The sequence below is a fragment of the Rhinolophus sinicus genome, linkage group LG10 (assembly GCF_036562045.2).
Source record: "Rhinolophus sinicus isolate RSC01 linkage group LG10, ASM3656204v1, whole genome shotgun sequence".
NCBI lineage: Eukaryota > Metazoa > Chordata > Mammalia > Chiroptera > Rhinolophidae > Rhinolophus > Rhinolophus sinicus.
This window is the reverse complement of record NC_133759.1, coordinates 17650725-17714762: the sequence shown is the minus strand read 5'-3', so window position 1 is coordinate 17714762 and position 64038 is coordinate 17650725. Positions and strand designations below refer to the sequence as shown.

Here is a 64038-nt window from a genome sequence, read left to right as displayed (position 1 = left end):
TAGGTGACTAGAAACCTCTGTCCTGTGAGGAAAGGAATGGAGTGAAAACTGTATAGAGCGTGGCGATAAAGTGGGTACAACATTTCCAGAAACCTATTTGGCAGTATATATGAAGAGCCTTAAAAATATGCATTACCTTGGACTTGGGGCTGCCTCTCTGAAGAGTCTAAGATTCATGTACAAAGATGTTAATCCTGGGCTTATGTATAATAGGAAAAAGAAGACTGGATCAGCCGAAAACCCTCACAGTAGGAGAAAGCTTAAATTAATTAAATCCATTGAACGAGCAGTCAGAAATTAATGCATTACAACCCACCCCCTCCCAAGTTTATTCAGAATCAGAATGGGTTGGCACCATCATTAATGATTTAACTTTCTATTTTGAACCCCCTTCTCAAGCTGGGCCGAACCATGGTTGCAAGATTGGTGATTAAATTGATGATCGGTTGTTCAAATGCTATCTTCCTAAAGATATATAATGGAGAAAAATAAGTTGTGTACACACACACACACACACACACATCAATGCTGCCACTAAAAACGGAGGAATTTGTAATAGGAAATATTTGTCGTATAACTTGGAGTTTACAAAAGGCAGAGCAACCATAACTATAGAGGGATGGGAATCATGGGGTGATTTTTGTTTTCTTTGTTTTTCTGAACTTCCCCTACTTTCCTACAATGAACAGGAAATAGATTCGTAATCAGGAAATTAGAAATATTTTAAAATAAAAGACCAAAGAAGGCAGTAGTTTCAGCAGGTGAAGAAACCCAAGATCCTCCCTCTTAATGGAAAAATTTAACAAACAACCCAATTGAAAAATGGGCAGAGGACTTGAAGAGACATTTCTCCAAAGAGGACATACAAATGGCAAATAGACATATGAAAAAATGCTCAACATCACTAATCATCAGAGAAATGCAAATCAAAACCACAATGAGATATCACCTCACCCCAGTCAGAATGGCTATCATCAACAAGACAAATAATAACAAATGTTGGAGAGGCTGTGGAGAAAAAGGAACCCTCATACACTGTTGGTGGGAATGCAGACTGGTACAGCCGTTATGGAAGGCAGTGTGGAGGTTTCTCAAAGAATTACGAATAGAATTCCCATATGACCCAGCAATCCGTCTTCTGGGTATCTACCCAAAAAATCTGAAAACATTTAGAGATAAAGACACGTGTGCTCCAATGTTCATTGCAGCTTTGTTTACGGTGGCCAAGACATGGAAACAACCAAAATGTCCTTCGATAGATGAATGGATAAAGAAGTTGTGGTATATTTACACAATGGAATACTATTCGGCAGTAAGAAAAGATGATATAGGAACATTTGTGACAACATGGATGGATCTTGAGAGAGTAATGCTGAGCGAAACAAGTCAGACAGAAAAAGCAGAGAACCATGTGATTTCACTGATATGTGGTATATAAACCAAAAACAACAAAAGAACAAGACAAACAAATGAGAAACAGAAACTCATAGACACAAACAATAGTTTAGTGGTTGCCAGAGGGTAACGGGGGCGGGGGGTGGGGGGTGGGAGGTGAGGGTAAGGGGGATCGAATATATGGTGATGGAAGGAGAACTGACTCTGGGTGGTGAACACACAGTGGGATTTATGGATGATGTAATACAGGATTGTACACCTGAAATCTATGTAATTTTACTAACAATTGTCACCCCAATAAATTTAATTAAAAAAAAAAAAAAAAAAAAAAGAAAAATTCGTATCCTCAAGTCCCCTTATAAAGGTGGACAAGTGGCCAGAGCAATTGCATGAAAACCATTCAGCGAACTATACCCATTGCTTTGTCTCCTTTTGAAGGGAAGTGTAGTCATCTTTGGCCATCATTTACTGCATTTATGAAAGATTTCATGGATAAAGTAAGAAAGAGAGCCTCCTGTCCTGCTCCCTCTTGCCCTCTCCTCTGCTCCCCTCCTTTTCCCTCCCCCCCATAACGTCATAGAAGGAAAACTGAATCTGGTAGAAAACATTAACACAAAAATAACATTCCTTACATTTGTATGTTGCTTTATTACATTTCTTAACATTTTCAAACATATTTCTGTGTGAACTTCAAAGATTAGTGGTATCAGTCCATTTCCCAGATAGGAACACTGAGGTCCAGACAACCTCACTTGTGGGCAGTCTGGAAGCCAGAGTCCCATCTCTTTATTCAAAAGGTCAAGCAAACAAAACCAGGACCTTTATGCAGACCCCACTCCCACTGCTTAAGAAATTAGGGTGCCCTCTCTTTGCCCCACCCCTTCTAGATGTACAGCCCGAAAGGTGAGCAACTCATCAGCAAGCTACAACCACTGAGAGCATTCACAAAGCACACTGTCTACAGGGAGCCTCGTCTGTTTGAGGAGACCTGGCAAACAGGAAATAATCAGAAAATGAGAGAAAACTGTCTAAGGCCAGGTCTCACTGCCTGATCCATCAAATGTCACCATGCTCTCATTGCCAACACGGGACCTTCTCTCTTTGCCAATCATATTGGAGCAAACATCAGACATTATCAGTCTGCTAAATGACAATCCAGCAGAGGGTGAAGCTCTTTCAGTTACTCAGATTGCCTGAAATTCTGTTACACATCCCAAGTCTTTTATTTCACCCTTAGAGATGGTCTCTGATGTTATGGTTATGGAAACAGCTACCCACTAGGGGGTCCCTCAGCGTCCAGATGGTGAAGACTTCTTTTTCGAATACCTAAGGCATAAGGAACAATGACTTTGTAAACGGTAACATGACCATGTGCCAAACACTCTGAGGCACAAACATCCCATTCTTGTCTCGTAGTTGCCCTAAGGGTCAGTTCTATTGTCGCTCCTCTTTACAGCTGAGGAAATGGAAGCTCAGAGAGGGCTGGTAACTTGCCCAAGGACACATGTCAAGCAGGTAATAGAACCGGAGCCAAACCCAGGCAGTTTGGTTCCAGAGCCCTGCCCCACAGCCACACAGCAAAGCAGCAGAGACCAAGGTTTCAGGGTCTCATGCGGCACCAAGAACCAGGTTCCTTGTTGGCCCCCAGCAGTGAGCACACCCTGCTCTCCATGTGGGGCGTCTCAGTCACACTTCTGCTCACCCTTCAGTTCCTCTCCTGGCCCATCCAGCCTCATGGCTTCTGCCTTCTCTCCAGGTGTCCTTTGGCTTCTGTGGCCTCTACGTGCCAACTGCTAACCCTTCCCAGTGCCTCCCTGTCAAACTCCTCAAGGGAGAGGATGTGATGGGCCCCTGTTGGGCAAAGCTCTCAGGTCACTCCAAACGCCATGAGCCAACCCTCTGCTGGGCTGCTCCTGGCTCACAGGCCATCCTGGTCCAATTGGATGTGGCCATGAGATGGGGACACCTGGCTGGTGTTCCTCAGAAGAGTCTGGGAGTATGGCTGGTTCTCGGAGCTTAATAGACTTTAAAAAAATTCACTGGAAAAGGATTTAAAAGACAGGTACTGGAAGAGTGTCACGGAGACCTGATGCTTTTGCCTTCCTGTCTTAGGTTGGGCTGTCATAGCAAACAAAACATCACCCTGGGTATCGTCAATGACAGAAATTTATGTTTTCATACTCCTGAAGGTTGGGAAGCCTTCATCTGAATCACGATCAAGGTGCCAGCCAAATAAGTTTCTAGTGAGAAGCCTCTTTCTGGCTGGCAGATAACTGCCTTCTTGCTGTATCCTCACGTGGCAGAAAGAGGGAGACAGGCAGACAGATATTTGGTGTCTCCTATAAGGACACTAATGCCATTATGAGGGCCCCACCCTCATGACGTCATCTAACCCGAATTACCTCCCAATGGCCCGATCTCCAAATCCATCACATTGGAGGTTAGGACCTCAACATATGAATTTGCGGGGGACACATACTATTGCCTGCACCCTGGTTTTCCTTTGCAGACTCACCCCTCCCTAACTCAGTTCCTGTGGTTCTAGAGAACTACCCACCCAGCTCTATATGCAGGTGGAATCTGGCCTGTCCAATAAAAGTGTGCCACCCTCTGAATACAGTGATTGGTTGAAAGATGACCCCTACCTGGACAAATGAGAGGGTCTGTTATAGATTGAATTATAAACCTCCCCCAAATTCATATTGAAACTCTAACCCCTGATGGGATGATATTTGGAGATAGGGCTTTTAGGGAGACAAGGTTAAATGAGATCATAAGGGTGGGGCCCTAATCCAACAGGACTTGTGTCCTTGTAAGGGACACCAGATACCTCTCTCCACTCCCAGAGGATGGACCATGTAAGAACACAGTGAGAAGGTGGCTGTCTACAAACCAGGAAGAGAGGCTTCACCAGAAACCAACCCTGATGGCACCTCATCTTGGACTTCTAGCCTCCAGAACTATGAAAACATAAATTCTGTTGTTTAAACCACCCAGTCTGTGGTATTTTGTGACAGCATCTTAAGCAGATTAATATTGTGCTCAAACCATTAGGAAAACAGTGCCTTGATAAAGAGGTGAGGTTACTAACTGGGATACTATACAAGCCTATGATGCCCTAAGTCATGAGAGGGCCTGCCTGACAGTAAAGCAAACACAGAGGAATGTGAAGACAAGAGACAGAGGTCCTGACTGCATGATATGAGCACCTGGATCCAACCATGTCTGAAATAGGTTTCACATCTGCATACCACGGTTATATAAGCCAGTGAATTATTTTTGCTTGAGTTTAGATTCTGTCACTCGCAACCAAGTGACAACCACAGTTGTCACTAAACGGAGTCAACTCTTATTTTATTATTTTTTTATTCTATCTGACCATAGTATCATCATCCCATTAGTGTAAATGAGTTGTGGTCAGACAGTGACATTCTAATTGAAGCCTTGGAACCTGTACCCTTTCAGGGTAGATGAACAGAGAAGAACTTGGAAATTCTTGAATTCTCACCAGCTACTCAGAGACCACCCATCTGGTTTGCTCTATCTTAGAGTATGAAATCTTTAAAGGGGGCTATGGAGTCCTTTGCCCAAGCTCTTGTTCCCCTAAGGGGCAGCCCTTCACACCAAGAAAGCATCACACCAGTGTAGACATCTCAGTGTAGCTGGCATCAGGTATAATTGGTAGAGCCTTTTCTTGAACACCAGGCCAGCACATGGCCCTTGTATTCCCAACCATCTTGCTTAAGCTCTTACATGATCATGATAAAATCATTAGCACAGAGTGGCCACCACTAGCGATGATTTCCTATCTGCACTGATGGCACAATGACCCACAGCAGTCAGAGAAACCCAGCAAAGCCTCAATTCTAGGGGGCTCAGGAAATGACAGTGGTTCTGAAACTCCAGCATGCATCTGAATCATGTGGGAGGTGGGGGGACAGCTTTTCAAAATGCAGATTGCTGAGCCTCACCCCCAGAGTTTCTGATTCAGCAGGTCTGGGTGGGGCCCAAGAATTTGCATTTCCTATGAATTCTGGGTGCTTCTGGTCTGGGGAGCATATGTTGAAAATCACTGATTTAGAAGATTACTGGAGAACTAGATGAAGTCTCCCCTCGGAGGAGGAGAAATTATCCAGCGCTTGGTTTTTCTGCTTCCCTGAAGCCTTCACTTCAACAGACTCCCTGTCATGTGCACTGCGGGTTTTGAAGCCTGGGACAAGTACAGTGAAAATATATATCTACATGAAAAATAATCTGCGATGCCAATTCATGCCTGGGGGCACAGAGTTGGAAAGGGTACAGAACTCCTGCCGTCTGATCGCTTTGTCACAGCAGCCCGTAGGTGCAATGATTGTTGTTTTACAGAGAAAGAAATGGAGGCACCAAGCCCTGTGACTGCTGTCTAAGGAGAAGTCAGATATTAGAGGCAATTTGCGGAGGGAGGGGGTCATGAAAATTAATAAATATACACAAAAATAGAGAAAATAGTGTAATGTCTCAACTTCAGCAATAATTGGTTCTCAAATTTGAGTGTTCACAAGAATTGCCTGGGAGGCTTGTCCAGACAGAGATTGCATGAGTATCTCCACATTCTAGAATGATCACGACTGCTGCAGTAATGACCGTCTTCTGATGACAGGATAGCACTGGCATCCAATAATCTCACAGAGATTTTTTATTTTTTTTAATGTTATCTTCAAATGAAGTTACAAGTTTGGCCACAGGGACACTCTGCTTAAAAGGAACACTGATAATGTCTCTCATTGTGGTAGCCCTGCTTGGGCCTGTCTTCATTTAAAAGATAACCCAGAAGGAGTGGAGCATAGTGTGTCACTTGAATAACTTTGACAGCTTCTAATAGAAGTAAACATATGCTCACCCTGCGACCCAGCAAGTCCATTCATAGGTATTTACCCCAAAGAAATGGAAGTTTATGTCCACCAAAAGATCTTACCAGAATGCTCATCACAGTTTCACTGGGTACAAGATGAAGTTGCAAATGCAATGTGTTGGGTGAAAGAAGCCAGACACAAATGAGATTATTCTGTACTATTTCAAGTATGTCCAGTCCAAGGGCAAGCAAAACTAATCTATAGCGAAAAAAGCAGAATATCACGGTTACCGGAGGCTTGGGGGGCAAAAGTGTGCGGTGAGGGAAGGTAGGCTGAGAAGAAACACAAGGGAACTTTTGGGGGTATTGGCGTGTTCTATTTGTTGATCTGGGTGATGGTTACACAGGTGTAGATACAGAAAAGTTAACGGAGCTGAACATGGAAGGTTTGGACATTTTAGTGTATGTAAGTCATAGTTCAATAACGACGCTCTTTGCACACATCCGCACCCACACATCATCCCAGGAGGCTCAGACCCAGCAGCCCACGGCGTCCGTTTTCCGCCTCCCTCCGGTCCAACTTCCGCGCATCTCCGAGGGCGCTACCTTTCGAGAAAGCGTGGGGCCAGCCCCTCCCAGGGTCTGTCCAGCCACAGCTGGATGGGCGCCTCCCGCGCGGGCAGAGGACGCGTGCGCCCCGCCCTCCCCGCCGCGGGCCGCCCCCCCGCCCCGCCCCGCCCCGCCCCGCCCCCGCCCCGCCTTATCTGGCCCCTCGGCCGCGGCCGCGGGAGGCGGCCGGCGGGCAGGGGCCGCGCGATGTCGCACGGAGCCGGGCTCGTCCGCACCACGTGCAGCAGCGGCAGCGCGTTCGGACCCGGGGCTGGCGCGGGGCAGCGGGGCGCGAGCCCCTCCGAGGGGCTGCTGGACCCCGTCTACCCCCGCACCCACGGGGCCCTGCTGAAAGTGGCGCAGATGGTAAGAGAGGCCCGGGGAGCGGGGCCGGGTCAGACGGAGTGGCCCAGGGTAAAGGGGTCCCGGGAGGGGACGCGCCAGGCGGCTGGAGCCGGACGGAACCCGCCGGAGCATCGAGCCCCTGGCGGGCGGGGAACGGCGCCGCTGAAGTCAAGTTGGAGGAAGGCTTCCCCCGGGAAAGTTGAGTGTGCAGCCCCCGCCCTGGAGCTCAGTCCCACCCCCCGGCCGTTGCCCCCGTGGACCCCTCTCCAGGGTCCCAGGTTCTACCAGCCACCCCTCTGCGGGGCCTCAGCCACCTCCTGATAGAAACCGCGGGCAGAACTTCATTTTTCGTCTTCCTTCCTCTTCTCTGGGCCGCGCCGCTTCGAACCCAAGCCGGGGGCGGAAGAGTCGCCCTGGCGGCGGCGCTGAGGCAGCGAAACCCGACCTCCTCACCCGCCGCGGCCTCCTCTTTTCTCCGAATCCAGCGCGCAGGGCTTCCCTGCTTTGGGCGCCCTTTCGCCCCAGGGAGGGGGTCCGAAGGTCTCACGTTCCAGGGTGGGGACAGAATTGGGACCCTAGGGCAGCCGTCCTGGTCCTCTGCCCTTTCAAGTTCCAGGGGAGGGCCCGGGGCTTAGGGGACCGCTGGAAGGCGGGTGATCAATGGGGAAGGCCAGTTTTGAGGAGCCCGTACTTACTAGGGGGAGGTGGGGTCGCCTGAATGGGAGTCACCTGTGGAGCCAGACAGGATGAAGGTCTGCGCTCTGAGTGTGACCTGTGCAGGGCAGGGGTCTCCCACTGGGGCAGTTCTCCCAAACAGTTCTCGTGTTCCCCACTCTTCTCCCTTACATTTCATTTTCTTTTTTAAAAAATTTTGATCTTAAACACCTTTCCCATTAGTTCAATGTGTTTTGAAAGTAAGTTGGACTCAATGTGTGTAATGTTTGCAGCAAGAATGTTGGGTGTGGGGGGGTATCGTTTTGAAGAGTGATGTGGAGAAAGGAATGAGGGGATAGGAGCAAAGTCAGAGCCCCAGAAACGGGCCTGCTAAGGTGGACCAGCCGCAAGGGGCTGGACACTGGGTGAGAAGTGCCCATACATTCATAGCCCTGTTATTCTGGTGCATGTAGAGGGGGTCTCATTTCCTGCTTGGGTCAGATCTGAAGGGCAGGGGACTGAGTTCCCTTTTCTCTAAGAAGGGTGTCCAGATGGACCAAAAATTAGGAAGTAGAGGTATGTTAGCCACTACTAACAACAACAACAAAAAATTGTACTGAGCAGTGTTGGTTTTGGGCAAGGCATTTTTTTTTGGTTCAGGCTGAGATCTCATCAAACAGAAGGGACCAGCTTACCTCCCATCCTTAAAAGATGGGTCGGGTGAGACAGGTCCTACCTGAGCATTGGAAGACATACTTGTACCTGAGTCAAATGATGAGTTTGGTGAATAGAGATCAGGATCAGAGGCTTCCAAATTGGTCCATGAGTTTGATGGACAAAGATATTGGGGATGAGAAGGCTCCGTGTTGGTCTGTGAGTTTGGTGGACAAAGACTGGAGAAGAGAAACCACCATTTCATTTTAAGCTCCTCAGTTAACGTCTCACCTGTGGTCCTTGTAACAGGTTGCAGATGACATTGATGGGGCCTATTGTTCCAAAGAAGAGAACAAAGACTTAAGAGAGTTGCTTCTCTGTGCGCCCCTGCAAAACTATGCCCAGGGTATTCTTACACCTTCTTCCTTCCCTGGGGAACCCTCTGTGGCAGCAGGCTGGTTTGAGCAGATCCCTTGGGAGTGAAGTTGCCCTTGCAGGGTGGTCATGTTGCAACAGAGAGACTATTTAGGACTCTACTTGGGCCTCTTGTCTAACTCCTCCCCATTCTCCTCCTCCTCTTTTCTGGGGCACCTGCTTAGGCGTTTGATGTTTACTTGTCTTCTCTCCTAGAAAATGCATAGCTGTGTTTAAACATTGGGGGAGGGCAGAAGCAGCTAAAAGGATGCCACCTTTGGGCGCCTATGGGTCTCATTTTGACCACTGATACTCTCATCCTGAACAGGCTGACCCTTCTGCCCTAGACTTCCTGTAAAGTGTTTTCATCATGGTCTGATCAATGAACCTCTCAACATATTTAACCTTAAGAAATCATTGAAAAGGCTATTCCTTTGGAGAACAGCTTCCTTTCTTTGCTTTGGGCCTTTCTTGGGTCCACCTCTATCGGAAAGTGAGGTGAGAAAATAGGAAGACAGTGAGTTTCTAAGTGAATGTTGGTACTTGACGTGTCATTTCAGTGAGTATAATCCTGTGGCTGTGATAGTTTAGTTTCTTTGGCCTTCCTCTTTAAACTAGAGATACAGTCACACTTGTTGAATCAAAGGGACTGGAGATTTTTGTTGTTGTTAATAGCTATCTTTTTTGAGCCCTACCATTGTTCTTGATAATGTGCTAGGAATTCCATACTATATACCATGGATGTGTCATTAAATGTTTTTAAGAATCCAGTGAAGTAACGTGTTCGACAAATGAGGAAACCGGTGGAAAGGTTGAGCTACTGAAGTCACACAGCTGTCAGCAGCAGAAGTGGGGCCCACCCAAGCCTGACTGGCCTATATCCCCAGAAGACTGCAGAGCTATTGCTTGTTAATAGACGTAGGGAAATCAAGGCCACAGTGAAATACCACTTCTCACCCAATAGGATGGCGGCAATTAAAAACACGTAGCAACAAGCAGCAAGGATGTGGAGGATGGGAAGAAATCAGAATCCTCCTATACTGTGGGCGGGAGTGTAACATGGTACAGCCACTTTGGCAAACAGTCTGGTAGTTCCTCAAACTGTGAAACATAAAATTGCCACATGACCCAAAAATTCCACTGATAGGTATATACTCACGAGAAATGAAAACATATGTCCACACAAAAACTCGTACGTGAAGGTTCACAGTAGCATTATTCATCATAGCGAAAAAGTAGAAACAACCCATTTACTGCTGAATGGATAAATAAAATGGGGTCTATCCACACAATAGAATATTATTCATCAGAAAAAGGAATGAAGTCCTGAAACAGGCTACCACGTGGACGAACCTTGAAAACATTATGCTCAGTGAAAGAAGCCAGACACAAACGGCCACAATATATGATTCCACATATATGAAATGTCCAGAATAGGCAAATTTATAGAGACGGAAAGTGGATGAGCAGTTGCTTAGCGCTGGGGGGTTGTGGAGTGATGGGCAGTGGCTGCTAATGGGTACGGGGTTTCTTTTTGAGGTGATGAAAATATTCTAAAATTGTGGTGATGGTTTTACAACTCTGTGAAGATACTAAAGACCATTTAACTGTACACTTTAAATGTCTGAATTGTATTTCAATAAAGCTGTTAAAAAGAAATAGATCTAGGGAAGAGTTGGGGGTGTGCAGGGGGGATTCCACGTGAAGCCATTGGATGTGGGAGGGCCACAGCTACACATCAGGACATTCCCTTAGCGCCCGTCCATGTTCACTACTAGAAGAAGGGACGTCCACCTGGAACCTCACAGAGTCTGCACTGAAGAGCCAGGTCTGTTGGCATCACCTGGGTACCTGAGGGGTCTGAGCTGGAAGGGATGCCCTTGCTTGCGGCCTTCCCAGCACTCCTCATCAGTCGGTTCATTTATTCAGCATGCATTTAGGTGTGGCACATTCGTTTCCATTTCTGCAGAAACAGATGACTGTGACAAAGCCCTTGCTCTCAAGAAGTCGGTGGTTCTGCTGAGGAGACAGATAAATACCAAAACTGCCTGGTCAGGGAGATGAAAGCTCTGCTGGTTGCCCACATTAGAGAGGAAGGACGGAGGGAAGACAAAGGTGACATTTGAGTTGAAACTTGAGAGATGAGTATGAGTTTGTCTGGTTGGGAGTGCCCCACTTACCTTTCAAATGTCCCTATTCAGTATAGTTAAGATGGAGAGAAGTGATATGTTGGGGAGGGGGGTAGGTAAAAAGGAAGAAGATACAGCAAGACCTGAGCCAATATTTATGCAATTCTTAACCTTCCTACCCCATGAAGTTTCGTCTCATTCACTGAGCATCTGCTATCTTCTTAACTCTGTGTGAAGCAGGTGGAATATAGCAGTAAATAAGATAGACCCTTTCAGCCTGTGCAGAAAACCAGACTGACATTTGCAGAACCATAATATGGAAGGAGAATCAGATTGTAGTTTCACAGGCAGCAAAGATGGAAACCGAAATGTCTTCCAGAAGGTTCATTTATTTATTCAGCAGGTATTTGAGCACCCACTGCATGCGAGGGTACTGGGGAACGAAGAGCAAACAAGACAGATCAGCCCCTGTCCTCTTTATACTCTACTAGGGAAAATAAACATTAATCAAATGATTATAAATATTCAATTGTAAACTGTGATAAAGGTTACGAAAGAGAGGTATGCAGTATCTCTGTATATAGAACATTAACTAGGAGGTCTGACCTGTCTGGGAGGTAAGGAAGGGCTTCTCTGAGGAAGGGGTATTTGAAGGATGAGGGAACAGCATTACCAGAAGAAGGAAAAGCACACACAATGGCTCTGAGTCTGGAGGAAGGAGTATTGCTATGGTTGGAGTGGAGGGAACAAAGGTGGGAGTGGCATGGGTGAGACTGGAGAAATATGCAGGGACTAGACTCCCCAGGCCTGCCAGGTCTTGATGAGGGTATGGCCCTTATTCTAAGAGTATCTGGGAAGTATCATGCCAGTATCAACCCACCACTGAAATTCTGGTTCTCAGCCTGCACTGCCCCTTGCGGGTCATTTTGGAACTTTGTGGAAACTTGGTTGTCGCAGGGATTAGGATCATATTAGGTATACATTTTATTCATTTCAGGGTAGTAATGAGGGCATTGCACCTACTTAATATCCTAAAGAGGTGTTTTGTCTGAAATAAGACTGAAGGAGCCTAGCCAGGCTGGATGGATGGATGAGTCTCGCAAGAGTACACTAAGTTTTCTGGCATGAGAGCGAATCCTAAAGACCCTCCAGGCCAGGGCAATTATGGGCTACATGTTGGAAATTCACAGCCCAGTTCCCAAGTGGAATTAGACTGTGGGCAATCTCAGCCTCTGGACTAGCTGTGAATGACTGATGAGTAGAGAAGGACCCAGCGTAACCCAGAACGGTCCACTCTATGTTCTGTTTTAGATCTGTGTAGCAGGGGGTCACCAGTTTGGTTCCCAAATGCCCCCCTGCCACCCATGTCCTATTTCCTGGAAGTTGGAGAGGTAAGGGCAGCAAAGAACCTCCCTGCTAAGATTGTTTGACACCAACCCAGTCCTGAACAAGAAATTACTTTCCATAAGGGGTCAAACAAAACTACAAACACTAAACAAGTTAGGAATTTCATTCGTGATAACTAAAGTAATACCTGTTCATTGTAGAAACTTTGGGACACTAAGAAATTAGACTCTCCTACTCCCTCTCCCCAGAGATTAACATTTAAAGTAAAATTGTATACTATTTCATCATAGACATACGTAATTTGGATGTTGGGGTTTGTTTGTTTGTTGCAAAATTAGGATACTATGTATATTTTCTAAAATGCCTTGTTTGCTTAGTATATGATGAATGTTTCCTCATGTCACTTAATGTTCATCTGCAATTTGGCTTTTAACCGAGTTGTAGCCATTCATGGATGTACCATGGCCTGTGTGACCACCCCCTTCCACCTTATTGTGGCTCAGGGCGCTTCCAGTTCTGCCCATGTACAAACAAGGCTGTGATGCGCTTCCTTGCACAGACGTTCTAATGTACAAACCCGTAAATACTTGCTCTGAGTAAATGGCAATGACCTTTTACAAAGATAGAAATGAAATGCTTCTTGCCCTCCTGAGCAGGGTGGCGTTAGACAATCGTCTAGACTTTTTAACATCTAGAGTTAATGGGTGTCCCTTTGTCATCCAGAAATTTCAAGGAGCCAAATGTGATAGTAATCATATTTTAAGTTGTAATAATATTTTTGGTGTCTGATGATTTGGAAAAGGAACGACATCGATGGGCTAGAAAATTCCATGATGCTTCTTTTTTATTATGCGTTTCAAGTATACACATAATGCTTTTAAATGCACTTGTATTTAACTCATGGCTACAGTATCTGCATCCTTTGAAGAATGATAGTACCACACAGGTGCAAGACCTTATTTATTCAGGCTGCAGAGCATGTGGATTACTTAACCACTGGCAAGAATTCCCCTCCAGGGCACCCCAAGTAGCCACCTGCCCCCACTTCCAGACGCGATGGTACTGAGGAAAGCACCAGCTGACGGGCCTACCAGGCTGGGCATGGCGGGGTAGCGGGGCTGTGTGCAGGGTCTGGTGTGAGTCTGGGGAGTGTCCCACAGGGTTTCCGGCATTACAGGGGCCCTAGGTCTCACTTGGGGGGACTCCCTGTGTGGGTTAGTTTGGATTCCTGTGGGGAGGGGGAAAGGCCGTCTCTCTGCTCCCTTCCTCCCAGCCCCTCCTCCCTGGCTCTCACACTGGTGCTTCCTCTTCAGCACCACTGGACATCCATCTGTTTCCTCCCCCTGCCATCTGCCTTGCTGGGCTGGCCCAGGCGTGCTCCCCGTGGCAGCCTCCTCCGACCTGCCGCCTGCCACATGCTTGCTTTCTTTGTCACCAGTCTGGCTCAGTGGTTCCCTTGCCCGCCGCTCACTCCCTGACATTCCTCACTGGGGTCCTTAGCAACTCCTGGCACCGGTGGCCTGGCTCAGAGCCCAGTGCTGGCTGGTTGCTCAGCGGACTCCGGTCTTTCTGAAGGAAGAGGAGGATGGGACGGAATCCCATCCCATGCTCCCTGGCGGAAACCAGTAACAGAGATGCTTCTGCGGAGACAGCGTTTCACCTGGTTTGTGTTTAAACAGCAGTGGCAGTGACATGGCTCTTCCTTTTCCTGGAGCAGCCACACTCTTTTTTTTTTTTTTTTTTTTTTTTTTTAAACTTTAGGTAGATAGAAGGACAGATTGATAGAGAAAGAGAGCGAAGTCGTCTGTGGAGTGGTTTATACTTATTACCCACAGAAAAGATTGCCGTGAACCCTGAGAGAAAAGCAGTATCATCCTCATTTTTAAAGATGGATAAAATGGAGTGCCTTCACAAGGAAATGGGGAGAGGGTGGGGGGAAGAGCAATTAACTAAATGCTTGTAGGTACTGAGTACATTGGAACCTTCTGGAAAGCAGAATTACTAAATATAGTATGACCTCAAGATACTTTTACTCACTTCTTCCTCTTAGATTTTCTTTATTCCCCTAAGAAGGCAGCAATAATGCTAATATTGTTTATAAAGAAGTCTTCTTTTTTTTTAACTTGTCCTCGCAAATGATCAAAATGATACTTAACTAATAATAATAGCATCTACGACTCATTGAGTTAGGTGACAGCTACTGGGCTAAGTGTTTGACATGTGTCACCTCATTTCCTCCTCATGATGGGTAGGTCCCATCATTACCTGCATTTTACTGAGGCACAGAGAGGTTATATAACCTGTCCAAAGCCACAAACTCAAAAATAGTGAAGCTGAGTTTTGAATCAGGCAGTTTGAGTCCAGATTTTGAGCTCATAAAAGGACAGTTTGGGTCATTTATTTTTCATTATCAATACGCCACGAGTATTGTCCCCATGTCATTAGACCTTATTTGAAAATGATGTTGTGATAACTGCATACAAGTCCCTCATTTAGTTGCACCGTAATTTATCCATTTGGCTCCTCCTTGATGGACAGGTTGCAGCAAATCTAAAAGAAGGTGCTATGAGAAGTGACAGCAAGTAATAGTGACAATTTCACCCAAAGTTGAAATCAGCCAGAGTGGGGAAAACCCCTCACTGGGGTATTGAACAGACAGTGTGTGCATAGTATTTTGGAAAACATTTTCATGTGTTAACCCACAGGGCTGCTGGAAGGCTTAAGAAGAAACTTTTGGTATTGGCTTTGTTTTTAAGTCATAAGTTCCTCTAGAGAGGAGAACTAAGATTTAAGTGTCTGATCTACTATGTCAGGTGATTTTACATGCGGTTTTCCTTTGTTTAATCCTTCCAGTGACTGTATGTTATTTGTTTTCCCCTTTTGGTTGAATAAAAGCTGAGAGGTTTTGTAACTTGCCCGCATTTCAAAATATTCATTAAATTCTGAAGCCAGTATTTGAACCTCGGTGTGGCAAGGCCTAGCCTTTTCCCACCATGGTGTGCCATCTCTCTCCACATATGGCAAGCAGGTTCCCAGGCTAGCCCACTGTGGCAGACACACCCGAGGGTGACTTCCACGGAAGGGTGAGTCACAACCTTGTGTAATTCCATCCTCTTGAGTGCGGGTAGGACCTGCGACTTGCTTCTAACTAACAGATATGGCGAAGGTGGTGGGATTCATGCCCACGATTAGGGTAGTTATGTGCCAAGGGGAAGGGATGTCGCAGATGTCATTAAGTTCCCAAGTGAATTGATTCTGAGCTAATCAAAAGGAGATTATCTCCAGGTGGGCATGACTTAATCAGGGGAAAGTCATTAAAAGAGGGACTGAGTCCTTCCCAAAGGCAGAGAGATTCCTGCTGGCCCTGAAGAAGTAAACTGCCTTGTTGGCCGAGGGCCTGGCGGAGGGCTGTGTGCAAGCATCAATGGGTGGTATCTAGCGGCTAAGAGCAGCCCTTGGCTAACGGCCAGTAAGATAATGGAGACCTCATCCTCTTTGATTTCCACTAACTGATTTCTACCAACAACCACGAGAACTTGTGGGAGGACCCAAAGTCCCAGATGAAACCCCAGCCTGGCCAACATCGTGACTGCAGCTCTGTGTGACCCTGAGCAGAGGACTCCTGCCCCGGCTCCTGACCAGTGGAAACCGTGAGATGATAAATGTCTCTTGTTTTAAGCAGCTTAGTGTGTGCAGCAGTAGATATTTCATATCCCCTCAGAAGCCCATGTGTCCTGCATCAGATCTGGCAAGGAAAGATGGGGCAACAGCAGTGCACGGGACAGAAGGCATAATGGCTGTTTTTATAATAATATAGTTTTTATATGGGCTGCGGTCATATGCCCGTATGCCATTGAACTCTTGTGGAGTAAATGTGTTTGTTGAATTGTTGCTCTGGGCATTGTGCTGAATGCTTTCTATGCAAGAACTCACTCATCATTGCGGCGTCCCAAGGAGGTGTCAGCATTTCCATTTCACAGATGAGGAAACTGGTGTGGAGTCTTTTCTGCAGCCACGAGGCTTGTAAGAACTGCCTCCATCTCATGGCTGTCCCTCTTTCCTCCCTGGTCTCTTTCCAGAGCCCTTCTAGGAAACAAAATCCAGATTTGAACAATAACTATGGTTGTGCAGTTGTTAAAATTGTACTTACTTTCTTTGGAAAGATAATATTCACATGATTAAGATTTTGAAAGTACAGAAAATCCTCCAATTTCCCCTGTCCCTCCCTGGAGGCTGCTACTAATACCAGTCACTTGTCAATCCTTCGGGAGTGTGTGTGTGTGTGAGTGTGTGTTCGTTCTCCCACCACAGATGGGAACTGACTTATACTCATTGTTCTGTACTTTTGTTACTTAACTTTCCATCTTGGAGATAATTCCACATCCATTCAGAATGTTGTCATCCTCATTCTCTTTAACCGCTGCATTGTGTTCCAGACAATGGGTTTACTACAGTGCATTTATTTAACCAATCCCCTATTGACAGGCATTTTGGTTATTTTTCATCTTTTGTTATCTTGCAGTGCTGTACTGGATACTCTTATACATATCACAGTTTTGTGTGACACAAGAATAACAGAAGGAGAGAAATTCCTAAAAGAATTCCTGGGCCAAATGTTGCCTGCCCTTGCACATATTTTCATTTGCCCTGTAACTCTGTTTTTCGAACATCACCTTGTGACCATCTCCCAGACGGTTTCAGGGGTCTTCCACATCCATTGTCATTGAGAAAGGCTCTACTTAGTGTTCATACAGTAATCAGAGTCCCACTGCTCCAGTATCCCAATAATTTTAAGATATTAAGAGCCTGGAAAGTCTAGGAAACAAGAAGACCTGTGTGACCAGCATGGTTCTTAGAATTTCCCGACATCCATCACAGGGAGTGTTGAAGTCAGCTTACCTGGCAGCAGAGCAGAGATGGGGTTGTTGCGCACCTGATTTCCTGAGTGAGGGAAGAAGGCAAGGGCCAGAGAAGGAGCCAGACAAAGATGAGTTTCAGAAGTCTAGCCTCAGCCTGACCTTGCAGGGAGCTCTGGAAAGTGAGACTCTCATGTTTTGATGCAATGGAGCTGGGCTTTTGTACCCTTCATTGGCTACAGACTCTGAGCCTGACAGCTGCAGCCGTCCAAGGGAAATCATGAGAAGGTTGTAGGTGGGAGGCGTTAGCAGCGGGTGTCCCCTGCCATAGCTGGGGAGGGGGTGTGCTGGCCTGGTTAAGGGAACCCAGATGAGCAGGGCACCAATGGAGTGCTGGCTTGTCTTCCTCAGGGGCCACTGGAATTGCTTCTTGCCTATCTGATCTCTGCTGAGGCTCTAAGCTGATGCACTCTGGGGACATACTAATCTGACTGCTGCCTCTGTCTGCCTGCAGAACTGGTTTATCAGTGTTCTGGTGTCCTGCGGATGGACAGTACCAGGCAGTGGCCTGACAGACCGCACAGGACTTTTGATGTTACTTTTTGCTGTCCGCTTCAACAGTGGTGGTATTTTTGCAACTCCTTTATGAACCAAGAAAAGAGGAAAACATATTAATGTTTACTGAATGAAAAATAAAAGCAATAGGGAGCAAAATTAGTTCTGTAAACTGTATGGGAAAATTACAAGCAATGTCATGGTAGTATAAATAATTTGACTGTATCTCTTTTAACTCCTTGGAAGGACCTAAGACCATAACCACGGAAAAAGTTTCCTGGAGTACAGGCATTTGATTTCAGAGATGGGACCTCATTGACACATACTGTTGTATCACTTGGAAAAGGTAAACGAGGCAACACTGACCCTTGTATTGATAATGTGACATTGGTTTTACAAGGGTACCTCGAGTGTCACCATTATTGAGCAGTGTGTCCTGTTTCCTGGCTGCCACTGTGGGCAGAGGAAAAGCTCTGCAGCGTAACATGCATCCCCTGGGCCTGATGGGTAGCTCCTTGCTGACAATAAGTCTCCTGTGATGGTTTGTGGTGACATTAATCCCCTATTTATAGATGTAATTGTTACTTCAACATACAGTTGTGGTTTAGGGATGAAAAATTGCTTTTCAAATGTAATGGGTCAAATGGTGCGCCCTCCCCCCAAATATATATCCACAGTTAGGGTTTCTGGGTGGGAATTCCTGCCTGTTCTAGGGAATTTTTTTCACTTTCCCATTCCCAAATCCCAAGAAAAGTTGGTCGGGAAATTGGGAAAACCGGCTCCTTGAACCCAGTAATACCCACAATGGGAAATAAACGCACTACTCATAATGTAGCTCTTAGACATTTTTCCTATTTATCACTAGGATTTCCAGGTGGGAATTCACGCCCGTTCTCGAATTTTTTTCGCTTTTCTGTTCCCAAATCCCGAGAAAAGTTGGTCGGGAAATCCAGAAAATTGGCTCCTTGAACCCAGATGGTTGGTAGTATTGGTCATCACTTGGTGGAAACGATTCATCGTGGAGAACAGAAAACAGTTTGTATCTCGGGATTCACAAACAGGAAAGCGAAAAAAATTCCTGAGAACACGGGTGGGAAACCCTATCCACAGTCTAATCTCAGTAACCTATGTATGTTACCTTATTTGGAACAAGGGTCTTTCTAGATGTAATTAAGGATTTTGAAGGAATTATCTGTATTATCTGGGTGGGCCCTAAATCCAATGACAGGTGTTTTTGTGACACAGATGAGAAGAAGGCCATGGGGATATGCAAATGTCACAGAGATCACAGGGATGTGGCCATGAGCCAGAAGCTGGAAGAAGCAAGGACTGGATTCTCAGTCTCTAGACAGAGCACAGGCTTGTCGACACCTTGATTTTAGCCCAGGGATACTGATTTCAGGCTTCTGGCCTCCTAACTGTGAAAGAATACATCTCTGTTGTTCTGAGCCACCAAGTTTGTGGCAGTTTGTTACAGCAGCGAGAAGAAACTGATACAGCCAATTAAGGACTTTCCCATTGTGGTCAGACACTAAAATCTTCAGCATAATAGATGATAGGCAGTTAATGTTTTCTCCATTTAGAAGTGCTTTGCTCATTTCCAGGAATGAAATTTCAGAGGTGACGGCTGCCCTCTGCCACGGTGGGTGACAGTTGCATCTCAGTCTTTATTTTAGTACATCTTTTTCCTTAATAGCTACTCGAAGAAAGAGGCAATCCTTGCATTTCTGCTGAAAAAGGCAACGGAAATATAAAGACGGCAACCATGAAGAGAACATCAGAGGGTCATTCTCAGGCAGCAGGTTGGAAGCAAAAGATGAAAACTACATTGCAAAGAAGCCCTGCTTCTGACCTTCTACAGGCACTGAACGAAATGTCCCCAATTCCTGCAAAACCATTAAACTGCCAAAACTTGCAGCTTTCCAGTAGAATCTTTAAAGATAAGGTACTGCAGCTTAAAAAATATGTATTAAGGTGGTCAGGTTAGCCCTGCTTTATCTACAGTTTGTGAAATATAGTTGCTGTTTTCTTAAATGTTAGTAGAACAAGTAGAACTGCTTGATTTAAGCCTCTAAATAGTGTATATACCCTTTTATAACTTTTTGTTTATAAATCATTCCAGATTTACAGAAACGTTGCAGGAACAGTACAAAGAACTCCCCATATACTATTCCTCTAGGTTCTCCAGTTGTTAACATTTTGCTGCACTGGTTGAATCCTTTTCCATTTATATACATATTGTTTTCTCTGACCCATTTGAGAGTAAGTTGCAGATGTAATGCCCTTTTGTCCAGCAGTAATCAGTGTGCATTTCCTAAGCAGGATCTCCTCTTACATGTCTGTAGTATGGTTACCTAAATCACAAAATTGATGACACCAGTGCCATTACGTAATCTACCAGCCCTATTCGGATTTCACCAGTTGATCCACTAATGTCCTTTCTCTGGTCTGGGATCCCATTATGGTCACACGTTATGTTCAGTGGTCATATCTCTTTGATGTCTTGCACTCTGGAACAGCTTGTCAGCCTTTCTTGTCTTTCCTGACCTTGGCATTTGTGAAGAGTCGGGAATAGAACTGACCCATCGCTGGATGTTACAGTTGGCTTGGAGGACCCCTCTGATTCTCAGCATATTGCAGCAATATGTTACAAGGCAAAAGGAAAAGACAACATGTTTGGACTATGACACACCTTATTTCAATTTTAGTGCTTTTGTTTTCACAAAAGTTCCTTTTGCTACCTTCCTATCTGAAGTTAATAGTTCAAATTGAGCTTAACTGAATGTCCTGTTAAAAAAAAAAAAAGCTCAGCTCAAATGTTATATCCTTGGGACAATGGCTAAGAGTTACTGAGGCCTCATCACCGACCAAGTCCTGTTCTAGGAACTTGACACGACTTACCTCATTGAATCCTCACAGCAGCCCTCTGACTTAGGTACTGTTATTTTTCACATTTTTTGCCAACCATCTGAATTCATGGTAATTATGCAGTCAGATATTGCCATATAGGGGTAGAGCTATTTAGCTGTTAACCAAAAACTCATGCTCCCTCTTTCACAGCATGGGCTTGTTTCTGGTTGACCGCTGTACAGACACATTTCCTGCAGCCGTTGTGTTTAACTGTGGCCATGCAGCTAGTTCTCATCAATGGAATGAGAGTGGAAGTGGTATTTGCCACTTCCTGTCCACGGCTTTTAAGAGGCGGGATTCTCTTTCAGTTGTGTGCAGAGGACTCTTAAGACCTTATTTTTTCATATTTAAAGATAAGGAAACAGAAACAAGCCCCAGTCTAGAGACTGCCTGCTTCCCTGCTGGGTTGTTCCCTGTCCTGCCTCTGAAGGGCCTTCCCCAGCCCCTGATTTAAAGTAGTTCCCCTAACTCCAACCTAAAGCACCCCCCCATCACCCTATCCTATTGCCCAGTTCTTATTTCTTCACAGCACTTCTGTAGCCGAAATCACCTTGTTCACTTGTTACTCATTTATGGTGGGTCTTTACCACGAGGACCTGGACTGCAGTGGGGCCAGCACTGACCTTTCTGTCTGGGTCACCATGGAGCGCCTACTTCCTAAGGTGGTGCCTGGAAAATAGAAAGCACTCATAATTTGTTTTGAATGAATGGAAGGATGGATGCTAGCATATTTTCTTTGCCAAGGCCTCTGGTAATAGCACTCCTTTCAAAAAAGTCAGTCTGGATGAAGCACTTGAGTGACTGGGAACTTCCTGAGAAAACACAGTAATGCTGTGTCAGGAGGTGCCTGTTGAGAGGTGAGGTGTAGGCCCAGAATGTGTGCTGGGGCCTGAGACCATCACTTCAGGATGGCACGCCAGGAAGCACGGAGTCTCCGGGCAGAGCCACGAGAGGCTAAGAGGAGATGCAGGTGGGCATCCCAGGAGGGAGAGGGGTGCAGTGCCCAACCCAGAGTTTCTGATAAAGGTACAGCCTGAGAACACCCTTCTTTTTTGTGTGGTAGAGCGGACAGGTTTCCACTGACTCACACCATCAAAACACCTGGTTCCTGTGCCAAGGCAAACAGACATAAGCCAAGGGATGAGGGAAGTGTCTGTCCATTTGTCAAGTGGTCAGGACAGGGTTCCTAATTTAAAGCAACACCAGAAAACACTGAATAGTGGCATTACTGTAGTGGATTAAAGGCTAAAGGAATTGAGTGCCAGACATGGCCAGCTCACTTTCAGATTTCTATTTCTGGCTCGGGAACTAACCCTTTGGTGTGGTCCTACTCGTGGCTGTTTACCTGGCCAAGGCTACTTCAAGTCACTTTGTCAGGTATTTATTTAGTGCCTACTCTGTCCCAGCCCTCTGCCAGCTGCTGGGGGGTACAGCGGTGAACAAGACAGATCTGGCCCCTCCCCTCTGGGCTGGAAATCTGGGCACTAAACAGGTGTGTTTTATCACCTCTAAGGCACCATTGTTTTAGGCACTGCTAAGAAGGGAAGGAAAGAAGAGGGAGGAAGGAAGGAAGGAAGGAAGGAAATGTGTTTAGTTATGTGATGGCACAAATCTCTTATTTAAAATTTTTAGTTTATGATTATTGAAAGAAATCTTTCAGACTTAATTAAATGGAGATGTTATATATTCTTGTGCATACATATAAAGGAAAATTGGTGAAGGAAAATAAATTAGTTAAGGTATTCTTAAAATTTATGTGCCGTCAGAGCCCGCCTCTTCTAAATTCTTTTCTTGAAAATGTATTTTTACCCACACACTGTCATCCTCTGTGCCATCAAGAATGTGAGCAATACAGTCGTCCTTAGAAGAATCCATAAAAGAACTGAAAACCATTAGGGGCTGGGCTCATAAGCTGCCTTTGGACTCCTGCTTCGGGGAATGATGCTAAACGTGCCCTATTGGCCATCTCACTATCTCAGTCCCACAAAACCTCTGGTTCTCAGGGCTTCAAAGAGTGTTCCACTCTTGCTCCGGGATTTTCTTCCATGCTGACACCCGTTCTGTTAGTTTTCTTGTCAGCAGATTGAATGTTGGCACACAGCACCAGAATTGCTGTGTGGTCGGGCCGGCAGCAATTGTAGACGACACCTCTGCCTTGAGGGAAGTACAGATGTGCAAGAGTGAGCATCTTTGAATCAGTGAAGTGTGATTGGTGCGAGGGTGCTGAGCACCATGAAGGAGGACACAGAGCGTGCTGTGAGCCAGAGAACAGGTCCGCCCTAAGCTGTGGGTAAGGAACCTCCAGGCTGACGCCTGAGGATAGGAAGGGGCAACGCAGGAGGAAAAGGTGGGAAGAGTGTTCTGAAAAGGGAACAACCTATGCAAAGGCTCAGAGCTGAGAGAGAAGGTAGAGAGTTTGAAAACGTCTTGGTGAGTTCACAAAATGGGCTTTTTGGTACTGGTGGAGTGTGGGAGAGCGGTTAGCCACAGAAGTCAGTCAGTAGTAGTTCTATTAGGCTTTGACAACTTCGTCATTGTCAGGTGTCTTACGGGAACTGCTGAAGGAATGAATGATGCAGTGAGCATGTTAATTTACCTGTTTCATGTAGGCCTTCCACAAAAAGCATTTTATAGGTCTAGCGTTTTATTTTTGAGATTTCATGTTATTACACAAATATGATTAGAGCAACATTAACATAATTAGATCCAAAAAAGTATTTAAAAAAACAAAATTCACCCATGGCCCGCAATTGCACAAATGCCACAAATGTTCCTGTTGGGTCTTTGTGTAAGTGTATAGATAGAAGTTTTCAGGGCTGTATTCCTAGCAATTACAGTCATGGATTGTGCTTCCCTCTTATTTTCTTTGTCATAAAATTTAGTATTTAGTAGCATGGCTTTGTTGCTATAAAATCTTTATAATTGTGAGATTGTCTACGTGCATATTCTTTAATAACCGTTCACTTTTGAACATGTAGGTTGTCTTTGAGCTTTGAGCTATTATAACTGATATTACATTGAATGTTTGTAGGGGTTGGCAAACTATAGCCTGCCATCCAAATTCGGCCTGCCAGCTGTTTTTTTAAATAAAATTTTATTGGTACACAGCCACGCCCACTCATTTAGGTACTGCGTATGACTGCTTTCGCACCAGGCAGCAGAGTGCAGTCGTTTCCATAGCGATTATATGACCTTCAGACCCTAAAATACTTACTCTCTGGTTCTTTACCAAAAAATTTTGCTAATCCTTTTTTTTGTAGTGTGTAGGAGAGCTTTCTTAAGGTTACTTTCCTTAAGACAAATTCTGAGAGAGGGGATTATTCACTCATAGGATACGGATGTTATTTTATTGCTTTCAAAATAATTTCTAATTTACAGCATGAATATGGTCCATAAGGGTAGTGACATGTCATCAGAACAAATGTACCAATTAATTGACCATTATAAGATTCTGATAATTAGATTATAATAATAAGATTATAATAATTATAAAGCCACTCAGAGTTTTCTAATTTACATTTCCCTTATAACCCCTCTAGTAGCGCCCTGTTCTTTTCATTCAGGGCATTTCTCACAGTTCTTAATCGTATTAGTGTAAAGCTACCTGCTGTAACAAATAAACCCTCACGTATCAGTGTTTTAACACAATAGCCTTTCCCCTTCCTTGTTCCCTGGCTAGGTGCCACTTCTCAGACGCTTCTCAGCCACAGCGCTATAATTTGGAAGGAAGAGCACAGATTTTGATATCACTTAGCTATCTCTGCTGTGTAATTACTATTTTTAAAACTTAAATTACGTAAAAAACAGGTAATATATAAGATATATATCCTATATACAATATTAGATAATAGAGTCAACATATAATAGATGTCATATATAATAGTATATATTCACGTGGTCAATTCAAAATTCACAAAGTCTAAAAGGATAAACTTTCCCCACACCTCTGTTTGGCTGACGCCCTTCCCTGGTGGCAACATTGTTCCCGTGGTCTACATATACTCACTGTTCTATACCTTGCATTTTAAAGTTTTTATTATAGGAAATTTTCAACATAAGCATACTGTGAATATTATAATGACTCCACACCTACTTATCACCCAGCTATAACAATTATTAACACATGGCCAGTCTTGTTTCATCTATTTCTTTCATCCATCCCATGGATTTTTTTTGAAGCAAATCCTAGACTCCTTTTTCAGTATGCATTCTTTTTAATAATGACCATTATTGTTTATTTTATATTATTATTGTATTATATTAATTACATTACTATTGTCACAATTTAAAAAACTAACAACTTGTTAACATCATCAGATATCCTGTCCAGGTTTCCCCAGGGTGTGTGTGTGTGTGTGTGTGTGTGTGTGTGTGTGTGTGTGTCTTTAAACAGTTGGTTTGTTCAAATCAGCATCCAAACATTGTATGAAAAACCATACATTGTATTTCATTCATAGATTTTTCAAGTCTCTTTTAATCTTAAGGTTCCTCCCCCTCCTTCCTGTTCCTTATAGTTTATTTCTTGAATAAATTTGGTCATTCATTCCTAGAGCTCCTTCCCACTGAGTAGAGGTGTCTGAGTGCATCTCTGTGGTGTCATTAACTAGTTCTCTGGTCCCCTATATTTCCTACAGATTGGAGATTAGATCTAGAGGTTCATCCGGTTCAGATTTGTTTGTTGCAGGACCACTGCCTGGGTGGTGGTGTGCATTTCCATCAGGAGGTCCGTGATGTCTGGTTGTCTCTGTTTTCATGCTGTGAGAATTGCTCCATGGGCTCAGGTGTTGTCAGTCTGGTCCCTCCATTGCAAAGTGGACACCTTGCTTTTTCTGATGATTTTTACATTGCTATTTTCATTTAACAGTATATATTCGAAGTCATAGCATGGGGTTCTCTACTTCGTAATTATTTATTTGTTCTTTCCTGACTTACTGTCTGCCCCTTAACTGTCATGGGGGCTGGGAACCTGTTCCAGACTCTATTTCTAGGGAACTCCCCACGCCCCCTTCCTAATGACCAATCTAAGCTTTCTTGGTTCAATTTTCATTCTTAACTTTATGTTGACTTTGAAGGTTTGCATCTTCTTCGTTGCTCTTCATAATGATACTTCAACACTGCCCTCAGAGTTCCTAGTTGGTGCAAATCTCAGCTCTTTCCTTCATCTTTGACATTTCTTGCTAAAGCTCCTTTCGTTGCCTTCTTACCTTAAGAAGAGATAAAATACAAATTACTAAAACAATAAATATTCAAATTACACAGACCATCTGCCCCTGAACAGATGTCCACTTTAAGTCAATACTGTTCTTCATTCCTTGGGGCCAAGGAGAAAGGTAAAGGGAAACAAAGGCCAAGCACTGCCCGGAGGACCCTCTCCTCTCGGAGGAAAAGGAAGGCTGATGAAGTGGCCGCTTCTGTTTAGTTTCTAATTCTCATGCAGAAAGAGACTCCTTCCAGAAAACCCAGTTCAGGAGGAGGAAATGGTAACCCAAGAATGTTATGATATGGGGCCTGCAGATTATTTACCATAATAAAAAAGTTAAGAATGAAAATGCACCCGAAGAGGGTTTTATTTTGCATTTAGTACATGGAGAGCACGTAACATGTGCCAGATGCTGTGCTCAGTGCTTTTTAGATATGATCTCAGATGAGATACCCCTCTAAGTGGAATACTATTTGTCATCTCTACTTTCCAGAAAACTTAAGCTTTGGGAGGTTATGTAACTTTTACAGGTCACAGAGCTAGTAAGAGGCAGTGGGATTCCCACTGCTTGAGTAAGATCTAGGATAAGTCACCTAACCTCTGTGTGCCTTGGTTTCCTCATATGTAAAGTGGGGAAGATGCTGTTACCTGGTTCTAAGGGTTGCTGTGCAGATCCCATATGATATATTGGAGCTCTGAATAAATGTTAGTTATTACTTTATTACCTCCTTTCAGTATCCTAGTGAGATCTTGCATCTTTAATCCTTTCCTCAGAAATTGACTGCACCTGTTCTTAGGACATTATAGTTGTATTTCGTATGAGGCCTTCATCCTCTTTTCCCCTTTACATGTCCCCACCTTATTTCTATGAGTCTGCAGTGGTCCCTTTGATAGGAACATAGATTGGCACAGGTCAGCGTCTGAATGAGGAGAGAATCCACCCTCATTCAGGGTATTGCAGACATGTTTTGTTTTTTTTCATTTAACCATTAAGTGTAGAGCGTGCAATACGTGCCAGGCTCATATTTTTGACCTAGCAGAGAGGGGAAGGGGAAAGAACATCAAGTTGGCTCTTGCCTCTGCTACCCATCAGCTGAGTAACCCTGGGTGAATCATGCCTGTTTTCTTGGTCTCAAATTCCTGTGACGTAGAAGGGAAATTTTCAACATCACTATTGTTCTAGTCATTGTATATAGGTGAATGTGGATATGAATTGCTTGGCAAGTTCAAACCAGCCCGGGCACTGGTATGGATGAACTGTGCGTATTGGGGGCTGTGCTATTCAACATCAGGGGCTTTTCTGGAAGGTTTTTCTGTTTTATCAAGAAATTCCAGGGCAGAAAAGTCAGAACTCGGAAAAAAACCCTGTGGAAATGCCACAGTGAGGTTTTTATACAGTGTAGTGAGGGGTGGGGCCTCTGAGTTTCATCTTATCTCCATAATCTCTCCCTCCATGGTCTGACGGTATTATAAGACCATCTCTGTGCTGTCCTTTTTCTTTTTTTTTTTTTTTTTAGTTTTTTGTGGGGAGCTTTTTGGTAACAGCTTTGTTGGGCTACAATTCACATACCATACAGTTCATCCATTTAAAGTATGCAATTCAGTGCCTTTTAGTATATTTACAGAACATGTGCCACCATCACCACAGTCCACCTTACAACTTCTAGAACAGTCAAATACATTTTGATGAATGCATAAAATCACATACCTGTCACCACAGTGTGATATAGAACGGCCTCATCACCCCAAAAATTTCTCTGTGTTGTTACTTTGTAGTCAGCCCCTCTCCCCGCCTCATAACCCCTTTGCCTTTGCCTTTCCATATACATTTTAGAATCAGCTTGTCAATATCTACCCAAAAAGCCTACTGGAATTTGATTGGGATTGTGTTAATCTGTATATCAATTTGGGTGAAGGGGAACAGTGTGTATTTCCAGGACTATATTGGAGAACAGTGTGTTTTTCCCAGGACCCATCAACTCCAAGTCAAGTTGTCCTTCAATTTTAGTGGTGGAGGGTGCAGCTCCAAGTCCAGTTGCCATTTTCAATCTACTTGCAGAGGGCTCAGCCCACCATCCCCTGCAGGATCGAACCGGCAACCTTATTGTTAAGAGCTCGCGCTCTAACCAACTGAGCCATCCATCCGGCCGCCCCTCATTTAGGTCTTTGATTTCTTTCATCAGTATTTTATAGTTTTCAGCATACTACAAAGTTAGATTTAAACCTAATAAATATTTCCCCCTTTTGTGGCTGCTCCTATAAATAGTCCTGTTTCTAATATTTCATTTCAGTCATTGATTGCTAATATATAGAAATACAGCTGATTTGTGTATATTGATCATGGAACCTGTGATATTGCTAAAGTCATTTATTAGTTCTAGGATCTTTTTCTGTAGATTCTTTGGGATTTTCTACATAGGTAATCATGTTGTCTACAAATAAAAAAGTTTTGTTTCTTCCTTTTCAATCTATGTGCCTTTTATTTCTTTGTCTTACTTTATTGCAGCTTCCAAAAGTGTGTTGAATAAGAGTGGTAAGAGAGGACATCCTTTTTCCCTGTCTTAAGGGGAGAGCTTTCAGTCGCACCACTAAATATGATGTTAGCTGTAGATATTTTTGTAGATGTCCTTTATTTAAGGATGTTCCTGCTATCCTCGTTTGCTGGAAGTTTTTATCAAGAATGGATATTGAATTTTGTGAAATGCTTTGTCTGTGTCAATCGATGCAGAAAAGTAATATTTGGTTTTTCTTTGGTCTGTTCATATGGTGCATACATTAGTTTTCAAATGTTGAACCAGCCATGTGTTCCTGGAATAAATTTTAGGTACTTGTTGTGCAGTTATATTTTTTAATATGTTGTTGAATTTGATATGCTAATATTTTGTCAAGGGTTTTGAAAGCCTGAAGAGAGTTTATCCATAAGCTTGCTACTGACCCAGCCCACTTTCAGTCCTTCCCTTCAAGACATCTACATACTAAGAATCTAGTGGATTATTCTCAATCCTTGCTTCTTTCTTCTTCCTGTAGTGGCTGTTCTTTTTAGCTTTACCTGTTTCTCTGTTCTTCTGTCATGTTAGAAAAGCATGCAGTTATGAAACTCAGTTCAGAAACAGGATTTAGGAAGAAAGCACTTGAGTCCAGTAGCTAGATTCAAGTGGATTTGCTTCACCTCACTGAGGTCCTGCCAAATGCCAGCCCCCCTGCGGCCTCAGGAGGACAGTGAATTTGTGTTGGATTCATCTGAGTGGTACTGTCCCATTAGCAGGTTCGTGACAGGAGGTTTTGTTTAGGAACCTTTTGTTCATGGCTCCTTCATGTTCCTGTCTTCCCTGCTTCCTCCAAAGGCAGCCGGACCAGGGCAGAAGCAGGGCTGCTTCCTGGGGACTGAAAGGCCCTCTTTGTCTCACCACCAGGCTTGTTGCAGCAGCCAGGAGGCCCTAGGGTGACTCTGCAGACCCAGTGAGGGCAAATGCAGGGAGTGCCCCGGTTCCAGCCTTACCAGGTCATTTTTCATAAGTGAAGGCCAAGGGGGAGAGAAACTTTCTGAAGGAAGGTCTTTGTTTTCACCTGGCACTCAGGTGACTCAGAAGTGAGAGAGCCAAGGAGAATGCGGCCATCAGAAAAGGGCCTGCTCAAGCCTGCCTCCTGAAATGACCTCGCTGAACCTGGGGGCACAGGTCACAACTCTGAACGGGACGACAGGGTAGCTGGAGGCAGGAGGAAGAATGGGGCGAGGTGTCCACACCATAGACCCCCTGCGGTCTTGCCTGTCTGAAGGGGATGGTTCACCTTTCTTTCTAGGTTCTTTCTAGGTTCTAGACTTTCTGCTCCCTAGAAGCATGGGCAGCCAGAGGGCAAGCAGGCAAGGTCCTCTCTGGGAAGTTATTCTCCAGAGCTGGGTCCAAGAGCAGGAGAAGGGGACAGCTAAAGGCGTGCAAAAGGGGTGAGGCCTGATGCATTTTTCTTTAATCACGGTTCTGTATGTGGCAATGTTTGGACAGATGGAATTGCCAGCTCCAGATGGAATTGCCAGCTCAGCAGTCTGAGGAATCTGAGGTAGCTGCCTCCCTACCAAGTATTGAGGGGAGTTTCCTGTCGGCCCCCTGCCACCCACATGGGCCCTGTGATGGGGGTCCTGCTCCCCACAGCACCACGCAGCCTTGATCCCTGAGGCTCCCCTTGGGTATCCATGCTACCTGCTGCCCTCCTCTCACCTGTCTCCTGTCCATCCCTCTGGCTGGTGCTTCATTCTCGTCCTCAGAACCTTGCTAGGATGGACATGGCCTCCTCCCCCCTAACTAACCTCTGAGTCTTTTCTCCCCCGTCTGCAGTCCACCTGGAGATGAATTTTCCGAATGCAATTCTGCTGAAGCCCTTTTCTGCTCAGTAACCTTCACTGGCTCCCCATTGCCCACCAATAATGTCACTAGAGCCTGATGTCCCACTGTTCCATGCCAGCTCTCTTCCCATCATGCCCCTTTACACATATGAGGGGTTTGCCTAAAATGGGCAGCTCACCAGTTCCCAAATATGCCCTGCGTCCTTCCACCCTGATGCCTTGTTTTGCCGTGTCCCCTCTGCTGGAAGCCTCCAGTTTCCTTCCGTTCTGTATTGTTCAAATTCTGTCTCCTGAAAAGTCCACACAAGGGCTACACGTGCACCTCACAGTAGACATGCGTGACCTCCGCCCTCCCCCAAGCGTCCTTCCTTACAAATCGTAGCTCCCTGCCCGTACTTATCCCCTGTTTTCTTTTAAGGTCCCCGTGTGTCTGGGCCTGAAACTCCTTACCCTTTGGGACCGGTCTGTGTCTAAGTAGGCCTTGTGCTCGTCTCCCGGGGACAACTCACTGCACTTACCAGAATCACTGTTTAAGTGCTACTTTGTGCTAAGAGCCTCTCAAACATTGCCCCATGTTACTCTTCCCGGCATACCTCTGAAAGTTTTAATACCTAACATTTGTGAGTGTTTGCTAGAGCGGCACCAGGCTAGTCTAAATGTTTTGCCTGAATCAGATCATTTAATCTTCACATTAACTCTGTGTGCTAGGTTTTATTATAATCCCCATTTTAAAGATGAGGAAACTGAGGTCCAGGGAGGTTAACTGGCCCACCAATAATTATGTTTATGAAATGACTATTTGACCTACGGCGGTTACTAGCCATGCCTTATTGCTCCCGTTCAGCCTGACTTAGTCTGATTGGAGGCCAGCTTTTGGCCAATTATCAGACGTCCTTCTCCACTCCTCAGTGGGTACCGTATGACAATCATGCATCCTTAACCACTATGGTTTTTTCATCAGTGACATATGCTTACAATCCCTTAATGGTTTTTGTGAACTTTCTTTGTCGTTTGTTGGTTTGGTTTTTTGTGTTGTTTTTTTATCTCAGACTAATTTCTTCTCCCCCAGGCTGGCACTGATTGGCCATTCTGCTGCCTGGGTGTTTAATCAAGGCATCCCACACCCACATTCCCAAATTCAACAGCCACTGACTTCTGGCAAGCGTGCAAGGCTGGATGCCAGGCCTCCTGCTGGGACTGGTCCCACAGTTTCTCCGTGTATTTACTTCCCCAGGACAGTGGCCAAAATACTGAGCAGCAGAACTATTTCTCCTGCATCAATGTTTCCTTAGGATTGTCTTTGGCCAAATGGAAACCAAGGTAGCCTTGTATCGCTGGTGCTAAACACAGGAGTGGGTGGGACCATGGTTGGTACTCAATAAATAATCACTGAATGAATAGCTTTATTCTTCTTTCCACTTTCAAAACTAGTGTTGCCTAACAGGGAAACCCAGACTATTCTGAAAAAAAAAGGTGTATCAGTTAGCTTTCACTGTATGACAAATAGTCTTAAAACCTTGGTGGCATATAAATAAGTGTTTACTGTTCACATGACTGAAGTCAGCTAGGGTTGGCTCTGCTATTCATGAACCAAGCTTGCTTCCGTGTCCGGGGGTTGACTTTTGTCGTCTGATCTGGTCTGGGGTCAGCTGGGGTAGCAGGAGTGACTCAGCAGTGCCCACATGTCTTTCATCCTTCTGCGACCAGCGGGCTACTAGCTTGAGTGGAGCAAAGTGGTGGGAGGATGGTGTCGTCCCAAAGCACACATTAGGCGGTATGAGCTCACCACTCAGAAGAGCATACCTGTGCCACATTTAACTTAAAGGAAACCAATATATAGATATATTTGGTAGCAGGATGTTCTTTTCAAGTGACATCTTGCCAGGAAGCATGAATACGTGATTCTTCCAAGCTGAGCTGCTCAGGGGTAGCGGAGAAAACACCAAGGCAACAGTTCTTGTCCTCTTCCTCCATCTTAGATTGCATGGCTACTGGGAAGCCCAAACCGAGAGCTCTCAGAATGCCTCTGACTATTACTGGCATTTTTCACTGAACTGTGTAAAGCAAGGTGGGAGCCTCCAGGCTTAGCAGTGTCAGCCCCATCGGAGCCTCTTGTCTCCGGATGATTCAGGATGAACATCCCTTCAGTGATTAAGGATGGAGTTGGGGCTTTCAGCCATTCTCTAGTCGTCCCTACCACAGCAGTTTCATTATATAATACTCAGCGACAGTGTCCTCAGAGGCGACAGCTGCCTTTCAGCTGAGCCGGCCCCAAGAGCATCTCTGCTGAGGGAACATTTTTAAGCCAGAGTCCCAGGTGTGGGTCGCAGATGTTGTCTCTCACTGGGCTCATCACTGTCCTCTGGACAGATCTCAGCTTCCCTGTGCAAAGAATCAAAATACGAAACCCAGAACAATTCATGTGCTACTTTCAAAACAGACCAAGCGGGACCTTTTTTCGTTTAAGTGCCTGCTCCAGCCTCTATGGCGTATCAAATTACCCCAGAATGCAGTGGTGTAAAACAACCACTTCTCATGCTCACAAATTCTGTGGGTCAGAAGTTTGGGCAGGGCGCAGGGAAGAGGGTTTGTCTTTGCTCTGCAGTGACTGGGCGTCCGCTGGGTAGACTTGAAAGCTGGGGCTGAAATGGGCTGAAAGCTCACTTGCTTACATGTCACAGTTGATGCTGGCTATTGGCTGGGACCCGTAACTGGGACTGTTGGCCGGACACCTACGTGTGGCCTCTCCGAGTCATCTGTGCTTCCTCGTAACATGGTGGGAGGGTCCAAGGGGGAGCGTCCTAAGACAGAGGGCCAGAAGGAAGTTGTATCGAGGTATGTGACCTAGCCGTGGGAGTCATATAATTTCATTTCCACCACATCTGGGCAGCCTCTAAGGCTGCCCTGGGTCAAGGGGAGGAGAAACCAATTCTGCTTCTATGGGGAGCAGCAAGGTTCTGGAACAGCGTGTGAGACTGGAAGTGTTGCTGTGGAATTTGGGGGAAACGTCGTCGGCCACTGTGCACTAACAGGATGTTGGGTGTTCATTTTACAACTCATTACCAAGGCCACGGGGAGCAGAATGTCTGGCCATTTAAGCTTCTTACATACCACCACCGCCACCACCACCCAACACCCATAGATCATTGAGTCCTCTGGGAAAGCTTTACAGTTTGCGGGTGAATTCATCTGCCCAGTCCCACACCTTGGAGGAAATAAAAAAAAAAAAAAAAAAAACGCATAAAAGAGGCAGGAAGCAGCATACTATGGTTAAAAACCACATTCTGGAGGCAGATGGAAAAGATGAAATCCAATCTCTGAGCACACAAGCTCTAGGGCCCAGGGCAGGTACCTCTCTCGTGTCTCAGTTGCCTCATCTGTAGAGTGGGAATAATAGTAGCACATACTTCCCTGGGTGGTTGTAATAATTCAGCAACCTTATGCCTGGCACATGGTAAGTGCCTAATGAATATTAGCCATTCATGAAAATAATTATCATTGTCAGAATCATTTCAGCACTTTGTAAAAACCTCATGTCCCAGCCGGGACTGTAGGCCCTGCCCCGGCTCCCGCCAGTCCTAAAGAAGATTCCTTGGCAGTCATCTCACCAGGGAACCTCGGGGAAACACTAGCTCCTTCTTCCTGTAAGATCCTGACTGCATACAGGGCTCTTATCGTCTGGTTTTATCTGGTTCTCTAGGTCTTAGTCTTTAAAAAGATCATTTAAGATATTTTCTGTGTTTTCCCCACAATGTTTTCCAGTGTTTTAGAAGCAGAGGAAAAGTTTGAAAAGGAATTAAGCTGAGGTGCTGTGGGGCAGCTAACATGTTAGGGTTAAGCAGGCTTGGGTTTGGCTGGAAGGAAGCAGTCTCACCTTAGTGTAAGACATTTTTCCTCCTTTTTCTGCTCACATAGGGTCTTTGTTTGGCTTATGAAATTATACCATGCATTTCTAGACATTTCGGGGTCTTAGATATTGTCTCCACAGCCCCTTGCCAAGTTGATCAATACACGCTGGGTGTTTTACTAGTCAAACCTGGGAAAACAATGTTCCAGAATGTTCCTTCTATTCTTTGCAGACAGTTGAACAAGTTGTGTTCAGCCCACCTTGCACCGAGAATTGTGGAATGCTGTAGGCCACCACTGTCCACCTGTGGCCCAACTGTGGCCCCATTCAGACACCGGTGTTTGCATCAACACTCTCTCCACAAGTCTCTGCACGGGTATCTGCACTGGCGACTGTTGTGACTGTAGAACCTGATCGCTTGGTCCGGCTGTGGTCGGAATGGGAACTATTACACTTTCATTTATCAGAAGGAACCAAAAATGCTTGTCTGGTCTTGGATGAAGCCCCATGGACTCACACTACTTGAATTGCTTATTAACGACAGTTATTGCTGTATAGTGTTTAAAATTGTTTCCTAACTTCCACTTGTGTCTTTTTGGCAAGAGCGATGACTACAAATTTCAATTCATTTTTCCCTCTGCTCTCCCCACTTTATGGCACCTAGTTATTTCTCTGAGCTTATTGGGCACTATATTTTAACTTTCTCATTATGGAAAATTTCAAACATACACAAAAATAGAGCAAATAGCCCAGTGAGCCCTTATGTGCCCCTCACCCAGCTGCAACAGTCACTAATTCATGCTCAATCCTTGTTGAAATATGTGTATATCGCCACCTTCTTAATGCACCCAAATTATTTTTAACAGTTTCGTTAAGGTATAATATACAGACCATTAAAACTATGCATTGTAAGTATGCAGTTCAGTGATTTTTAGCAACTTGCCAGAGGTGTGCGGCCATCACCGTGGTCCAACTTTAGGACATTTCCATCACCCCCAAAAGATCCCTTGTGCCCATTTGCTCCCATATTATTGTGAAGCTAATTCTGTACTGTGTTTTTATCTCATCCATAAATGTTTCAGTTTATGTCTACATTGCTGAGCATTCTATTCGCTTGTCATGGCGGTTCCTACGCAGGCAGCCACTCTTCTGTTTGTGCCTAATAGCAAACCCCTGCGTTCAGCGCCACCTCCCCATAAACCCTAGAGAGCCCGAGGGGAGGTGACTGCAGAAAAGCAGCTGCTCTCAGCCTGCAGGCCGTTTGTACACTGGGGTGCTTCGAGCTGAATGCCAACTTCAGGTCTGTGTGTATAATTGAAGGCCTACTCTGCGCTGGGCTCTGGGGACACAACAGGCAATTAGTCATGGTCCCTGCCTGTGTGCCCACGGGTCTCATCCCACATGTGAAAGGTAGAACATCTCTGAGGTGATGGTTTGACCTTCTTCTACTCACCTGTCTCTCCCCTCTAGCCCTGAGGCAGGAGCGAGCAGGAATGTGGCCCGGCTCAGTGCCTGGAGCATACGCGGCCCACAGGAAATGGATGTATAATTGCGATCACTCATTTGTTCCTTCACTGACTCAACAGATATCTGTGGAGAACCCATGTACCTTCAGGGCACTGGGAAACAACTGTGAACAAAACATGGTTCCGGCCGTGCCTCTTGAGTCCTCACCCCTCCTGGCTTCCATTTCTCTCCCTGGGCTTCCACACCTCCTGTCCTGCCTTGGCTAGTGCTGCTTTCACCCCTCACCCCTCAGGGATTTCCGTGGCACTGATCTCAGGACATGTGCCCCTCTTATTCCTCTCTGTCCCTGTTCACTTTTGCTGACACACATCCAGTAGGCAGTGCTGGGGCTGGGGTGCCCTTTGGAGACACAGGGCATTACTGCCATAGCAGCTAGAGGCTGCCCCTCTGGAGGCTGCCCGGGTCCAGGCCCTGGCTCCAGACTCGCCAGCTGTGTGATCGGTGCTGATACCTTTGTGGCTCAATCCCTCTGCTCCTGTTTTGTGAAGTGAGGAGACTAATAGCACCTATATTGTAGGTTCCGTGAGGATAAAATGGGCAAGTACATATAAAGCACTTAGAGCTTGGTGCACAGTGAGCTTTCCAGCAGTGTAGGTATTACCTTTGCTCTTCTTAGCACCTGAGCAGCCATGCTGATGGCCTCTTCCCTTTGGGGTTCAACCCTCACATTCCCTGTGGCATCTCCACGTTGTCTCTGTGTTCTTAGTGCTCTGATGACCCACTCCTCCGGGAGGTGACTGACTGCTCCCAGCCATGTCCTCCAGCAGTTTCGGGGAGGCAACCGCCCACATCTCTGTCTTTTCACTTCCATACATACACAGAGAATCACGTCCCCCCTTGCTAATGGCAGGGGTGAGAGACAGAAGATGCTGCTTTTGTGCTCTTGAAATGCAGTCAGCCACTAGAGAGACCAGGTAATCTGGTCAGATTCTGAAAGAGAAACAAGCTAGAGAAACCTTTACTTGCTGCAAACAAAAATGTGTGATTGCGGTTTGGTTCAGTATCAGCACCAAACCACCAAGCCGGCGTGGATGTCAGTGGTGCTTCTCGCCATTTTTGATGTAGTGACATTTTTGACTGGCTGTGCTTTCTAGCCCAATCTTCCTAAATGTGATCTGATGACCTTTGCCAGTTAAGAGCAGTGGTAACACGGTGACATGATTGTTACCACTACTTACCAGGCAGTCCACCCAGGCTGCATCTGTTGTGAAAAATTGGTCGGGGACAAGGGGAGTGAGACCTGGCCTGAGTAACAAGCAGATAATGTTCTGGCTCCATCATGAACTAAGAATCTGGAAGCCCCTCATACATCACACCCATGCCCACAGACTGGAGAGTCCAAATGCCAGACAGGCTTCTGGCCAACTTAGAAAGGTGTTCACAGAATAAACTCCACGCTCGGCATTATACTAGGTCCTAAGTGATGAGCCGCGATAAAAAACAATCCTCTCTCAAAGGACTTGGGGCCAGTAAGGGAGGAGGTGTGTTTTTGTAAATGTGTCAGAGTGTCATGGAGCTGTGACAGGATGGCAGGATTTCATTCACCCCATGTTGAATTGAGTACCTACTATGTGCAGGGTATGCTGGTGGGAGCAGAGGGAGTGAGAGTGAAACCCACAGGGTCCCTCTACTCATGCAGCTTGCATTCTCGTTGGGGGAGAAGGTGGTAAACAGGTTAACCAACAAACTCATAGATGTTTAACCAACAAACTCATAGATAAGGACTGATTGCAAAGGTACCATAAGAGAGAATGCTGGGGACCCTCCTAAGGGGCAGAGTGTACCCAGAGACGCAGAGGCAGCTAGGATCAAAACCCGCAGCCCTGTTGGGCCTCATTAAATGATTTTTACCTGATTCAAGAGTATGGGAAACTACTGAAGAGTTTCTAAGGCTTTAAGAAGTTTTAAAGTTGATGATTGCTCTGTGGACAATGGATTGGAAGTGAGCAGACAGAAGTTTTGTGTAAAAGGCGCATTTCAAACCAGTGGTGAAACGATGTGCTATTCAATGAATGCTATTAGTACAATTGATTATTTGCCAAAGTTAGGACCCTGTTGTGTGCCCTGGCTCATGCCATTTACAAAAATAAATCTCACATGCTTAAAGAGGTAGAAGTTTTACATGTAAAAAAGGAAATAAACATTTCTTTTTTAATGTAGGGTATTCTTATAATCTTCTGGCGGAGAAAAACCCAGGAATGATGCATAGATTTGACTGCATAAAAAAACTGAAACTTCAGTGAAACAAAAGACTAAAAATAAAGGCAAATGAGAGATTGAGAGAATTATTTGTAATTTCTGTAACAGATAATAGGTAAATATTCAGAGTATAAAGAGTTCTTCAAACCCATAATAAAAATACAAACAATAGAAAAATAGGCCAAGAATATAAACAGGCAATAACCAATATGAAAAGATATTCAACCAACTAGTAATCGAGGAAATGAAGATTAAATAACAAAATTTCATTGCCATTCTTTTTAAACACCGATAATCTGTGTTGGCAAGATTTGCTGTGCAGGGAAACTCATGTCTTTTTTGGATAGCATTTTGGCAGCAAACATCAAAATTTTAAATGTGAATGCGCTTTCACGCAGTAATTTTACCTCTAGGAATCTTCCAGAAATGTTCATATATATGCAAAGAAGTATATCCAAGAATATTTTTGCAAAATTGTTTGTGTTTGTAAGAAACTGGGGATGTGATAAATGGCCATTAATCAAAGACTGTTTAAAGTAGCAGTTTTCAACCAGAGGCAGTTTTGCCCCCAGAAGCCTCTTGGCAATGTCTGGAGACATTTTTTGGTTGTCACACCTGGGGCAGTGCTACTGGCATCTAGAGGGTAGAGACCAGGACACTGCTAGACATCCTACAGGACAGCCCCCCACACCCCACACCCCCACACACAACAATGAGTTGTCCAGCTCCAAATGTCAGTAGTGCCGAGATTGAGAAACCCTGGGTCAAATAAAGCTGCCGCCAATTAAAAGGAAAAGGTAGATCTGTATGTGTGCCCTTAAAGATCTCTGAGATATGTCATTAAGAAAATGATATTTTACAACTTAATATGTGATCAAAAGAGAACAAACTAAGTGAATTTTTTAAACCTCTAAATAATCTCTTCCCCTCCCCAGAGGCTGTCACTGTTAACAGCTGCCTATGCCGCCTTCCAGAAATAGTCTCAGCACGGACAAGTGTGGCTCTGGTTTTTAGTACAGTGCAGGTGACTTGGTGAGATTCGGAAACCTGTGCGAGGCCTGGACCTGTGAACCGCTGACATAGTGTTTCCTAGATTGTTCCCCCTCCCTTGTGTTTTCCATGGCATTTTTATATTTGAATAGAAAACAAAACTGTGCTGGGGGATGGGAAGAAGCCTTTGGTGAGTGAGACAGGAGGCCTAGAAGAGTAAGGTAAGTCAGGGGCAAGGTTCTCTCGCCCAGTGGGTGTTAACGAGATTGCACAAGGGCTCTTTCCTGGTGATGACCAGCAGGGCCTTTGACAGGGAGGCAGGGGTGAATCTGCTCACACCCCACGGCAGAATTCAGCCAAAGTTGGGAGCATTTCCAATTCCTTTTCCTGCCTGCCCACTGCCGAGCACAATCATTTATGGGCTTTGCTTACATCTATAAATGCAGTTTCCAGTCAATAAGGCATCATCCACAACTCACTTTTTGAACAAGCCTGGCTTTCATCTACTGGGCTTTTCCAGAAAAGCTTCTTCGAGTTGGGCCTGAGACATTTTGATATCGCCTTTCATCAGTAACTTCCCCTCCTCCCGCCTGTCTCTCTCACTGAAACATTATTCCAAGGTCAGAATAAAAACCCCTTGCGAGAGGGTAGGGATGGGTGACCTGCCAGCATCCAGCCCGGGGTTCTTAAAACAAAAGGCTTCTGGTGCCACCTTCAGCCAGACACGGGCATGCTCAGCAGACCAAACTTGGCAGGAGCATGGAGGGATCGGGTCTGCTGAGAGTGCAGGCTGCAGGTAGGCAGCAGGCACAGTGCCCCTGAGGCCACCAGAGGCATCTCCTGCCCAGCTCAGAAGAAGGCATCACCTGAACACCGCCTCTCCATCTTCTGCAGAAATTGTCCTTCTTAGACTTCAGAATTCCACGTCTGCCTCGGGGTGTCTGAGGAGGAAGAGAATTGCTCCCACTCTACCCCTCTTTACTCCTTACAGCTGGACGCGTAATAAAATAACAAAATTGACACATGATTAGATTAACAGGAGAAAAACCAATTTAATACGTGCCCACGGGAGAATCACAATACGATGCTCAGATCATAAAATGAGGCTCAGAGAAATGATCGAACCAGACACCTTTTTATACTGTTTAGACGAAAAATAATAATACCTTTGTGAAGAATTGGCAGGACCGAAAACGTTAGTGCTTATTAGAAAGGAATCTAAGCAAGGTGTGGGTATTCATTAGTGAGGAATCTAAACAAAGTTTGGGCTCGGGTAGTAAATTAACGAAGTGTTTATATAGGTTCTTTGGCTGATGAGCTCTTAGCTGTAGTCATAAGATTGTCTGTCTCAGCCTTCCAGGTGTGGGGAGGGCACCTGTCAAAGGGGAGATTTATTTCCTGCACTCAGGGTCAAGATGCCCTTCTGGCACCGGCTGCATATCAAGTAACCTTAATTCAATGTAATCTATATGCCATTGTGGGATATTGTGGGGGCGGCCTGTCTGGGGCCCCAACAAGGGCTGAGAACCTGGGCAAGCTGTCTGGCACCTGCCTGTGGAATTAGGACTAACTTGTTTTAGTTCCAAAGTTCTCAGGGGCAATTGTTTCTCTCAGGTAACGTCAACTTGCTTCATCTGTGAAATTGAAACCCACTCCTGCTCTCACAAAAATCATCTCTTCTTCCCAGTAAGAATTCTGATAGTATGGAGTCAGAAGGGACACAGTTTGGAGGAAAGGGGGGTGGTTTCCAAGCTGAGGTGATTCCGGTGCCACAACTGGTCTGTGAGACCCTTGCTCTGAGCTGAGGGTTCTTGCAACATTACTTTTAATGGACATTTATATTAGATATTCTGTTTTCAGTGTTCTTGACAGTTCGATATAGCAGAACAAGCCTTGATGCGGGGAGCTCGCAGGCGCCCAAAGAATCAGGACTAACGTCCTTAGCATTGATACCATGTTTCAGTTACTCTACACGGAACCACATCTATCTTCCCAAAGCCTCCCAGCCTTCTTCACTCAGTCCCGAAGTCCTACTCAGTCTTCTCAAATTCAGGCGTGTTTGTTGATCTGCTTTTCTAGCAGGGAACAAGAAGAGGTCCTGAGAGGACCAGGTGGGGGTGGGGGACTGACACCCAGGGCCTTTTTCTCCACCATTGTTTTGTTCTTCTGCTTCACCTTGCTGGCTAACCCTGAGCATGGATCTGAATGGTTCTGAGGTCTCCAGCATTTGCAGAGGTTACCTACTGGCTTTACAAGAGTTCCTGAAATGTTTGGTATCCGTGAAATTTTTTTTTTCTTTTTTTGAAGTGCACTAACTAAGATGCTGGCTATCTAAAGTAGGAGTGGAAGAATCCTTGGGCAAAAAAGAAAGTTTTCAGTAGCATTCATAAGTACACAGCCTCTGCTGTCTCGGTGAGATTTTCCAAAATTGGGCTGTCCTAAAGAAGAGCACGTAGTTGGCGGCCTCAGGCCAAGTGGACAGAATTTGGGAAGTCTTCTTTGACAAACAAGTTTCCCAGAGAGGGTTGAGATGGTTTGTGGTACAGCAGTAATGAACTTCTGCTGCAGGAGGCTCAGACCTAGGAGCTCTTAGGGGGAGACCTGCCCAGGCCCCTTGTGTTCACTGGGAAATTCCCACATCTGTCTCTCACCACGAGAAAGAGCCGACTCTGTCACAGATGAAGGATTGTAAAAATTATTCTAATCTTTGCATTAAATTAGGTGCAAAATTGCATCTCCACCTGGGAATCAATCGCACAGCATAATCCTGAATTCTGTGCATTTTAAGGCAGACCTTGAATAAAAATGCCCGAGTACATGAGGGCATCAGTGCAAGACTGAGGCGACCCATAGACATTCCAGATGGATGATGCCTGGAAATGGGGTCTGATGAGGCAGCAAAGCCCTAGCTAGCCATCGCCCACACTCCTGAGTGAGGCAACGCTTCCCCTCGGCCTTCAAACACCCTCAAGGCGTGAGTCATTATATTACCATGGCTGACTGGCTTGAGAGGAACCGAGAAAATGAAAATACTCACGTCGCTCATTAGCAAAGGGGAATACGCAAATGTTGAGGGTCCCTCTGTGTCAGAGCCACACTCTTCTGTTTTGATCTGCTAAGCAGAGCACTCTTCAAGCCCGCTTTCAGCTTCAAGCCGAGAGTGCTTTTCTAGCTGCTGTACCTGTCACGAGCCGAGTAGTGTGCTAGAAATTAGGGGCTCTAGAAAATAGAGCATGTGTGGCGTTGAGCACTTTAACCAGCATTAGATCCTTTTTGTGATTTAATTCTCCATACAGACACACATTTTCTACAGCAGGGTTTCTTTCTCCACAGCAGCACAACAGTTTGGGCCACATATGAGACCAGAGAGTTCTTTATTGCGGGGGCTGTCCTGCATGTTGTGGGGTGTTTAGCAGCACCCACAGCCTCTACTCACTACTGTATGCCAGTCACAACCTCCCACCACAGTTGGGACAACTTAAAATGTACCTAGGACACAAAATGTCAAAGGACACAAAAATCACACACACACCCCCCCCTTTGAGAATCACTGGACTATAGGAAAGAGGCAAACTAAAATAATTTTTGTCCTGAATTAGTTTTGCTTTTCCAATAGATCCTAAGATTTATACACACTTGACACCTATGTTTTATTGTTTTATTCCCTATGTAGAGTGAACATGAATTTATTCTTTTTGAGTGGCCTTCACAAAAACTCAGAATCTTCTCTGCCCTCTTCCAATCTGCTCTTTCACAGTATTCATATGCTGCTAATAATTTACCTGACCTGTTAATTCATCAATAGATCATTAATTTATTAATTCTGCACATTCATTCAGTCATTCATGCAATGATAGACTTAGCAAGTTCTCACCACATGGCCAGTGAGTTCTTGCCACCTTGTAACCAGGATTCCCACACATATGATAACACATTCACCTTCCTCGGCTTGTGTATGATGAGGGCTTCCATTTTTGGAAGGCAACACTGCATCTGCCCTGGAGGAATATAGTCCCTGGAGTCAGACTGAGGTTCAAATCCTACCTCTGTGGCTCACAAGCTGGGTAGCCTTGGGCTATTTAGTGAACCTGTCTGCCTCAGTTTCCCCATATGAACATGGAAGTGATTTCATCCACCTGGCAGAGTTCTGTGAGGCCTCAATGAGATCATGTACCCTGGGCATCAGTAAACAGTCACTATTGTCTGCCTCCTGGTAGGGTGTAACATATGAATCGCCTTCTTTGTGGGTCAAACAGTCAAATATTGGCAACTTCCTACAGTTCAACCTAGCATGTAAACCCAAGGTGCGGTATCATGCTGACTGTCTCTTTGCTCTGTGGAGGTCCAGCAAATAAATGGGATGGTGCTGCCTGGGTATTTTCTCACATCCCTGCCCGCTCTCTGAGGAGGCATCCGGCAGGCACAACGTAACAGTCTCAGAGGACAAAGCCACTCACAGCAGTCCTCAGCATTCACAACTGGCTTGTATTTTCAAAGCTTGTCTTACAGGAAATTGTACTCTTCCAGCCAATTTGTGACGAAATAACCGGAGGGGTAGCAGTTCCTCCATTTTCTGTTGTTTAGTTGCTGTTTGTTCCCTGGGCACACATCTTGGTGGGCGTTTCTCTCACGTATCTGTACTGCTGTCCCAGGTCACTCTGCTGATTGCCTTCATCTGTGTGAGGAGCTCTCCGTGGACCGGCTACAGCGCCTACAGATACTTCGAAGTGGTCACCATTTGCAACTTGATAATGATCCTCGCCTTTTACCTGGTCCATCTGTTCCGCCTCTACCGCACGCTCACCTGCATCAGCTGGCCCCTGTCGGTAAGGGAGTGTGGCCTGACCCTGTCCTCGGCACAGAAGTCCGGCTGTGAGCTGGGGCACCGAGACCCCATGGTGTCCTTCCCGTCTGCCCACCCTCCCTCTCCCACCATCCTCAGCTGCTTCAGCCCTGAATTTCCCACTGTTTGGTGGACGCCTCCTCCTGACGTTTCACTGCTTCCTAAAACCCACCTTCCAGCTTACAAGAAGGCTGTGCCTCTTGTCTCAGTGTTTATTTTCTCGAGCGACAGGTATGGGCTGTGTGTGTGTGAGAGTTGGGGGGAAGACGTGGAAGGAAGAAGCTGCAAAAGGTGATGGATATGCATACTGTTGTAAATATTGAAAGATAAGATCCGACAGCTAAAATGGACTGGCAGAGCCTGAGGAAAGATTGCAAAGTTGCCAGGGTTTTTTCTTTTCACTATGTTATTTTAAAAAAAAAAACAGCTCTATTGATAGTTCACATGCCATACAATTACCCATTTAAAATGTATTATTCAAGAGATTTTAGGATATTCCCAGAGCTGTGCAACCATCACCACAGTCAATTTTCAAATACTTTCATCACCTCAAAAAGAAACCCCAGCCCCTTTAGCGGTCACCTCCTACCCCTCATCCCCTCCAGCCCTAGCAACCATTAATCTTTCTGTCCCTATCAATTTTCCTGTTCTAGACTTTTTGTGTAAATGGTGTCATATATGCGGTCTTCTATGACTGGCTTCTTTCACTTAGCAGAGTGTTTTCATGATTTATCTATGTTGTAGCGTGTGTCAGTACTTTATTTCTTTTTACAGCCAAGTAATAGTCCATTGAAAGGATATACCACATTTTGTTTATCCATTCATCATTGATGGACATGTGGATTGGTTCTACCTTTTGGCTATTATGAATAACTGCTGCTATGAACATTCATGTGCAAGTTTTTTGTGTGGATGTGTTTTCATTTCGTGTGGAATATACCTAAGAGTGGAATTGCTAGGTCACATGGTAACTATGTTTAATTGTTTCCACTGCCAGACTATTTACCAAAGTGGTGCACCATTTTACATTCCCATCAGCAGTGTATGTGGGTTCCAATTTTTCCTTATTTTCTGACTTTCTGATTTTAGTCATTCTAGTGAGTGTAAAGTGGTATCTTGTGGGTTTGACTTGCAGTTCTCTGATGATTAATGACGTCAGTCCTGTTTTCATGTGCGTTTGTGTATTTTCTTTGGAGAAATGTCTATTCAGATCCTTTGCCCATTCTTTGATTAGGTTGTCTTTTTATTACTGAATTGTAAGAGTTCTTTGTATTCTCTAGTTAAAAATCCCTTATCACATGTATGATTTGCAAATATTTTCTCCCATTCTGCTGGTTTTCATTTTGTTGATAGTGTCCATTAAAGCACAATTTTTAAATTTTGATGAAATCTGATTTATCTATTTTTCTTTTGTTGCTTGTGTTTTTGGTATATCTAAAAAGTTATTGCCACATTCAAGACCATGAAGATGTACCTCTGTATTTTCTTCTGAGTTTCATAGTTTTAGATCTATTTTGAGTTAATTTTTGCATAGACTATGAAGTAAGGATTCAGCTTCATTCTTTGCATGTGAATATCCAGTTGTCCCACACCATCTGTTGCGAAGACTTTCTTTCCCCATTGAATTGTCTTGGCACCTTTGCTGAAAATTAGTTGGCCATAAACTCATGGATTTATTTCTGGATTCAATTCTATTGCATTGATCTTGCTACACTATCTTGATTACTGTAGATTTGTAGTAAGTTTTGAAATTAGAAAGTGTGAGTCTTCCCATTTATTCCTCTTTTTCAGGACTGTTTGGATTTTTGCAATTTCATATGAATTTTAGAATCAACTTTTCAGTTTCTACAAAGAAGTCAGCTGGGATTCTAATAGGAATTGCAGTGAATCAATTTGGAGAGTATTGCCATCTTAATATTAAGTCTTGTGATCCATGATATTTATTTAGATCTTCTTTTTAGATCTTCTTTAATTTCTTTCAACAGTGTTTTGTAGTTTTCAGAGTATAGGTTTTGCCTTTTTTTGGTTAAATTTTTTCCTAAGTATCTTATTCTTTTTGATGCTATTTCAAATATAATTATTTTCTTCATTTGTTTTTTGAGTTGTTTATTACAAGTGAATAGAAATACAATTAATTTTCATATATTGATTTTGTATTCTCAACCTTGCTGAACTCATTTCTTAGCTCTAATGATTATTAATGGATTCCTTAGGCTTTTCTATATAAAAGATCATTGCCATCTGTGAATATAGTTTTACATTTCTTTCCAATCTGGATGCCTTTTATTACCTTGCCTTATTGCAAGAAATTAGTTGCATGTTGAATCAAAGTGGGAAGAGTAGACATCATTATCTTGTTTCTGATCTTAGAAAGAAAGCAGTCCATCTTTCATCATTAGCTGTGGGTTTTTTGTAGATGCCATTTATCATATCAAAAAATTACCTTCTTTGTTGTTTTGATCATGAAAGGGTGTTAGATTTTGTTAAATGTTTTTTCTTTGTCTATTGAGATAATCGTGTGGGGTTTCTCTCTCCTCTCCCCCCCCCCCCAATATTCTATAAATATGGTGTATTACATTGATTTTCATATGTGGAACCAATCTTGCATTCCTGGGATAAATTCTGTTTGGTCATAGTGTAAAATTCAGTTTATATGTAGCTGGATTTGGTTTGCTAGTGTTTTATTGAGGATTTTTGCATTAGCATTCTTAAGAGACATTATTGGTTTCTTACAACTTCTTTGTGTGGTTTTGTTATCAAGGTAATGCTAACCTCACAGAATAATTTGGGAAGTATTCCCTCCTGTTCTATTTTTTTAGAAGAACTTGTGAAGAGTTGGTATTTTTCTTTAAATGTTTGATAGAATTCCATAGTAAAGCCATCTGGATCTGGGCTTTTATTGTGGACATTTTTTATTATTCTTAATTCAAACTCTACTTGTTATAGATTTATTTAGATTGTTTATTTCTGCTTGAGTCATTTTCTCTAGTATGTCTTTCTAGGAATATGTTCTTTTCATCTAAGTTATCTAATTTATTGGCATACAATTGTTCATAGTATTCCTTTAAAATACTTTTTATGTCTGTAAGATCAGTAGTGATGTACCCTCTTTCATTTCTGACTTTGGTCATTTGAATCTTTTCTCTCTTTTTTTTTTCTTGATCAGTCTAACTAAAGATTTGTCTTTTGTTGATCTTTTCAAAGAACCAACTGTTGGTTTCATTGATTTTCTCTATTGTTTTTCTGTTCCCTATATCATCGATTTCTGCTCAAATATTTATCTCCTTCTGTCTTCTTGTTTTAGGATTAGTTTGTCTTCTTTTCCAGTGTCTTAAGGTGAAGTTTAAGTTATTAATTTGAAACTTTTCTTCTTTTTTTTTTTAATATAGGCATTTACAGCTATAAATTTCTCTCTAAGCACTGCTTTAGTTGCACTGCATAGTTTTGGTATATTGCATGTTCATGTTCACTCATCTCCAGGTATTTCCTAATTACCCTGTGCTTTCTCTTTTGACCCATTAGTTAATTAGGAATGTATTGTTTAATTTCTACATATTTGTGAGTTTCCCAAATTTCTTTCTGCTGTTGATTCCTAATTTCATTCTGTTGTAGTTGGAGAACATACTTCATATTGTTTCAGTCCTTTTACATTTACAGAGGTTTGTTTTATGGTTTGGCATGTGGTCTATCCTGGAGAATTCCAAAGTAAAGCCATGTTTTATGTGCATTTGAGAAGAATGTATATTCTATTTTTGGGTAGAATATTTTATAGATGTCTGTTACGTCTAGTTGTGTTATAGAATTGCTTGAGTCTTCTATTTCCTTACTGAGCTTCTTTCTCCCTTGTTGTTCTATACATTATTGAAAATTGGATATTGAAGCCTCCAACTATTATTTATCTGTTTCTCTTTTTATTTGAGATTTTGCTGCATGTATTTTGTTGCTCTGTTATTAGGTGCATACATGTTTATAATTGTTATATTTTCCTGGTGAATTGACATTTTCATCATTACAAAATATCCCTCTTTATCTCTGGTAACATATTTTATTTGTTTTAAAATCTATTTGTCTGATACTATTATAGACAGCCTTCTCTTGGTTGCTATTTGAATGACATATCTTTTCCATCCTTCTACTTTCAATCTACTTGTGTCTTTGAATATAAAGTGTGTTTCCTATAGACAGTATATAGTTGGGTCTTTTTTTTTAAATCCAGTCTGACAACCTCTGCTTCTTGATTGAATTAATCATTCACATTTAACATTATCACCCATTGTTATTTTAAAAGAAATTTCTTTTGTGTCCCTAAGTTATAAGACCTGTTTCAAAGTTATGGCACCTTTTTGCTTCTTTTGAGAACAAGTTCCCCTGATCTTCCCTGACGCTGATAATGAACAAGCAAAGGAGAGAATAAAAGCTGGGGGACATGAATGAGGGTAGGCCGAAAGAGGGGTGAGTGTTGGAAGGATAAGCTCGGCCACACATTTTTTACTACTTAAGCATCTTCCATTTAGGACTCTCAACTCATTTTCCCTATCCCACGTCACACTCCTTTTTCTTTGTGTGTGAGAATCTTGGAGGGAGGGAACTTCCAGTTACTAATCTGCTCTTTAATCAAAATCTCTGTTGGCTACCTCGTAATATTCCTTTCAGGTCACTAAGGGAGAAATCAGGGTCTTTGGTTTTGCACACCTTTGAGAGGAGCTGCAGCTTAAAAATTGCTTTTTCCAAAATGTAATAGCTACTGTCCTGATGGACAGAACTTCATGAAGGTATGATTTCTAAACTCTCACTGAAGACAACTGAAAATGAATACACTCTGGATTCATTCATGTATAAATGGCCTGAAGACCCAGTTCTCCTCTGATCTGGTGTTTGTTGGGGAGGAGAAATGATGAGGTGAAAATACTGCTATGCTGCTGAGTGACAGAGGTCCAGCCTCCTCCAAGGCCTGCAAAGATGCCATTTTAATCATGGAGAATAAATGGGGTGGAACTTGATGACCTTGAGGACCAAGGGGAGAAGTAAAGGCTGAGTCATTTGTGCCAGTAGACTCATCAGAGGTTGGCCTGAGGCGCACTTTCAGAGAAGAGAAGAGGGAAGACAAATTGGGGACAAAACCAGTAGGACTTAGCGTGAGAAAGCCAGCACCCACCACACACCCAGGCACTTCACAGAAGGGCTGCTGACCTCATTCCAGGCTCTGACTCCAAGTCTGAAGGGGCTGAGCACCTCTCAAGTCCACACCTGAAAGTGTTCACAGCACAGGCAAACACTCTGGGCTGTCACCAAAGCTAGGACATTGTTTGCCCAAAACTTGATCTGAAGCAGATGCGAAAGGCACACATCTCTCTAAGGGGCTTTGCTTCTCAAAGCTGGATCTTCATTTGAACTCTCCAGTTTGGGAGTTGGGAGAAGCTCGATTGCTTTTTAGTAGCTTTGGGCAGGTCTAGGCACTGTGTACAAACTGATCTCAGGAGTGGAACCGTCCTTAATGAACCTCTCTCTTCACACAAAAAGTGTCCTTTCTTTTTGTCCCCTCTCTCCCCACCTGCCTGGGCATCTTTCCTCTCTTGCTTGGCCTCATCCTGGCCAGCCTCCTGTGTCTGCTGCCTGTGAGCTGCGCTGCTCCTGTCAGGGTGTTCCCCTCCCTCCCCTTCCATTCATCTCTTCTGCCCGGTGGACTCTGAGAACCAGGAGTGGACCTCCCTACCCACTGCTTTGCTTTGTTTTTGTCCCCAGGAACTCCTGCACTATTTAATTGGTACCCTCCTTCTCCTCATCGCTTCCATCGTGGCAGCTTCCAAGAGTTACAGCCAGAGCGGACTGGTAGCTGGAGCGGTGAGGACATTCTCGGGGAGACGTCAGCAATGAATTCATGTTTTTTGAATGCTTGTTTTCTTCCTGACAGGGACAGCGAAGGGATTGTTTTCTGGGGCCTTTCTTTCACAGAACCGGTACCCACCTTGAGCCAGCCAGCAACAGTCTCCAAAGAGCCTTAAACTTGGGCCCGCAGGGCAGGGTCTCGGGAGGTGGATCGTCAGGGCTGTTGGCAAACCCAAATGGCCCCAGCAGCCCAGGCCTCTCTCTCTTACAGCCACTGCTTAAATCAGGGGGCATACAGGTTTTAATTCACATGCTCATGCTGGTCATTTGCTCATGGCTGCTTCAGTCTTACGCAGAGAAAGATTCTGGGGCCTCTTTTGGGCCCAAGGGAACAGTACTGTGATTAGTTAGTGATATCGGCCATTAGTCCTAGCTTTGCCAATCCTAATTTTTAACCGTATTCAGTCCAGGAAATAATCTTCCTATACCTTTCAAAGGTGAAAATTGATCCCGCTGATAGCCTAAATAACAGTAGTATGGAAAAGGACAAAAATACAGTACCGTGGGAGCTATGTATATTTATCACTCATATACATATGTGTATGTTATGGTTTTAAAAAGATTGATAGACTCCTGTCATCTGATTTCTGATTTAGTAAATTGTTTACAGTTTGATGGCCCGTGGGCTAGTACTGACTTGCCTCACTGAAGAGCAGGCAAGATTTTTTTCAAATGAGTTTTCCGAAAAGTTCTCGGTGTGACAGTCACTCTTTCATTTATACATGTTACCCAAATACTCCAGACTTTGGGCTGAGAGTGGGTTCGTGCCTGGAATTCCACTGAGAGGTGGAGTGTGCCCCCCAAAGCTCAGTCCTCTAAACACTCAGGCCCCTTAAGTGCCTCCCACAGCCCACCCTTCCATTCCATCTCCCAGGTGTGCTTACCACCTACATGTTACCACCTGCCCGACTGTAGGCAGGCTGGCAGAGGAGACACAGAGGAAATCTGGGCCACCATGTTTTAGGACCACATGGGGAGAGTCCTACTGAGTTTTATCATTCAGGTTGCACATAATGGTGTTAGCCCTGGAATCCTAATAAACCCCATTTATCATACACTATCTTTGGGCCTAGGGAGCCAGAAGAAATAAAAAAGATATGATCCTTGCTTATGAGGAAATGGTGATCTGGCTTAGGAGTCAAGGCCAAGGCACATGAAACAATTAGCAAACAAGGCATTGTCATCCAGGACAGCATTATGTAGCAACAGAATAAACTGTTCAATTATGCAGTGCAGACAGTTGGAGACCATGAGGGCATATAATGTGCTAATTGTGCAGAACAGACAATGAGAGGCCAGAACAGACTCTAATAGGCTAATTATGTGGTGCAGACAATCAGTACAAAAGAAGCCAAGGAGATGGACCTGGGGGAGGGGGAAGGGGGCTGTGGACCGGTGGGGGCAGCTGCTTATACAAACCAGCAGCCAGGCTTGAAAAGAAAACGGAACCTTGAAATTCCTGCCCTTTGTCAGGCTGCTCCTGGGCCAAAGTCAGCAGTGGCTTTGGCCGGGTGCTTAGTGGCAACGTAGCAAGCCTGAGGTCTTTTGCAAGTCTGAGAACACCTGGGCAACAAGTAGAGCAGAGCATATCCTCTGGAGCCAGACTCCTGGGCTCCAGTCCCAGGTCTGGCCCTTGCTGCTCTGTGGCCCTGGGCAAAACAGTTGACTTCCTGTGTGTGATAAGGCGGCAGGGGGAGAGTCACACCAGCATCCACCTGGCAGAGTTGTGAGGGTTAATGGAATCAACACACCTGAGGGCTTAGAAGACTGGCAGGTACGTATTAAGTGCTCAGTAAATTTTGGCTGCAGCTGCCAGTGCTGTTCACAAATAAAATGGCTTCAGGCTTTGAAGTTCCAGACAAGACACCAGAATATGCGCCTGCTTCTCACTTGACCATTTGGTGAGCCTCACACCAGGCTCTCTTCCTCTGCGGGTGCCCTGGTCCCCGTCTACACAGATGACACGTTGGACAGGGCGAGGTCCCAACACTTGAGCAGTGGAAGGACCCTCACAAAGGACAGGAGCGCTACCTGAACTTATCTTAGTCTAACATTATTTAAATATGTGCAAATGTAAGACTAGATAGCAAGGCCTCAGCTTCTGGCTCTTACACAGCTATGGAGCCAAACAGAAAACCATGATGAATGAAATGCAAACAGTGCTACCACACCAATAAAATCCACTTGAACATTAAAATTTTTAAAACCCAAATTAAAATGTACAGTTCTACCTTTTTTATTAGCCCAGGATAATTAAAGTACAGTGGATTGTCCCCAGCTTACTTATAAACGTAAACCCAAACATGGGCACTAAAGCTGCCTAGAGTGAGAATTGCCAAGGGCTTGAGACCCAGAGGCCTGGGACCCAGCTGGGGGACCCGGGGACAGGGTCTCATCTCTATAGCTATGCAGGGACAAGGTAGTCGGGTCACATGATTCCCACGCTCCCTTCTGGCCACAGTGGTTACAGGGAACAGGCACAGAGATGAGAAACAGAAAGACTGCCTGAGTGGTCGACCCTCAGCCTGGGAACTTCCTCTCCTCTCTCTCCCGTGCAGGTCTTTGGTTTCATGGCCACCTTCCTCTGCCTGGCAAGCGTGTGGCTGTCCTACAAGATCTCGTGTGTGACTCAGTCAACAGGTGAGTTCCAGTTGTCTGAACACAGATGATCTCTGGAAGTTCCCTATGCTCGGGAACAGGAGGACGGCCAGAAGTTCTGGGGGTTCCACACTAGGGAACAGCCTGCTGTAGGGAGGCTGTGGGGGCACAGGGGCCCCAAGCACTGTTGCTCTGGTCCCCCTCTCCACCACACCCAGGGACACCCTAACGTTTCAGCCTCTGATGGAGCAGCATTTTCTTTAAATGTTTCCTAATGTCAAAAATAAAATATGGAAGAGAGAAAATATAAATAAGGGAAAAAATGTTTTTAATAAAAACCGTCTATCACACTATCCAGAAATAGCCCCTGCTGGGTGTCTACCCTTCCAGTATTTCCTTTCTCTGAATATATAGAGATTTATAGACATAGAGATAGAGATAATATAGATATACATGTTGCTTTTATTAGAAAGATCAGACTTTAATTGTTATTTTTCTTACCTGCTCTTTTTCTCCTGCTTAACGGTCTACCAGACATTTCCCCCATGTCATTAGGTGTTCTTTTCTGTCGTTCTGAATGGCTCTGGGGTGTCAAATTGGCCCCATTGCATGTCTATGCCATAGTTTCCTTGTCTCCTATCTGGGTGTATTATGTTTGTTTGTTTTCAAAATTCTTTGCTACGAAAAAGTGCTATAGTGAGCATCTGTATAAATACATGTCTCTATATATACCTAATACTTTTTATTTTAGAATGAATTCCTAGCAGCAGAATTGCTGTGGGCTTGAACCAGCTATTTTGATTAATCCACTTCTTTCTTTGATCTAGCACTTCCTTTGTTCTTTTTCTTTCTTTAAAAAAAAACAAAACATTAAGAATATCAAAGTATGCAAATTTTGTTGTCTGAGTTGCTCTGCAGAAAGGTCACCACAGCAGAGCTTCAATTTCCTCCTAGTAGTCACTGGCAAAACGTTACCAGGTTGGGAGCCAGTCACAAAAGACCACATATTGTAGGATTCCATGTATGTGAACTGTCCAGAATAGACAAATCTATAGAGACAGAAAGTGGGTTAGTGGTTGCCTAGGGACGAGGGGAGGTGGGATACAGGTGTAACTGCTAATTGGATAGGGGGTTTTTCTGAAGTGATGAAAATGTTCTAAAATTGTGGTGATAGTTGCACAATTCCGTGACTACAGTGCAGACTGTAGACTTGTACACTTTAAATGGGTGAATTCTATGGTATGTGAACTATATCTCAGTAAAGCATTTTATGGGAAAAAAGAATGATGAAAAAAAAATGTAAAAACAAAGTGAATAGGTAACGTCTAAAGGTAATCTACAAATATTGGTATAAACATATTACTTAAAGTAGTGGAGGAAGAGCCAAAAGAAACAGCTGAAGAAGTTCACATACTTCTGAGCGGGAAACCTGGCGTGGGGAGAGGTCGGGATGGGAATCCCCTCTGTGCTATTTAATATTTTTACTATTTTAGAAATGTATTTAAAAAGAATAAAACAGTCCCAGTGAAAGTTGGTGTGGGTGGAGGAAGGCCGTGCACTGAGCAGAACATGGCCTTCTGGTGTGTGGCTTCTGAGTGGGCCCTGCCCTGGCCAGCCATGCTGACTTTGCCATTTCCTTCCCAAGATGCAGCCGTCTGAGGACATCACAGCCTCCGGGCCTGCAGGCGGCCTGCAGGACGCATGGCCTACCAGACAGGAGGATCAGTGATCCAGTGACCTTAGGAAAGACTTCTGAACCTGTATTCCTGTGCCAAAGTCCCACCGGGCTGGTGGGTACAGAAGGGGGCCTTCACCTTCCTTGTGGGCTCCCGAGCTGCTCCAAACCTGTCTCTCCAGTCGTCCTTGGAGAATTCCCCCCCATCTGGGAAAGAAAAGCAGCCTCCAGGGAAATCTGGTCTCTCCCTCCTGCTTTTAGAACTGCCTCAGGGACTGGCGACCCCATGTACCACAGTGGAGGGGTTTCTGAGTACTCCTGCCTAAGTCTGCCTCTACTTCACATTCCTCAGGGGAGTGATGCTGCCTCACGTCTACCTATGAAAACAAAGCCATCTCCTAAATTTATGTATTAGGTTGGTGCAAAAGTAATTGCGATTTAAAAGGTGAAAAATTGCAAAAAAACGCAATTACGTCTGCACCAACCTAACAGCTTGGAAATCTGGTCTTGAAGATACCCCTCTTTCTTAAAATGAGGCATGCCTGTAGAAGCACTATGTGATCAGCCTGTCCCCGAAGAGGAGAGCTCAGTCTCCTTTCTGGGCCCTGCCTTCATTGACATTGTGTGTGTGTATGTGTGTTTGTGTTTTTAAATAAAATATTGACTTGGCCAATTGCAGAAGGATTTCTTCTTAAACTAGAAGAAGGCTGCAAACCCAGGAGTGAAGCGAAGGGGCCCACGAGCCTCATGGGGAAGCATATGATGCTACGTGGGGGCCACGCACGGTGGGTGAAAAGGGTAAAGGATGCAGAAGACACTGGCCTCTCAAGGTTTACATACTTTCAAAGTAAATTGCTTTTAAGGGTAGAAGCCAAGTACTTTTCACACCAGACATAAAGCAGGACTCAAAAGCAACACAGGCAGCCTTAAAAAGAAAAATTCTACAACGTGGATGAACCTCGAAGACATGATGTTAAATGAAATAACCCAGGCACAAAAGGACACATACCGTATGATTTCTTTTATAGGAGGGACCTAGAGTAGTCAAAATTCAGAGAGTCAGACAGTAGAATGGTGTTGCCACATCTGAGGGGAGAGAAAGGGGGAGTTAGTGTTTAAGGGGTACAGTTTCTGTAAGGGTGAAATCCAGTAAATCAATAACGTACTTAGACTTAGCTAGTTTGCAGGTGGACTCACAGCACAGCTCGCTCTGTAGGCACATGGCAGTTTGATCCACCCTGATATTCAGCTATTTCCTCTTTGGTTCTCCCCTCACTGATAAACTGAAGAACTCTGTTTTATTCCCTTTCTCAAGGCTACTCATACCTCATTAATCCATTTCGTCAACAGAATCCTAACCTGAAAAGAACAGTTTCTTAATCCTCAGGCGCCCAGACACTGGAATACACATAAAGCCTCAGGCCACGGTGGCCAGTCCAGTCCGGAGTCCAGCAATAACATTATCTTAAAGCAGACCAGATCCCAGGAAGGGATGTCAGCCCTTGGACCTGCCAGACTGACTCCCCCTTTCTTTTGTTCTTCTTGTGTACCTATAAAATCTACTGCCTGTTCTAGGAACGAGGAGATGGCCTTTGGACAAGAGTCCGCCATCCTCCCCGAATGCCTGCATTCTGAATAAATCTGCTTTTCTTTCCACCAACCTTGTCTCTCGATTTTTAACTTTTTCAAGGGGCAGGCAGCCGGACCTTAGGACAGTATCATTTCTACTCAGGAAGATGAAAACATTCTGGAGATGGATGGTGGTGATGGCTGCACAACACCGTGACTGTAATTGATGCCACCACACTGTATAACTAAACATTGCTAAAATGATAACTTTTCTGTTGTATATATTTTACCACAATTGAAAAAAGAAAAAAAAAGACCTGTCTAGGCACCAAAGTAGCTGAAAGAGCTACGTGGAGAGTGGGGGAAGAGAGACCCAGTTACACCAGCCCAGAGCAGGCACCAGAGCCCAAAAGGCCAGTGCCATATTCGAACAGCGAAGCATTACAGATCCTAGAGAATACAAACTGTGTCATGTGTTTATCTTCCCTAAACCAGACCCTCTCTGGAACTGCTCAACTCAGGCAGTACCCATATATAACCAAACTATACCCGCCACCCCAGCAGCCAGCGCAAGGAGGGGACCCACTGGGCAGTCACAGTCAGGGCCAAGCAAAGATGTGAGAGGAAAGAAGACTGGACCCATGGAGAGAGGACAGGGTCAGAGGCCTTCCCCAAGGACCGACAGCCAGCCCTGGCTCATTCTGGCAACCTGAAGCCCCAGGAAAGGGTGTTGGCACCTGTGGCCAAAGCTGGTCTGCCCACATCCCCTACCACGAGCAGCCAGCTCCCTGGCCAGGAAAGCTTCCCTCAGTTTGGCCTAGTCCTTGGGGAGGAAGAGAAGAAAGTTTGAAGGGTGCTGCTCTCCCCGCATGGACATGTTCTCACCACCCACAAGAAAGACTGATGCTCAGAGAGGCTCTCGAAGATGGCTTTGGTCATCTATTGCTCTCTACAGCGGGGTGGCCGGCAGCCATAGAACTGGCCCTATCTGTGAGGGCCCTGTAATGACGCTCACCTACTCTGAACACATTGGCAGTGGAGCCGGGAGACGCAGGGAGAAAGGTGAGCGCAAGTGAGGGGAGTGATAGAGCTGGGATTCGAGTCCAGGTCTGCCCGTCTTCTGGACTTGGCCTGTGACCACCCCACATGGGGCGTCTGGGGTGGCAGAGCAAGGCCAGAGCTGGCTTGTGCCCAGGGCCTTGCTCCATGGGCAGTTGGCCCTGGTGTCTGCAGACAGGCCCGGAGAAAAAACAAGTGTGCTCCTGAGGGAGGCCCTGGCCTGACGCACCCCTTGTGGTACAGCGGTGTTCTGGAGCCTTCTCTTCCAGATGTGTTTACTTGCTCAGCCCTCAGCCTAGGCCTCTAACCAGGATGCCAAAGTGACCCAGAGTTGGCTCATCCCCTGTGCCTCCCAGCCTCTGTGAAAAGCAAACTTCTGTTACCACAGAAACACAGCAGGTCTTTGGGGCCCCTCAGCAACCACCACTTCCCCCAGTGTGGTGGTTTCTGAACGGCATCCTGTGAATTCTCAGAGTTGCTTCACAGAGCTCACAGATACCTCATTTTATGTGCAAAACATACGTTGACACCTTAAAACGCACTCTCCTGTCACCAACAGCAAACACTGACCCGTGGAACCCACACAGGCTCCCTCACCTTGTGCAGCCGCCAGGGAACACTGGCCTGTGGCCTCTTCTGCTCTGGTTGAGAAAGACGCCAAGAGTGTGAGGCAAGCTCCTGAAACACCTGCCACTACCTCCGGGGTGATCCAGGACTTCTCCCACCTGCACAACCAACACAAAGCAGCGGGATGAATCTGCAGAGGCGGCTATAGCGCCAGTTATCTGCTTGCTCCAAACTGTGGGCTTTTCAAACTAATCCCACTATTCTTATGGGCTGATTTTATAATAAGTGTTATAAGTGTAAGTTGATGGTTTATATTAATATCACATTTCCTGTTTTATATGATAACGTTTCATGTATGATTTAGATTGAAAAAGAAGATTTCTCTGCTTAAAAGAAAAAAGCTAGGAAAGCCCTAACTTTGATAAAGGGAACTGCCAGGCTGGCCCCTGGGCACCAGGTGGATGGAAAGGGCACCTGGCTGGGGTTGGAGCAGCTGGACCCTGGAGGTGCTTCTTCATGAAGACCACCGTGAGAGTACTGGGTGCCTCTGGACCTTGTAAGGAGATGGAGGCAACTGTTAGGGTTTTACTGTCATTTTCTCTGTACATAGAAACTTACACAAAATTTTAAAAAGACTATGACTAAATTCCATATAGATTTGTGCAAAAAAGGAAATGTTATGGTGTAAAGTGTGCCACTTGCCTTAGTTCTGGATAGTGATAACAGCCAGAATACCGGTCACACTGGATACTGCTCTGACCAAAAGTACACAGGGTGACAAAAAAATACATACACATTTTAAGAGATGGCATCTATGTAGCAGTAGTTCACTGTGTGGATGAAAAAGAGGCCACATATTAAATCTGACAAGCCCAGGAGACTGAAAATAACTACAGAAGATGGCATGAGCATAAAAAATTTCATAACTAAGTGGGCCATGGTGGGAAGTCACCTTTAGCTCCCTTCATAAAGTTAATCTGTGCCTTTAAGTGGGCCTATCTATTGTCATTTTGCACCTAAGATAACATCTTTGGAATGTCACTAATCCTTTTTCTGGATCAGAGCTGGAAACTGCAAAATTCCTTGTCACTATGCTTGTCTCCTGATCCATCTCTATGTGCTGTAAAAAGCGAACTGTTAACTATCCTGCACCCACCTATATAAAAGAAGTACCTGTCTCTCCAATTTACTTTTATCCAATCCCAGAGATTTCCCCATTTGCTTTCTCCCACCCCCTTAATCTATCACGAATGGATTTCAGGTAACCTTCTTTGATTTTATTTATAAAATAAACTGCAAACCATCATTTCATGGAGCATTTTCTCACTCCATTGAGCTTTTGCTTCCGGGCAATTGTCAGTTTGGCTCAAACTCTTACAAGCTTTCTCTTAGGCTGGATGTTTTTTGTTGGCAGCTGTAATCAGAAGTGTCTGGACGCTGATGGTAACCACTTTGAGCACCTCTTGTAATGGCAGAAGTCCCGTGTGACTATATATTGAGTATTACAATTTTAATAGTTTTTTCCTTTCTTAAAAATGTGTATACATCTTTTTTGGCAGCCTCTGTATTTAAAAACCTCATTTCCCAGTCAGGGGGGTGTATGTGGAGGAGGCAGCCAGCAAGTGTTGCAAGTGGGACAGCAGTCCAGGGTTGCCAGTTTTCCCAAGTGACCAAGCGAAGTGGAAATCTGGATCTTTAGGCTAAAGGTTTCCTGATTTTTAAACGTTGCCAAATAAACCTTTTAAAGGTACACTTCAGGCCAAACAAAAACGGGGGAGGGGGGCGGTAGATGCTGCCAGCTGGCCCTTAGTTTGTGACTCTGCCCGGCCTCAGGGAAGGTGGGGCTCCGGCAGCAGGAAGTCAGGTCCACGGCCAGGAGAGCGACGATGCTTCGCTGGGTCGGCAGCTGCTTCCTCCCGAAACCCCGGGGCTGCGCTTGGGACGGGGACCCTCCCTGGGGAGTCCCCGGGGTCCCCGGCCAGCAGCCGCGCCTGCAAGCGCACTGCCACTGCTACTGCTCCCAGCTGGGCGGGGCTTTTCTTTTACGAAAACAAAACCTAAGGCGCAGGTGGCTGCAGGAGCCCCGTGCCGCTTGCCCTCCTCAAGCAGCGCGCGCCCTCTTGTGGCCAGCGGGGAGCAGCGCCGCCTTAGGTTCCTGGCGGAGGGACAGGCCTCCGGAAAGCCGATTTCGTCCCCATCCAGGGTTCAGATTAAATGCACCACCTTGCACATTTTATTTGGGCCTCAAGTAAACAGGTTAATCATAATCCTCGGTTCACAACACTCTCACACTCTGATCATTGGTCCATGTATGGCCTCCTTCCTCCCTATTAATTTTTAATACAGTCAGTATGAAACTAGAATCATGGCAATAACCTACATTTAGCTATAACGACATGCTTCCCCATCTCATAGCCCCTGCCCATTTCTCCTCTCCCAAGACAGCTTTCTGAATCTCCCACTCACCACATCTTTGCTTTTCTTAGTGTATAGTTCTATTGTAGCTATAGGTATTGCCTAAAAAGTGCATATAAGTATGGGAGTTGTTTATAATTAAATGAAAAGGATGTCGCGCTGTATGTAATCTGTTGGGACTTGATTCACTTACCATTATTTTTCCGCAACATTATTATTTTTCCCCCCCCGCCCCTTATGCAATACTTTACATCCTCTTGTCTCTTGATCTAGCCACCACTGCAGTGCTACTCTGCAAGGGCTATGACCAATTTCATTCCCTTGTAACCACATAGCTGTGCTTCAGGCCTCCACTGACACCTCTTGATTGTCACGCTGAAGCTTTCCTGGGGACACTGTCGTGAGACCCAGTCAGCACCCGCTCATGTGCAACCGGCATGTGCAGGAGAGTTCACTACCATATGGAGTAACATGGGTCATCGGTACACCGTAATCAGTGGGTCCATTTGTATTCCTTTACTCCCAGGACAAACTGTCCTGAGGCAGGTTTTCTACGTCTCTAAGGACAGTCCTGTGGGACTAAGCAAACCATCACCCAGTGGTGGCCAACTCAGTAAGCCATCCTTGTGTCGGCTCTCTCCTTCCCAGCTTCTCTCCTGATGCAGGTGGTTCAGCTGGATATGGTGGGGCCAAGCTGAAACCATGTGGGGGCTGCATGAACAGCTTCACTCCGGGGTGGCCTTGGAAGAGAGAAGCGAAGGGAAATACCCCCAATGGCCAAAGCTCTGGGCAGTGCATCCCGTCATCCACTTTGGTGGAACTGGCCCAAGAAAATACAGAGCCTCAGAGGAGTGATGAATGGCCATGGGGCTGGAAAAAGACCTGGAAGCCTCCCGAGGGGTGGGTGGGACAAAAAGCCACTAAAATTCTCAAAGGAGCAAGTTATTTGAACAAGAAGTGCATTTTCTACAAAATAAAAATCCTGGGTAATGAATCCACTGGATGCCAGGGGAAAAAGGTAGCCCGGGGGAAAATCCTGCACAGATGCACATTTTTTATGACTAAAAGCCAGGAGACTGATAGAATTCAACTGAGGGGCAGGGCCAGCCCCTACTCTCAGGGGCTGTGAGAGTGCACAGAACAGCAGATGCAAAAACCTGGAGGGGATTTCCTGTGGAGCAAAGACCCAAGCTGAATTGATCCCACTCAGACTGGACAAACTACAGCAGTGGGACAATCAGGGACAAGAATCACCTATGGGATTGGATCTCCAGATTCACCTGAGCCCAGGAGGAAGCCCCAAATATTCCTACACCTACTAGATATCAGCTGTAGTTTTGTGCTTTGGGGGCGGGGGTTGTTTGGTTTTGGGCCTGGACTGTGTTTGCTGCACTTTTGCAAGAAGGTGCTCATAGGGTACATTCATTCGTTGTGACCCCTTCTCGTGGCGCATATAAGGGTCAGTCAGCTGCAGACCAAGAATGATGTTTACCCATAAAGCTTGCCAAGCATAACGATTGAAACAATACCTCTTCCTGGGAGAAGAAAAAGTCCACAGTCTTCTCACACAAGGTTTTGTGCAGCCAGGGGTGGTGCTAGGCAAACCTTCCAAGCTTCCCGTAAGTTGAACACCGCTGTCAGGCTAATGGAAGCTGGGAAGTTTACCGTGGATTATGGAAACTTAAATGAGAACGTGGCAAGCTTCATTTCCTCAATACCCGATAGCACCAAAGTGAATGAATGTGCTGCTGCCATGATACCTGGTTCTTGGTTTGCAGCGTAGGGTATTGCTAACACTTTATTTTTTACATCCTTTAGGGGGAAAATCAGTTGGTCTTTACCTGACACAAGACATGGTACACTTCATTGCCCTGAATTCTCCAGTGACAGGGCATCAGTGGTTTGGACACACCTGGTCTGATGTGAAACATTGGTGGATACGCAGGCATTTCCATAATGGTTCCACAGAGAAACTGCTTTTGCTGCATTACATGCCATCCAGCTGAGGAAAGACACATGGACCCCAAGTGAGGACAAAATCCAAGTGACTTGCCTTCCCAGTAACCATCTTGGAAGCTCTATCACCGCTCAGAGTGATTATTTCCCAACCAATTAAGGACAAACTTTGTAGTAGCCACCCACCAACTACCAAATAAGTGGCCCCTCACCAAAACTGGCTGCTTTGCATATTGGCTGGCTATTGAAGGCAGTACATCCCAAACCTGAGAATATTCCTATAGCTTCCAACTGAGATCATCAGACATGTGGCCACAGCCCCAACAACAAATAATCTTGGAAGCAGTTCAGGCAGCAGTAAAAACAGCCTCACGCTACAGCCTCTGTCTCCTTCAGACCTTAAAGAACTACAGGTGCCCCCTGAATGATAAAACACCTGACTGGGGCCTTTGCCAATGAAAACATCTCCACTTCTGATCCTCGGAGCTTTTGAGTTTGAGTACTTCCTCCTGCTGAGAGGCAACTGGAGCCCTAATTGAAACAGTCTCCAAATTGACACTCTCATCCTGCAATTCTGAACTAAATTCCATAGGTGAGACAAGCTCTATGAAGTCCTGCCATAAGAAGATAGGCCTTTGAATAAAGGGCCAAACTCAGCTGAAACCTTTAATCTGTTTGTCTTCACAAAACAGGTGGTTACCCACTCAGACAGAAATCATGTCTTCCCTAATGAACTGCTGGCTTAATGAAGGTCTCACCTTTTACCCTCCTATGTCTTTTGGGGCCCTGACAGTCTCCTTGGTCCCGTTCCAAGTGTTCCAGGAGTATCCCTTGTATGTGGGTTGTGTGTGCCCTCCTGTTACAGTTGAGCCTTAATTGCTATTGGCATGTCAGTGGGTGGGACTAACCCTCAGGCTGACTGGCTGTGGAGTTTGGCCATGTCCACAGTTCACAGGCTGCTGTGTCGGGGGGCTTACCCCACTGAGTAGGATACACCCCAGGGGACTCTGGTGCCTGTTGAGACCACCCTTTGTGTATGCTGGTTGTGGGGCTCATTGGGCGGTGCTCTCCTGTGGTCTGAAGCCAACCTCCACGTATGTTGGTTCTGGGCCTCTTGAGAGGCAGGCCCAGGTCACCTGTGACCAGCCGGGGACTACCTGGTAGGAGCTACAAAGCAATCTGTGTTTTTTTTGCTGCTGAGCTACACCTGGAGGCACATAGGAGAGGCCAAGCTGTGAACCGAGGATGGCTGCCACCAGTACTAGGCCTGGTGGAGCACTGCAAAAAGCCAAAGGCCTGCTGCACCTGCTGGCTTTCTTAAAGTTCAGCCCCTGATAAAGGTTCATGCGGTAAGAGAGGCAGTGTCTCAGGGAGTCACTAGAGTGGGAAGAGTTATGTTCACGAGGTTAATGTAGATTCTGGTTTGGTGCCGGTGCTGAGCCTGGAGCTACTCGAGAAATCTCAGAGCACACCAAGGCCAGTCACGGCCTGCCTGGGACCTGTGGACTCTGATAGTTTTTCAAGAAAGGGTGCGATGCTGGTGGATCTGGCTGCTCTTGGAGAAAGTGCCTCTAGCACTGGGGCAGTTGGGTGGGGCGGGGTCCCAGTGAGTCAGCAGGGCAGAGCCTAGGAGCTCACTGGACCAATCAGATTCAGATTTGGCCATAAGCATAAGGGGCGGGTTCACACATTAAAAATGGCGGCCGCCTGCCAGCTGCACAGGAGGACCTTACACAGGGAAAGTAGCAACTGTCCTCTAGCCCTGGCCTCACAGCCATACACCTCAATCTTCTCCCTGTATGCCTCTGACGCACCCCAAGTCACTGTCCCACCGCTGGAGCCCAAGGTAAGTGCCTGCGAGCGAGTGAGTCTGTGCACGGGGCTGTTTAAGACGACGTCTGGGTTTCTCGCAGCCTTCCGTCCCACCCGGATGGTTGGAATCCCCACTGTTTTTCACAGCCAGATGTCATGGGGGCTCCTCTTCCTGGCACCAGTACTCTGGGCTGGGGAGTCTGGAGTGGGGCTGGGTTCCGTCATTCCTGGGGGGAGGGGGGAGGGAATTCCGCACCCAAATATCCCTCCCTGTTTTCAACCACAACACGGTTTGGGACCAGCCCTGTTCGCATCTGTCTCTGCTCCTTTTACCAGTCTCGACGTGGCTTACTTATATCCTTAGTTATAAAACTTCTGTTCAGCCAGACTTCAGATGGTTCTCCAAGTTGTTTGTTCTATAATTTAGTTGTAATTTTTTTTCCTCTTTTCTTTCCTTTATTATTTTCAGGTGTGCAAAACATAATGATTAGACTTTTACACCCCTCACAAAGTAACCTCCCCCCAAGTCTACTACCCCTCTGATATTGTATATAACTATTACAATACTATTGACTATATATTCCCTATGCTGTCCTTTACATCCCGTGACTAATACGGAGGGTGCAAATAAAATGTATACACATTTTAAGAAAGGAAAATTGAAATGTGTATACATTTTTGGGCACCCTGGTATATATTCATTTATAGTTGACATTCAACATTATTTTATATTCGTTTCAGGTGTACAGTGCAGTGGTTAGGCATTTATATAATCTATGAAATGATAAGTCCAGTATCCTTCTGATATCCTGTATAATGTTTCTTGATTATATTCCCCATACTGTTATTTCACATCC

General features: G+C 45.1%; 1 protein-coding gene and 1 long non-coding RNA gene across 3 annotated transcripts; both read left to right on the top strand.

Moving 5' to 3' along the window:
* Positions 1-6975: 6975 nt before the first annotated feature.
* On the top strand, positions 6976-54476 carry CMTM7 (CKLF like MARVEL transmembrane domain containing 7). Of its 2 annotated transcripts, XM_019727740.2 has the most exons (5): positions 6976-7201; positions 43454-43627; positions 49387-49485; positions 52089-52170; positions 53774-54476. In XM_019727740.2, exons 1-5 carry the CDS (start codon positions 7043-7045, stop codon positions 53785-53787), a joined length of 528 nt encoding a protein of 175 aa, XP_019583299.1. In that variant the 5' UTR covers positions 6976-7042; the 3' UTR covers positions 53788-54476. The 2 variants fall into 2 exon arrangements, with proteins under 2 accessions (XP_019583299.1, XP_019583300.1); XM_019727741.2 differs by lacking the exon at positions 49387-49485 and having other exon boundaries at positions 53774-53921.
* Positions 14394-19703, top strand: LOC141567183 (uncharacterized). Its single transcript, XR_012489627.1, has 2 exons — positions 14394-18135; positions 19486-19703. It is a non-coding gene; the product is annotated as an uncharacterized LOC141567183 (long non-coding RNA).
* Positions 54477-64038: the final 9562 nt, after the last annotated feature.

What these genes read in the sequence shown, in the direction of transcription:
- CMTM7 (XM_019727740.2), top strand. Translation starts at nt 7,043, where the DNA reads ATGTCGCACGGAGCCGGGCTCGTCCGCACCACGTGCAGCAGCGGCAGC. An exon ending in TGCTGAAAGTGGCGCAGATG is followed by an intron (nt 7,202 to 43,453) that starts GTAAGAGAGGCC and finishes CTGCTGTCCCAG; the next exon opens with GTCACTCTGCTGATTGCCTT. An exon ending in GCGGACTGGTAGCTGGAGCG is followed by an intron (nt 49,486 to 52,088) that starts GTGAGGACATTC and finishes TCTCCCGTGCAG; the next exon opens with GTCTTTGGTTTCATGGCCAC.